Raw genomic sequence first — 72,089 nt, 5'->3', positions numbered from 1 at the left:
GCCGAAAGAAAATAAATCACTGGGTCGACTCGGGCACGCGCCTAAGCCCTTTGTCCTCTGATAGACCACTTAGCAAAAGCGCTCGTGTGTTTCAGCCAGGGCTTTGAATTACGTCATTGAGCTTTTTCCCGGGCTCTGAGAGCCCATGGAAGCCGTAGGAAGTGTCACGTAACAGCAGAGATCCTTTGTAATGGATAGAGATAATCAAGAAGGGGAAGAAATGGTCAGACAGGGTACTTCCTGAACAGAATCTTCTCATGTTTTGGCCTGCCAAATGAGTTATGTTATACTCACAGACACCATTCAAACAGTTTTAGAAACTTTGGAGTGTTTTCTATCCAAAGTTAATAATTATATGCATATTCTAGTTTCTGGGCAGGATTAATAATCAGATTAAATCGGGTACGTTTTTTTATCCAGCCGTGAAAATACTGCCCCCTATCCATAACAGGTTAACAAGAAATTTGTGGAGTGGTTGAAAAACGAGTTTTAATGACTCCAACCTAAGTATAAGTAAACTTCCGACTTGCCCCCCTCAGGTTCTCTGTTGTGGGTTCGATTTCCACGGGGGACCAGTACAACGGGGGGCCAGTACAAAAAAAAATGCATGAAATAAAATTTATGCATTCACTACTGTAAGTCGCTCTGGATAAGAGCGTCTGCTAAATGACAAAAATTTAACTAGGCAAGCCAGTTAAGAACACATTCTTATTTACAATGATGGCCTACCAATTTTATTTTTAAATATAAATATAGGACAAAACACATCACGACAAGAGAGACAACAGTACATAAAGAGAGACCTAAGACAACATAGCAAGGCAGCAACACCTGACAACACAACAATGAGAAGCACAAAACATGGTACAAACATTATTGGGCACAAACAACAGCACAAAGGGCAAGAAGGTAGAGACAACAATACATCACGCAAACAGCCACAACTGTCAGTAAAAGTGTCCATGATTGAGTAATTGAATGAAGAGATTGAGATAACTATCCAGTTTGAGTGTTTTTTGCAGCTCGTTCCAGTCGCTAGCTGCAGCGAACTGAAAAGAGGAGCGACCCAGGGATGTGTGTGCTTTGGGGACCTTGAACAGAATGTGACTGGCAGAACGGGTGTTGTATGTGGAGGATGAGGGCTGCAGTAGATATGTCAGATAGGGTGGAGTGAGGCCTAAGAGGGTTTTATAAATAGGCATCTACCAGTGGGTCTTGCGATGTGTACAGAGCCTTGCAAAAGTATTTATCCTCCTTGGCATTTTTCCAATTTTGTTGCATTACAACCTGTATTTTAAATGAATTTCTATTTGGATTTCATGTAATGGACAAACATAAAATAGTCCAAATTGGTGAAGTGAAATTAAAAAAAGAAATTCTGAAGAAACAAAAATTGAAAGTGGTGCGTGCAAATGTGTTCACCCTCCTTTGCTATGAAGCCCCTAAATAAGATCTGGTGCAACCATTTACCTTCAGAAGTCACATAATTTGTTAGATTGCGCACAGGTGGACTTTATTTAAGTCACATGATCTCAGTATATATACACCTGTTCTGAAAGGCCCCAGAGTCTGCAACACAACTAAGTAAGGGGCACCACCAAGCAAGTGGCACCATGAAGACCAAGGAGCTCTCCAAACAGGTCAGGGACAAAGTTGTGGAGAAGTACTGATAAGGGTTGGGTTACAAAAAAACATCAGAAACTTTGAACATCCCACGGAGCACCATTAAATCCATTATTAAAAAGTGGAAAGAATATGGCACCACAACAAACATGTTAAGAGAGGGCTGCCCACCAAAACTCACAGACCAGGCAAGGAGGGCATTAATTAAAGAGGCAACAAAGAGACCAAAGATAACCCTGAAGGAGCTGCAAAGCTCCACAGTAGAAATTGGAGTATCTGTCCATAGGACCACTTTAAGCCGTAAACTCCACAGAGGTGGGCTTTACGGAAGAGTGGCCAGAAAAAAGCCATTACTTAAAGAAAAAATAAGCAAAGACGTTTGGTGTTCGCCAAATGGCATGTGGGAGACTCCACTCTGGTGAGATGAGACAAATATTTCACTTTTTGGCCATCAAGGCAAATGCTATGTCTGGCGCAAACCAAACACCGCTCATCACCCTGAGAACACCATCCTCATAATGAAGCATGGTGGTGGCAGCATCATGATGTGGGGATGTTTTTCATTGGCAGGGACTGGGAAACTGGTCAGAATTGAAGGAATGATGGATGCCGCTAAATATAGGGAAATTCTTCATATACCGATACCGTCTGCCGGACGGTAAGGAAGTGAACAGTTCATGGCTGGCGTGTGCGGGGTCCTTGATGATGCTGCTGGCCTTCCACAGGCACCATTTCGAGTAGATGTCCTGTATGAGTGGGAGCACGGTCCAATAATGTACTGTGTCGTCTTTACCACCGGCTGTAGGGTTTTGCGGTTGTGGACGGAGCAATTCCCGTACTAGACCATGATGCAACCAGTCAGGATGATCTCGATGGTGCAATAGTAGTATTTGGAGAGGACCCGTGGTGGCATGCCTAATTTCTTCAGCCGCTTTAGGAATTAGAGACAATTTTGCGTCTCCTTGACAAGAGTGGTGGTGTTGCTGGTCAGTCTCAAGTCTTCGGTGATGTAGACGCCGAGCAACATAAAACTCCTGACTCTCTCTACTGCAATCCCGTTGATGTGGATCAGGGCATGTTCCCTTCTCTGCTTCCTGAAGTCAACAATCAACTCCTTTGTTTTGTGATGTTGAGAGACAGGTTGTTGTCCTGACACGACAATGCTGTAGGACACTTGAGTATTGGAGAAAATATTTTATGAAGTAAAAACTAAAATGGTGAAGTAATTTTTTTATTATAATGATTAATAGGGCATTCACCTGCTTGTCGGGAAACTTCCCTCTAAGGAGGTCGTAAGTCCGACATGATGGAGTTGAAGCACTTTTGAAGTCGGAAAACATTTCTTCAACCGACAATATTTTTGATTGCTACTGTAGATAAGCTAGCTAACGTTGTTAATAAGAAAGTTAGCTAACTTGCTTAACATTGACAATATGGTCAAACTAGCTACATTATCCACATTGACAAAACAGATTTGTTGTCATCTTTTGGTTGAAAAGGTGAAAGGCCAGTGGTGAAACGCCAGAACTTAGCAACTCGGGTAACACATTGTAAATACGACTTGGAGGGTTGTTCAAGTGAAATTCCCCAGTCGGAACTCCAAATTCCAAACTTACAATTGACCCGCAAATTGGTAATCCAACCCAATGCAGGACTCTAGGCCAACACACCTGTCTCACTCTCTCTTTTTCTCGTTATCTCATCTCTCTCTCCCTTTTTACTCTCTCTTCTCTTCTGTTAAGGCAAGGGCTGATTTCAAGGTTTTACTGCTAACCTACAAAGCATTACATGGGCTTGCTCCTACCTATCTTTCCGATTTGGTCCCGCCGTACATACCTACACGTACGCTACGGTCACAAACGCAGGCCTCCTAATTGTCCCTAGAATTTCTAAGCAAACGGCTGGAGGTAGGGCTTTCTCCTATAGAGCTCCATTTTTATGGAATGGTCTGCCTACCCATGTGAGAGACGCAGACTCAGTCTCAACCTTTAAGTCTTTACTGAAGACTTATCTCTTCAGTAGGTCCTATGATTAAGTATAGTCTGGCCCAGGAGTGTGAAGGTGAACCAAAAGGCTGGAGCAATGAACCGCCCTTGCTGTCTCTGCCTTGCCGGTTCCCCTCTCTCCACTGGGATTCTCTGCCTCTAACCCTATTACAGGGCTGAGTCACTGGCTTACTGGTGTTCTTCCATGTCGTCCATGGGAGGGGTGCGTCACTTGAGTGGGTTGAGTCACTGACGTGGTCTTCCTGTCTGGGTTGGCGCCCCCCCCCTCCTTGGGTTGTGCCGTGGCGGAGATCTTTGTGGGCTATACTCGGCCTTGTCTTAGGACGGTAAGTTGGTGGTTGGAGACATCCCTCTAGTGGTGTGGGGGCTGTGCTTTGGCAAAGTGGGTGGGGTTGTATCCTGCCTGTTTGGCCCTGTCCAGGGGTATCGGATGGGGCCACAGTGTCTTCTGATCCCTCCTGTCTCAGCCTCCAGTATTTATGCTGCAGTAGTTTGTGTCGGGGGGCTAGAGTCAGTCTGTTACATCTGGAGTATTTCTCTTGTCTTATCCGGTGTCCTGTGTGAATTTAAATATGCTCTCTCTAAATCTCTCTTTCTCTTTCTTTCTTTCTCTCTCTCGGAGGACCTGAGCCCTAGGACCATGCCTCAGGACTACCTGGCATGATGACTCCTTGCTGTCCCCAGTCCACCTGGCCGTGCTGCTGCTCCAGTTTCAACTGTTCTGCCTGCGGCTATGGAACCCTGACCTGTTCACCGGACGTGCTTGTTGCACCCTCGACAACTACTATGATTATTATTATTTGACCATGCTGGTCATTTATGAACATTTTAACATCTTGACCATGTTCTGTTATAATATCCACCCGGCACAGCCAGAAGAGGACTGGCCACCCCTCATAGCCTGGTTCCTCTCTAGGTTTCTTCCTAGGTTTTTGGCCTTTCTAGGGAGTTTTTCCTAGGGAGTTTTTCCTAGCCACCGTGCTTCTTTCACATGCATTGCTTGCTGTTTGGGGTTTTAGGCTGGGTTTCTGTACAGCACTTTGAAATATCAGCTGATGTACGAAGGGCTATATAAATAACTTTGATTTGATTCTGTTTCTTGTTCTCTTATTCTCTCTACTTCTGTCTTTCCTCTCCCCCTTATCTCTCTCTCTCTCTCTCTCTCTCTCTCTCTCTCTCTCTCTCCCATTCTCTCCTCCCCTCGCTTCAATTGGTGGTGGGTGGAGTGAATCGCTGGCGCAACTCAATTGCGGGGATGGCCTTGGAAGGTGCAGAACCGAGGGGCATATGACAGCTTATCGTCCACCTCTTTCAATGTCTAACTAATTGATGGCCCACTCTGCTCTGCTCTGCCAGCTCTGACCCGTGCACAGTGACATTGTGTGTATTGTCTTCTGTCTCCCTGGCTATTTGAACACAGAATGGTCCAATTTGGATACGCTGAGGAGAATGAAGCTTAACAGAGATGGAATCAGAGCTGACCTCTGGAACACACTATGCTGGAACCGGCCAGGTGTAGTTACAGGGATTAGCTGTAGAGGGCGCTGGTAACACTTTTCATTGTGGTAACATATGACACTGCTGTTTTGAAAAAGCACCTCAAAATTGAATATGTGAAGATGAATTGTTTTGATTGAGTAAGGTGAAGGTCAGAAATAGGTTTTTTATTCCTGTGTGAATTTAAGATTCAACCACCTTGTTTCCACCTATGCACGCACTCGCTCGCTCACTCGCTCACTCGCTCACTCACACTACAGTCTTTTGTGGACCACTGGCAATTTGTTTTCATGACGCAGGATATATGTTGACATTTTTCCTAAGGCTGTGAGCACTTGTACTCTGACAAGTATCCTCTCAGGTCTTTTGTTTGGAAAGGGCTCTCTTTTAAGTGCCCAGTGAATGGGGTGATGGCAAGGCCATGTCTGAAACAGGAACTATAGTTCCAGCTTACAGTAGTAGGAACTGTGTCCAAGTAAGTAGTTATGCTATGGTTAGCTTTTGGACATGTGAACTATTGACACTGAACTCCTAGGAGTAATAAAGTTGTTGTGAAGATGGGGAAAGGTATGTGTGGTGGAATTATTCTAATCAAAGGAGATAATTTTTTAGATTTCTTCAAAATAATTGAACTTTATTAATTACTGCAGTAATGGAGTTGGTCGGTAACCACCCTAGAGGTGATCACTGAGATCTCAGAAGAGCATAACTAAGTTGCAGCTCTTTATAGCAAAGACATCCTTCTGAAAAATGACAAACAGAAGATGTGTGGAATGGGTCAAAATGTTATGATTTGTATGAAAGAAGTGAATAATTCACAGCAGATACTATGTGCTGTGAAGACTGTCCTCATTGTAAGGAAACCAGGGTTTGGCCCCCAAAACGAGGTTCCTCTCAACCCGAGCTATCTCTCCTTGGTACCTTCCATTACACCAATTCAGTCTATGAACTGCAAGCTCAGTCACACCAGAGCCTTCTCTCTCACATGAATGGAATGTGGCTTGATAGGTTTATCACCTAAGGCATCGGAAATCGACTGTCAGCGTTAACACAGACAGATGAGAGTTCTAAGAACCCTATTCTGTTGCCTCTAAGAAAACAGACAGTGTGAATGTACTAATATAGGAATACATTCTAATAGAAAAGTAATGTGATTAACATAGTGTTGTAATTCTACGACATATGTCTGTTGTCTGTTTTGACACAAAGATTAACTGTACTAGTTGTTCAGGATCAGATTTTGTCCCATTTTGATTACTGTATGGTCAGCTGCAGCAAAGAAAGACTTTGCAAAGCTGCAGCTGACTCAAAACAAAGCAGCACGCCTTGCTCTTAACTGCACAAACAGAACTAGCATCAATAACACGCATGATAGTCTTTCATGGTTGATGTCTTTTTATGAAAAATGTGTGTGTTGAAAATGCCTAACCACTTGTATAATCTATTTGCATACACTTCAAACGGACATACATACCCCACCAGACAAGCTTCTACTGTATGGGTTTCTTCACAGTACCCAAACTAAAAACATATTTAATGCGTTGCTCAGTTGTGTATAGAGCCATGTCATTCTGGAATGCTCTGCCACCAGAGGTTACTCATTGTATCACAGCGCCTCTCCAAATAAACTAAACTAAACTGGATTAATGAAATCAAATTCATTCAAATTGGATCAGTGGTACAAGTTACATCCATTGTCATTTTCTCCTACAGAGTCAAACCTAAATCCTTTAGTTATGTGGATATGGTAGTCCTAATCTAACAGCAAACCTGCTTGAAGTGTAATTATTTTGCCATTACTATAATCTTTGCTGCCCTCTAAAGGGGATAGGGTACTATGCTGCCACTTTCCGCCAAAGTGTCTTTGTCTTTGAATGTGTGTTCCTTCTTTGCTGACATAAACATCTGTAAATGCAGTCATTCAAAGCCTATGGCTATTGAGCAGAGATCAAGTAAGGTCTGCTCTGCATGATTAAATGCTGATTGGATGACCTTACTTACGGCCCAATCGTGATTTCCCATTCTTCTCCAGGACCCCTTTACAAAATGCCTCAGCCAATGAATTTGCTTGGGTAAATATTGAACAGCCTCACCACACGTTTTATTTCAATATTTCCCAGAATCTAATTCCACATGAAATAATGAGGATATGACATTATTGGTCAGGTCTTAGATATCTTTATTTGTTTCCATGGGTCAGGTACCCAGGTTAATGGTTCCATATCAACATGTTTGGAATTTAAAATGATTAGCAGTTATTAGAAATGCTCATAGATTATATTACTTTATATGGTTTAACAGCATCTTAAAAGCAATAGCATGTCCTTTCCAGAAGATGGTGCCACATACTAGGTAATGCTTCCTTCCTTAAAGGGTCCATTCTTATAGCCACACTCTGTAAACTTTGTATATGTACTATAATAAATACATTACTGAGATTAGTACAGTATAACTGTCTTACCTGGTCATAAGGAAAAAACAGGCTGTAAGGTGTCGGCTGTCAGTATGCTGTACGGCCTAAAGTAACATTCAATTTAGGATGTTGATTTATCTGCAACAAAATGCCAATTATCAACATTGGTTCTTGGTTATTGGACCAGCTAGTGATATCTGCAGCTGTAGGACTGGATATGATGGCTGCATGGTAATTTCAGCACAGCAAGGTTTTGGCTATTTAAACAGCAATTACATAAATCATCCCTAAATGTCTCCCTTCTCAGTCATCTTCTCTTCCCTCTTCCCTTTCTTTCCTTGTTCCCTCTCTTTTTTAACTATACCATCAGCATGGCATCCTCCCTGTCAAAATAATGTGGTACCAGTATTTGTTGGGAATGGCATGATTGGCATGTAACTGCCTCCATAATCATCTGAAATGTGATGAATACATATTACTCCACCATGGAGAGCAGCACACACTACAAAGACAGCATTGAAACCATTCAAAACAGCAATTACAATCTTCCCCCTAAGAAAATAGCCCGGATGGAGTTGAAATATGCAACAATTTGTTTGGTCATTAAGATGCCTATTCAGAAGTTTCCTCTGCCTGTAATTATAACAAACCAGGCAGTGAGCCTCACCATTGATGCACTCGCTCTGGATTTGGGAGTCATTTCCAGTTCCTGAGGGAAACCTATGTCTTCTATTTTAACATTCTCGTCACGTCCCTCTTTCTACTCGCACATCCCAGAACAGAGCTTTACTTGTTTACATGAAAGGATCAGGTTATTTCACTGTTAGTGATGTTTGTGGATGACATAACATAGGGTGCATCACAAATGGCACCCTATTCCCTATATGGGCGCTGGTCAAAAGTAGTCCACTATATATGAAAAATTGTGCCATTTGGGACAAATACTATAGTGTACTCTATTGGCTATATGATTCTTACAGTTACTTCAGATGGATTTATCTCAGTGCCAAATGCAGGGGATTTATAATATAATATATCCATGTTCATAATTGGGTTAATGTGTGGTAAATTACCGCTTTCAATTAGACTCTGAACGAGGACTCGAAATTTGGAGGGTTATCACAACGTTAGCAGAATCTGTTAAATTGCTTGGTAATTGTTTTAATTTAACATGCAAGAATTATAATGAGGTATGAATAGTTCTCAGTTTGAGCAAATGTTTGGCTCCAGACATCAATGAGATGTTGAGATGGATATGATGAGTTCATTGATGCCAGCATATGCCAGTTTATGGGCCTACAGTTTGTGATTTACAGTAGGCAACAAAGCACTACTACAGTTAAACATACGTATGTGCAAGAATGTACCATTTTGATAACAAGGCCTTTAACTACAGTGCATTCGGAAAGTATTCAGACCCTTTGACTTTTCCCACATGTTATGTTACAGCCTTATTCTAAATTGATTAAATAAATAAAAAATCCTCTTCAATCTACGCACAATACCTCGTAATGACAAAGCAAAAATGGTTTTATATATTTTTTTAAACGTCATGAGTAAAAAACAGATACCTTATATACATAATTATTCAGACCCTTTACTCAGTACTTTGATGAAGTACCTTTGGCAGTGATTACAGCCTCGAGTCTTCTTGGGTATGATGCTACAATCTTGGCACACCTGTATTTGGGGAGTTTGTCCTATTCTTCTCTGCAGATCCTCTCAAGCTCTGTCAGGTTGGATGGGGAGCGTTGCTCCAAAGCTATTTTCAGGTCTCTCCTGAGATGTTCGATCGGGTTCAAAACTGGGCTCTAGCTGGGCCACTCAAGAACATTCAGAGACTTGTCCCGAAGCCACTCCTGCTTTGTCTTGGCTGTATGCTTAGGGTTGTTGCCTGTTATAAGGTTAACCTTCACCCCAGCTTGAGGTTCTGAGCGCTCTGGAGCAGGTTTTCATCAAGGATCTCTGTGTACTTTGCTCCATTCATCTTTCACTTGACCCTGACTAGTCTCCCAGTCCCTGCTGCTGAAAAACATCCCCACTGCATGATGCTGCCACCACCATGCTTCACTGTAGAGATGGAGACAGGTTTCCTCCAGACATGCCTCTTGGCATTCAGGCCAAAGAGTCCAATCTTGGTTTCATCAGACCAGAGAGTCTTGTTTCTCATTGTCTTAGAGTCCTTTAGGTGCCTTTTGGCAAACTCCAAGCGGGTTGTCATGTGCCTTTTTACTGAGGAGTGGCTTCCGTCTTGCCACTCTACCATAAAGGCCTGATTGGTGGAGTGCTGCAGAGATGGTTGTCCTTCTGGAAGGTTTTCCAATCTCCACAGAGGTACTCTGGAGCTATGTTAGATTGACCATTGGGTTCTTGGTCACCTCCCTGACCAAGGCTCTTCTCCCCCGATTGCTTAGTTTGGCCAGGCGGCCAGCTTTATGAAGAGTCTTGGTGGTTCCAAACTTATTCCATTTAAGAAAGATGGAGGCCATGGTGTTCTTGGGGACCTTCAGTGCTGCAGACATTTGTTGGTACCCTTCCCCAGATCTGTGCCTCAACACAATCTTGTCTTGGAGCTCTACAGACAATTCCTTCCACCTCATTGCTGGGTTGTTGCTCTGACGTGGGACCTTATATAGACAGGTGTGTGCCTTTCCAAATCATGTCTAATCAATTGTATTTACCACAGGTGGACTCCAATCAAGTTATAGAAACATCTCAGGGATGATCAATGGAAACAGGATGCATCTGAGCTCAATTTCGATTCTCATTGAAAAGGGTCTGAATACTTATGTAAATAAGGTATTTCTGTTTTTATTTTTCATACATTTGCAAAAAAAATCTAAAAAATATGTTTATTTTTGTCATTATGGGGTATTGTGTGAAAATTGATGAGGAAATAATTTAATCAATTTTAGAATAAGGCTGTAACTTAACAAAATGTCACTCACCACCTGGATTCGGTCTTATGTAGCAAAATGTGAAATGGTGTTTTTTACATTGGATAAATGTCGAGACTCAGAGCTACAAAATGGTATATCATACACTGCATTTGAGGAACAATGGGAAAGTAATTCTGCTTTGAAAGATGATCAACTTGTAAACTCACAAATCGCCTTTGAATGTTTTGGTATCTAGTGAAGTGCTCTTCTTTGTCTACACCCATTAACCATCGTTCACACCCTCTTAAGCTTTAGCCCCACCCATCTCGTTTCGCTCTCGGAGCGCACACTTGATGCTCTGAGCGATGATTTGTTTACCTCTGTATAAAATGAAAACAACCTAACCAGCTCTGCTGGCAACAACTTCATTATGCTTTTTTGCAGACGTTTACTGTCACCGGCCATATTCAACGGGTGTTGTACACAAGTCACGTAACGTTAGTAACGAGCCAGCCACCTAACGTTATCTAGTTAAACAACAATGAACAGAGTGACAACAATGTCTAACATTAGGAGCTAACTAGAAAAGCAAACAGCTCTGGGAAACAAACTTATACAACTTATACTTATACAAACTTAAACAACTTATACAGAAGATAGCCGTATTTGGTAAAAGACCAATTCCATATTATGGCAAGAACAGCTCAAATAAGCAAAGAAAAACAACAGTCCATCATTATTTAAAACATGAAGGTCAGCCAATATGGAACATTTCAAGAACTTTGAACGTTTCTTCAAGTGCAGTCACAAAAACCATCAGTCGCTAAGATGGAACTGGCTCTCATGAGGACTGCCACAGGAATGGGAGACACAGAGTTACCTCTGCTGCATAGGATACGTTCATTAGAGTTACCAGCCTCAGAAATTGCATCCCAAATAAAGGATTCACAGATTTCAAGTAACAGACACATCTCAACATCGACTGTTCAGAGGAGCTGTGTGAATCAGGCCTTCATGGTTGAATTGCTGCAAAGAAAAACTACAAAAGGACACCAATAAGAAGAAGAGACTTGCTTGGGTCAAGAAACACGAGCAATGGACATTAGACAGGTGGAAATCTGTCCTTTGGTGGTCTGGAGTACCATTAGAAGATTTTTGGTCACAACCGGCGTGTGTTTGTGAGACACGGTGTGGGTGAATGGATGATCTCTGCATGTGTATTTCCCACCATAAAGCATGGAGGAGGAGGTTTTATGGTGTGGGGGTGCTTTGCTAGTGACACCGTCTGGGATTTATTTAGAATTCAAGGCAAACTTAACCTCTATGTGCTAGGTGGGACGCTTGCCTTGTCTTGTAGCCATTTAACCTCTCTAGGGTATGTGGGACGAAATCGTCCCACCTACGTAACAGCCAGTGGAATCCCGTGGCGCGATATTCAAATACCTTATAAATGCTATTACTTCAATTTCTCAAACATATGACTATTTTACACCATTTTAAAGACAAGACTCTCGTTGGGGATAGGGGACAGTATTTACACGGCCGGATAGAAAACGTACCCGATTTAATCTGGTTACTACTCCTGCCCAGTAACTAGAATATGCGTATAATTATTGGCTTTGGATAGAAAACACCCTAAAGCTTCTAAAACTGTTTGAATGGTGTCTGTGAGTATAACAGAACTCATATGGCAGGCAAAAACCTGAGAAGATTCTGACCAGGAAGTGGCCTGTCTGACAAGTTGCTGTTCATCTTGGCTCTTTTTATTGAAGACTGAGGATCTTTGCTGTAACGTGACACTTCCTACGGCTCCCATAGGCTCTCAGAACCCGGGAAAAAGCTGAATGACGTAATTCAAGGCCCAGGCTGAAACACACTAGCGCGTTTGGCAAGTGCTCTATCAGAGGGCCATTAGACGAGGCTCGTGCATGAGGGGATAGCATGCTTTTACTTTTTCTCTCGTTGAATGTAAACAGGCTTTGCCAGTCGGAATATTATCGCTTTTTTACGAGAAAAGTGGAATAAAAATTGATTTCAAACAGCGGTTGACATGCTTCGAAGTACGGTAATGGAATATTTAGAATTTTTTTGTCACGAAATGCACAATGCTTGTATCCCTTATTTACCCTTCGGATAGTGTCTTGAACGCACGAACAAAACGCCGCTGTTTGAACATAACTATGTATTATTTGGGACCAAACCAACATTTGTTATTGAAGTAGAAGTCCTGGGAGTGCATTCTGACGAAGACAGCAAAGGTAATAAAATTTTTCTTATAGTAAATCTGACTTTGGTGAGTGCTAAACTTGCTGGTTGTCTAAATAGGCTAGCCCGTGATGGCTGGGCTATCTAGTCAGAATATTGCAAAATGTGCTTTCACCGAAAAGCTATTTTAAAATCGGACATGGCGATTGCATAAAGAAGTTCTGTATCTATAATTCTTAAAATAATTGTTATGTTTTTTGTGAACGTTTATTGTGAGTAATTTAGTAAATTCACCGGAAGTTTTCGGTGGGTATGCTAGTTCTGAACGTCACATGCTAATGTAAAAAAGCTGGGTTTTGATATAAATATGAACTTGATTGAACAAAACATGCATGCATTGTATAACATAATGTCCTAGGGTTGTCATCTGATGAAGATCATCAAAGGTTAGTGCTGCATTTAGCTGTGGTTTTGTTTTTTGTGACATTATATGCTAGCTTGAAAAATGGGTGTCTGATTATTTCTGGCTGGGTACTCTGCTGACATAATCTAATGTTTTGCTTTCGCTGTAAAGCCTTTTTGAAATCGGACAGTGTGGTTAGATTAACGAGTCTTGTCTTTAAAATGGTGATAAATAGTCATATGTTTGAGAATTTGAAGTAATAGCATTTCTAAGGTATTTGAATAATGCGCCACGGGATTCAACTGGCTGTTGAGTAGGTTAAGAGTCCTCTGTCTCCAAGAAATCTGAGGGTTGTGAGTGGCTAGCCAGGGGAGTCCCAGTACCACCGGAAACGCCGGGGAGTCGATGAGGTATAGGCTGATACGTTCCACATGACCCCCCCACGTCGTCATAACCAGTGGCACAGTAACCTCCCCCACTTGGCCGGACCCTAGCGGTCGACTATCTAGGGCGTGCACAGGGAAGGGGTGGTCCAGCTGAACCAGGGGAATCCCTAACCTAGTAGCGACCCCACGGTCCATAAAACTCCCAGCTGCACCTGAATCGACTAGTGCCTTATACTGGGAGTGAGGGGAAAAATCGGGAAAACAAACGGAAGTGTACATGTGGTCGACAGGGGCTCTGGGTGTGTCTGGTGCTGACTCACCTGGGGGGGTCGATGTAGTGCTCTGCCTGCCCTCCGGAGTCCTGGGTGGACCCTTCCAGCACCGGTCTGCAGTGTGTCTTCTGCATCCACAGTGGGTGCAGAAGAGGCCCCCCCTCCGTTCTTCCTCAGAGCAGCTCCTCCTATCTCCATGGGCAGTGGAGCAGGAGGGCTGGGAGGTGGAATGAACAGACCCCGACTAGAATGTCCCCGGGTAGCCAGCAGGTGGTCCAGCCTAATGGATAAATCCACCAGCTGGTCGAGGGTGATGGCGTGGTCCCTACAAGCCAGCTCCCGACGGACATCCTCATTTAGACTGCAGTGATAGTGATCCATCAGGGCCCACTCATTCCACCCCGATCCCGCGGCGAGAGTCCAGAACTCCAAGGCGAAGTCCTGAGCGCTCCTCGCCCCCTGTCTCAAATGAAACAGTCGCTCACCCGCCGCCTTTCCCTCCAGGGGATGATTGAATACCGCCCGGGAAGCAACGGGTGAACTCCGGGTAGTCGCCCCGAGCCGAATCTGGGCCCTCCCAAACCGCGTTGGCCCATTCCAGGGCTCTACCCGTAAGACAGGAGACGAGGACCCTCACTTTCTCCTCGTCGGAGGGAGAGGGGCGGACGGTCGCCAGGTACAGTTCGATCTGGAGTAAGAACCCCTTACACCCAGCGGCCGTCCCATCAAGTTCCCTCGGTGGCGTAATCCGAATCCCACTCGAGCCCACTTCAGGGGGTGTCGGTAGGGGCGCCAGCTGAGCTACTGGAGCTGGTCTGGTGGAGGAAGTACCTCTCGCCCAGCTCTCCAGTCGGGTCAGTACTTGGTCCATCGCCGAGCCCAGGCGGTGGAGGAGGCTGGCGTGCTGCGACACCTGCTCAGCTACTGAAGGTGCTTCGGGTCCAGCTGACTCCTTAATAATTTGTGGTGCAGGATTCTGTCACAGGTACTTAGGGCAGGAGGAAGGAGCAGAGTCAAATGCAGGAAATATTGTCCAGTAGTTCGAAGTTTATTCACACCCAAACACTAGGTGATCAAAAAGGCACTGGGAGTGCACAATACCCAAAAGGGAAACAGGTAATCCACAAAGGGAAAATCACGCACGGGGCTCAGCCCGGCGAGAAAATAAATCCTCCAATAAAAAAACGATAGAGAAGACACGGCCACAGCGTAAACACGCTGACAAACCAACAATCCCGCACAACACACAACCCCAAAGAACAGACTAAATACCCCCCCACTAATGACAGAAACGAAAACAAGTGCGGACCTAGACAGACAAAACACAATGAACACAGAAACACAGATCGGCGGCAGCTAGTAGACCGGCGACGATGACCGCCGAGCACCGCCCGGCAGAGGAGGGGCACCATTTTCTGTGGATACTGTGACAGAAACAAATAATAATGTCAGCTAGGGAGCCAGCCAGCTAACGTTAAATAGCTAGCTTTCTGTCAAAATAATAAATGTGTAATATCTGAAAATGTAGCTAGCTATCTTACCTGTGTACATCTTATGCATGATGGACGCGTCTCCCTGTCAGGAATGCCATACCACGGTTGCCCTTAGTTTGAAGATGTAATGCAGAGACAGGTATTTTATTAATCTCTTTAGCTATCATACTCTAATTCCACTGATTTCAAAACTTGATCCTCCAGAAAGTGGAGAGCAACAATTACGCAGCTCCACTATACAATACATTAAAAACAGCAGCGTTTAACAGGATTACCAACACAGACTGACGAGCTCAAATAGACAGAAGCCTTGAATATGGCAGACCAATCCGAACTCCTCTCTCGGCATGTCCAGCCCACTCAATATCTCATCCAATCATGGCTAGTGAGAAGTTTGCCAACTTTTTCTGTGGCTTAACCAACAAGGCTCGTAATTTAACAATTGTATTCGTATTTACAGATGGCATACACGTTTGTTAATAAGGCACATGAAAGATAACATGTTTGAGAAGGCTGTTCTGACAAAAAACGCATTATGATAAAAAAATATATATACGTTCAAACGGCTCTCCTGTGAAGTTGTGATTTGCGACATACGCCTAGTTTCCTGAATGTGGTCACAAATGTGGAAAAAGTGAAGGCGTCTGAATACATTCCAAATGCGCTGTACATTTACATTTTGGTCATTTAGCAGACACTTTTATCCAGAGTGACGTACAACCGGTGCATTCAAGACAACATATCACAGTCATAGCAAGTGAAACATTTCTGAAACCTTTATTGAGAGTGTTGTTGCTGTTTATGCCGGCTACTTGCAAATTAATTTCTATATTTTAAAATACATGTATTTTAATACATTTCAAAATCATGTATTCTGTAGTTTATTTTTATACATTGATCTTCATGGTATTTTGAAATTGTATTTTGTCAATTTTTGCCTATCCCTGGGTACAGTAGTGGTTGATGTGTGATAAATTCTCCCCTGTATGTATGTATGTATGTATGTATGTATGTATGTATGTATGTATGTATGTATGTATGTATGTATGTATGTATGTATGTATACTGTTTATGATTTAGACATTTTTGTTTTTACCTGTTACAAAGCACCATACAGTTGAACATACTGTAAATACATGCAATTATTTACCCTTGAGAGCTAGGCCTTCAGTCTCGATAATAATATTACTATTAATAATAATAATAACTGTATTTGTATAGTACTTTTCAGTAAACAAAGTGCTTCAAATCCTAAAATAATGTATGTATTCTTAATCCAGTTGTACAGTATATGGTTGTGATCCTATCTCTGTTTTTTGGGGGGGGATTAAGGAAACAAAGCGCTATTAGAGTTTAACCTACTTACATTTGCAAGAACCTTCTTACAGTTATAACTAGGCCTATGGTGCTCCATAGAGAGTTAGATTAGAGTTCAAGTTGATGATGCTCAGTATGTTCTCCATGGTGTATCCTGTCTTGGCACAGATTCAGTCTTCAACTTTTTCACACCATAAAATCCAGAAGGTGGATTGCCGGGGCTGTTTTTCATCAAGACACTTTGAGTATCTTCATCCTGACTGTGCAAACCTGGGTCTTAGAAAATTGGCTTAGCTGTGTCATGGGCTTGCTTTTATGAAGTGAAAAAGACTGAAGGCACTGTTAAGTTTAGAGGGGGAGCTGTAGGCCTAACCAATATATATCTGCTTTAGTAGTCTGCTATATCCTAGTCTTAGCAGAGTTGCCAACAACCGGATGTATATGGTTTTCAGGGATGTAGCTAATTCAACCTACAGTAGATTCCTTTTCCGCTGAAAAAACAGATGTGGGAACTCCACTCAGGTGTTTTCTTTTACTCCTGCTATGTTAGGTTAGCCATATCCCTAAAATGTGACAGTTTACAAATGGAAAGAATTGAGGACCAACCTCCGAGCTGCAAATAGACAAGTCAAGTTGTTTATTCACAGAAAATTGAAAACCATAGGCAATGTAAAATGCTATGAGGCGAGAATGGACTATCCACCAATCTGATAGCTGATGCCTGTGCCCCATGCTTGCAACAATGTCCCCTTCCTTGTAAACCAAACACTTACTCTTGCAGTGATGGCTCCTTCTAAAAATCAACCATCATCAGAAAAACCCATTACTTAACATTTCCAATGACTAAAACCCCGGCCCCTTTAGGAAATGTATTTTCTTTATTAAAAGATGAGTATTGCGTCTTCTGGGGCCACTGGCTTCCATGATGACTCACTTGATTAATCGTTACCGTCCTCCGCCCAGACGCTTCGCCGGACGCACAGCTTAGTTCCACTCAAGTGTGAGTTCAACCTTTAAACAGGGGACACAGAACTGCGTCCCAAATGACACCATATTCGCTATACAGTGCACTACTTTCTACCAGGGCCCTGGTCAAATGTAGTGCACTAAATACGGAATAGGTGTCATTTGGGATGCATCCACTGTGACAGGAGAGCCATTCCCACTCCTCCAGGACCCCACCATGTCTCAGGTGGTCTGGATTCCCTGCCCCAGCCTGTCACATCCCATCCACATGCCAATACTTCACCTGAATTATTGATCACTATGGCCTAGCAGTCCATGCCTGAGTCAGAAAAATGATTCCCTTCTGCCATTTTCAAACCTGATGCATCATAAAAAATATAATGTATTATACAACTTGACATGCAACCCGCTTCTCGCTTCTTCTCGTCTGCTTCACAGGGGGTACAATAACATCCCAAATAAAGAAAGTTTTGGATGTAGTTGCTTCAACGTGCTTGCGGGCAATTATTTACGCTGCATAGAGTAGTGTATGTTCAAACTATGAGAATAAAACAGGGGAGGATCCCATGTGAGGAAGACAGTACTAAGTTATCTTCTATCATATCTGAGAGACCTTTCTCAGAGTTGCTGATGTGACTATTTCAAGACATGAGAGATTTTAAAGTCATAGAGAGTCAATCGATGGGGTGTTACAAAACCGATGTTGTGAAACTATACTCCCAAAACACACACACACACACACACACACACACACTAGTGGATCTAGTGGCACAAAATAATGCTAACATTAGAGACACAATTCTGAACCATTCTGAAGATGGTGACTTGACAAGACATCAGAAGCCACAATGGCCTCGGGCTAGAAAGCAATTTGTTACATCCAAATGCTTGTCACATCTGAGGAAGTTAAAGTGTGGGGAAAAAAAGATCAGCGATTGTCATCTGCCGCTTTGCACTTAAAGTGCACTGTGAGCAGTAGAGCATTTGCTTACCCTGGGAATCCTCTCACCATAATAAGATATCTGCCATGTATTATTCCATATGACATGCAAACAGGATATACATAACATAAGTACTCACAAGCTGCCACATGTGAGGGAGGGAGGTGGAATATGTGAGTTCTTTCCCTCTGTGGTGTTTTAATGTGCGTCTGAAACAGCACCCTATCCCCTATGCAGTGGTCAAATCCCCTATGGGCCCTGTTAAAAAGTAGTGCATTATATGAAGAGTTTATATCAATACGCTATATCCACAGATTTTTCACATTTGTGTTTTTCATCTGAAATTGTTGCTTATGGGTACCTTCATGTGTGGTGTAAAATATTACTGTTCTCAGATTTTTAATTCAGGTTTTAGCTGTATGATCTTTTTTGTTTAGCAAAACGCTATTATATCCATTGTTTAGCTGGAATAAAATGTTTGTATCCTGTATATTTGACTGATATGTGGTTATTTCACCTAGCTACTGTATAGTAAGATGAATGTATCGCTCTGAGTCGCTCTGGATAAGAGCATCTGCTAAATGACTAAAATGTCAAATGTAAATGTTTTACATGCAGATCTCATACTACTGTATTGAATAATATTGATGTCACAAATGTATCATTTGTACAGATCTAAATAAAACATGTAGTTGTTTTTTTACATTTGAAGTTGTAAAACCTAGCAGTATTACTTTTTTTTCTAAAAGTGGGGCGGATGTATCGCATTTAGACAAAAACATGATTATTTGTCTCTCTGAAATGAAACCATCAAGTTGTACATTTTAATCTAATACATGTCTGTCATTGAACAACCCCCATACCATGATTGGGGGGTGGCAGATAGCCTAGTGGTTAGAGTGTTGGGCCAGTAACCCAAAGGTTGCTGGATCAAATCCCTGAGCTGACAAGGTAAAACTCTGTCTTTCTGCCCATGAACAAGTCAGTTAACCCACTGTTCCACAGTAGGCCATTGTAAATAAGAATTTGTTATTAACTAGTAAAATAAAGGTTACACTTAAAAAATTTGATAGTGAAAAATACACCAATGTCTTTAATAATTTCTTTAAACAATAAAGGCTAATTTACCAATAATTCTGAAAATGGATATATAGCGTTTTGGAATTAAACTCTTCATATAGGGAATAGGGATCCGTTTGGGACACAGACTTAGCAACTCTGTTTCCCACAGTTCAGTGCACCACATGGGTTATTGCTCTCGGATGAGCAAGCCATGTGAACCCAATGCTTGATGCACCATTTATACTCTGATTAAGACTGCATCACAAATGGCATCCAATTCCCTATTTGGTGTACTGTTTTGACCAGCACCCATTTGGGATGCAGATTCAATTATTACCACCTCTCATTGAGGACATGCTTCTCTTTTTTACTGTGAAAGGTACATTTTAATAATATCAAATCAAATTCAAATCAAATTTATTTATATAGCCCTTCGTACATCAGCTGAAATCTCAAAGTGCTGTACAGAAACCCAGCCTAAAACCCCAAACAGCAAGCAATGCATGTGAAAGAAGCACGGTGGCTGGGAAAAACTCCCTAGGAAAAACTCCTGAGAAAGGCCAAAAACCTAGGAAGAAACCTAGAGAGGAACCAGGCTATGAGGGGTGGCCAGTCCTCTTCTGGCTGTGCCGGGTGGATATTATAACAGAACATAGTCAAGATGTTAAAATGTTCGTAAATGACCAGCATGGTCAAATAATAATAATCATAGTAATTGTCGAGGGTGCAACAAGCACGTCCGGTGAACAGGTCAGGGTTCCGTAGCCGCAGGCAGAACAGTTGAAACTGGAGCAGCAGCATGGCCAGGTGGACTGGGGACAGCAAGGAGTCATCATGCCAGGTAGTCCTAGGGCTCAGGTCCTCCGAGAGAAAGAAAGAAAGAGAATTAGAGAGAGCATATTTACATTCACACAGGACACCGGATAAGACAAGAGAATACTCCAGATGTAACAGACTGACCCTAGCCCCCCGACACATAAACTACTGCAGCATAAATACTGGAGGCTGAGACAGGAGGGATCAGAAGACACTGTGGCCCCATCCGATGATACCCCCGGACAGGGCCAAACAGGCCGGATATAACCCCACCCACTTTGCCAAAGCACAGCCCCCACACCACTAGAGGGATATCTACAACCACCAACTTACCGTCCGAAGACAAGGCCGAGTATAGCCCACAAAGATGTCCGCCACGGCACAACCCAAGGGGGGGGCGCCAACCCAGACAGGAAGACCACGTCAGTGGCTCAACCTACTCAAGTGACGCACCCCTCCCATGGACGGCATGGAAGAACACCAGTAAGTCAGTGACTCAGCCCCTGTAAAAGGGTTAGAGGCAGAGAATCCCAGTGGGAAGAGGGGAACCGACAAGGCAGAGACAGCAAGGGCGGTTCGTTGCTCCAGCCTTTCCGTTCACCTTCACACTCCTGGGCCAGACTATACTTAATCATAGGACCTACTGAAGAGATAAGTCTTCAGTAAAGACTTAAAGGTTGAGACTGAGTCTGCGTCTCTCACATGGGTAGGCAGACCATTCCATAAAAATGGAGCTCTATAGGAGAAAGCCCTACCTCCAGCCGTTTGCTTAGAAATTCTAGGGACAATTAGGAGGCCTGCGTCTTGTGACCGTAGCGTACGTGTAGGTATGTACGGCAGGACCAAATCGGAAAGATAGGTAGGAGCAAGCCCATGTAATGCTTTGTAGGTTAGCAGTAAAACCTTGAAATCAGCCCTTGCCTTAACAGGAAGCCAGTGTAGGGAAGCTAGCACTGGAGTAATATGATCAAATTTTTTGGTTCTAGTCAGGATTCTAGCAGCCGTATTTAGCACTAACTGAAGTTTGTTTAGTGCTTTATCCGGGTAGCCGGAAAGTAGAGCATTGCAGTAGTCGAGCCTAGAAGTAACAAAAGCATGGATTAATTTTTCTGCGTCATTTTTGGACAGAAAGTTTCTGATTTTTGCAATGTTACGTAGATGGAAAAAAGCTGTCCTTGAAGCAGTCTTGATATGTTCTTCAAAAGAGAGATCAGGGTCCAGAGTAACGCCGAGGTCCTTCACAGTTTTATTTGAGACGACTGTACAACCATCCAGATTAATTGTCAGATTCAACAGAAGATCTCTTTGTTTCTTGGGACCTAGGACAAGCATCTCTGTTTTGTCCGAGTTTAAAAGTAGAAAATTTGCAGCCATCCACTTCCTTATGTCTGAAACACAGGCTTCTAGCGAGAGCAATTTTGGGGCTTCACCATGTTTCATTGAAATGTACAGCTGTGTGTCGTCCGCATAGCAGTGAAATTTAACATTATGTTTTCGAATGACATCCCCAAGAGGTAAAATATATAGTGAAAACAATAGTGGTCCTAGAACGGAACCTTGAGGAACACCGAAATTTACAATTGATTTGTCAGAGCTATGGTAATTCAAGGTGACAGCCTGTTGTGTCTTTAGTCACTTATCATCCCTATTATCTAGCATTGACATGTCATCAAATAGTGTTGTATCCTTCGCTGTACCACAGTAGCAAAAATGAACATGGACAAATGCAAGCATTACCAACTCTAAGGCTGGAAATCCATCAAAGACACTTTATAGACAAGGACATTGCACTTTACTTTTGAAGGTAGCTTAATATACGTGCATTTGATTGAATCCCTATTATATATAAAAAAATGTATGTTCATGCTGTTTAGGAAACATATTTATGAAACCTTATGGCTTATTACAGTACATACAGTACCTTTAGAAAGTTATTGAATTGTGGTGGCATTTGGGTATGGCAACAAATAAAGAAAAAATGTTTAGCACATTTTTCCTAGATTTTGTCAAATTTAAATGCATCTTCCCATTCTAACTGAACTAATATGGTAGCTTAATGACCTTTTTACCATTATGATAACATTGTGCCACCAGTAGGAGTAGTAACACCAATGATGGTCACATCAATGATACATTTCAGGTAAATTTAGGTTTTTGGAAATAGAGGCCACATATTCTCAAAGCTAAGGTCATTAACCCATTAAACATATATAATTAATCATTTTTCTCACAATGTAATTTCCCTTTATTAACATTGAGTAACACCAAGTGACACTTGGATTTAGAAACCCCAAATGATAAATGGAATCCTAAAATGTATGACAAACTAAAAGGGTGCAATTAGGCAATAATTGTATTTAATATAGACCCCTCCCCCAGTAACAGTTTGCCACTGGAGGGAATGCTCAAGCTCCTTGTGTATCTTTGTAATGGATGATTTTCAAGGTGGTAACACCAATGACATAAAACTGAGAGACACATTTTATATTTGTAAAGAAAAAGTAGGTATTTTAAAAGCCTTCTTTGTTTTTTATTGATCTATACTATATATGAAATACTCTTGTTTACTTTCTAGTGTTCAAAATAATAGATAGATATCTCTAAATCCCCAAAACATGTCACTGCAACTCTACTCAGTCACTACTGGGACAAGACAATTTTAAACAATGCATAACGTTTTGCACTTTAAATTATTGGATTATGTTGTATCAATGATAAACAGTTGAATGTATGATGTGTAACTATTTTTCATTTTAAAGTGTTTTTCATGGTTCCTAAGGTGAAGGACTGAAAATGCCTCCGCAATTCAAGAACAACCCATAGGCCTCTATTACGTCAGCATCCAAACGTCATAGACTGGTAAAGTGTGACTTCACTGTGCTGACTAGGCTAGCTGCTACACATAAAACTTATAATCAGACTACCTCACTAAATATAATGGAAAATACATTGACCTTAGATATAGGTCTTTCCCACTTCGCAGCATTGATATCACACCATAACTAATGTTGCATATTACTGACGTGGTGCTTGGAATATTAATGCAGAATTTTGGGCTACAAACGACATGGACGATTCATAGTGCGCCATATTACCGCCCTTGTGTCCAAAATGGCACCTTATTCCTTTTATAGTACACTACTTTTGACCAGATATAGTACATTATATAGGGAATAGGGTGCCATTTGGGATGCAATCCAAGTCTAAAGGTAATGGCCAGTGACAGTGGCATGTCTTTGCAGTCACCTTGGCTTGTCTCTCTGCACAAATGCATTATTCAGAAAGGCATACTGTAGTATTGGTCGGGTCTCTCAGTAGAGTCAGGAAGTCCCCCTCTTTGTTCTGAAACTACAGCTCCGCTTGTGCTTTTAACCAAATGTCTTGGGTGGCTCTAATAATGACATAATGTTTTTCTACATATGTAGTATATTCCTGGATAAGGCATCAATTCAATTAAAAAGGAAAGGTAGAATGTTACTTGATTTTTACTCACTGTGGAAAGGGGTGTGATATTTACAGTCAGTCAGTTTGGATAAAATCATCTGGTAAATGACTGTGTACTATTACTGCCATAGATTCCGACATTGTCCATAGTAGTCAGTGTGTCTATCATAAATCAAGACACCAATCTATTAGTATTAGCATGAGAATGATGAGATGTTAGCTAACCATGGAGACTTCATGAGTAACCATGTTGTATTTCCATAAGGAACGGCACTTCAAAGAGATAAAACATTATTATATTGTAAAACTAATCATGACCAACCCCACAGCTATACTTCAAAGTTTGGACTGCGGCTTGGACGGCGGCTTGGACGGCGGCTTGGACGGCGGCTTGGACTGTGGCTTGTGCGGTAAGTAGATTATATATTTAGTTAAACTCCTGATTTATGGTTGTAAATCTGAGTACTCTGCATTGTCTGTGTCCTCTTAGAAAAAAGGTGCTATCTAGAACCTAAAAGGGTTATTTGGCTGTCCCCATAGGAGAACAGTTTGAAGAACCCTTTTTGGTTCCATGTAAAACCCTTTCCACAGAGGGTTCTACATGGAACCCGAAAGGGTTCTACCTGGAATCAAAAAGGGTTCTACCATGAACCAAAAAGGGTTCTCCTATGGGGACAGTCAAATAACCCCTTTGGAACCCTTTGAGAGTTTACCCACCATGAGGGAATAGGGTGCCATTTTGGGACACAGCCATTTGCTATATTGGATTTGATTCCACTCGTTTCAAAATATGCATACAGCAACATTATCCATAATTGTGCTTGGACTAAACAAGTAGGAAGTTAATGTTGTGTGTAACCTCAGAGGGAAGAGAGAGAAAGATAACTGGAATGTAATAAATTGGATGGGGGAAAAGAGAACTAATTCAACAAGAGAAAATATGTCCACAAATGGAGAGTCAAGAGCTGTTGATCATCTTATAAAATGCCTCCCTAGCAGAGCCCCACCTGGTTTGAGCCCCACATTGTTAGCAACACAAAAAATAGCTCTTATAAATTATATATAAAAAAAATGTGGGGGGGATCCTGCCTATTTTGTATGTTATTTTGTCATTAATGCGTGTCACAATATTAAAATATATATATAATTGAGTTAATAAAGCAGCATGCAAACATGGTCTCTTTTTTTTGTTTTCTTGAGTAAGGCAGCTCCAAAATGCAGGTGTTTCAGCCTAGCTCAGTGCTTTCTGTGGTGGTGGGGCAAGCCAGCAGAAAATAGGAGCATTGCCCTGTGATTGGCTCAGTGTTCGGTCACTCATGGGGATACTACGTCACAAGTCTAAGTCCTTAGTAAGAGTAGACATCAAACATTTAAGCCCTTTGGGTCCTGCCATAGAGTTACATTAGAAGAGTCATTCCAAGAAGGCTCAAGATCATTGGCAACAGATAAAATGGCATCAAATCCGTTGTATGTACAGTAGCTTTGATTGGAGATGTAAACATCTTACTTTCAAAATCTTAGCTAGCAGTCATCATCATGAATCAAATCGACAATCTACTGGCATATCCTTTTTAATCCTTCTCATAGGAAGATAAATAATAAAGAGAAATTATAGATAAAACGTATCGGTGCTCATCGGCCATTGGACATAAACATTACCCAACAAGTTGGAAATTGCAAATTCAACAATGACTGGTTTGGAAGGAATCAGTTGTCACTGATCCCCCCGGTACTGCTGCTCATTTTGTTCACCATTTCCGGAGGTCGACGTCACCGGCCTTCTAGGCTGCACTGAACTGTCATTACGTACACCTGGTTCCAATTCCTCACTGGTTGTGTTTGTATAAATGTGCCCTTTGTTTCCCCAATTGGGTTGTCAATTATTGTTCCCATGTCCGTTGGTCGTGTGAGTACCTATGCGTTGTCTCAGCCTGTGCTACGTGTTTTGTGCAAACTTTGTGGAAATTAATATTTGTCATTCTCAAAACTTTTGGCCACGACTGTACAGGGAGTACAGGGAGTACACTGTAAGAATGGCCCATGTTCTGAATGCTGTCGCTGTACATTCAAAAGTGCTGAACAAATAGTTATATTGACCTTGTCCGTCGTCGCACGCTCATTAAAGTCTTAATCGAAATTACAGATTGCCTCTTATCCGCTTGTCGTCCCCTTATGCCATAGTTTGTACATCTCAATTGTCAGTAGAAACCACATTTGTTTAAGCAAGTCAGCCATATCAGCTATGTTTTTTTAAAAGGCAGTAAATGAGGATGAATGAACTGTTTCGCTGCCAGACAAGTCTCCGCTTATAGCCAGGTGTAGCAGTTGTAAGGTGTTGGGAGTGCTGTTGGGACAGCTTTATGTAGGCCCTAACAGTTTGTGGGCACCATTTGTCACCGTTATAGTGCAATTAATGTATTGTTTAGTGCTGTGTTGTGTAGTGGTTTTGCTGGCATGCATCCAACATTATATATATTTTTTTTGCCACACCAAGATTTACATGCTAAAATCACCACTGGTTGTAGCTCACGTACAGTTTCCTGTAGTTCAGATGTGGCCGTGTAAGATTTACAATATGCATCATCTGCTGAACAGCGATGCTACCAAATTCCACTGATATGATGTATCATTGTATATTTTATAGAGGCCAAGGCATGAACTTTGCACTTATCTATGGAAAAATAGGGAAAAAGTGAAGTGTTTTTTTATTTATTTTTATTAATAAAATAAGTATAAAAATATAAATATAAAACAATATGACTTGGCATTCAAACAACATGAATTCAGTGTGTAACAGTTACCCTACAACGTACACGTCCTTATTACATTGTACACCTATGATGAAATGGATCCACAGTTTGATGAATAAACCTTATCAACCATTCACATGAACATTGTTTGTCAAACAAAGATAGTGAATAGGATATAGTATGTCCATCATGGAAAAACAGTTCATACATGTATCTATTTCAAATGTAATTTGCAGGAAAAGCTATTTTTTGTTTTACTTTTTTTCATGAATATGTTTTCCCATTAAACATTGATAGTATACAAGACTACTATCTCCTTCCTCATTTACAAAACACATTGTCCACACCATTGTTCACAAAATTTCCTAAAATTCAAAGGCATCTTTACTGATTATACCAAAAACAGTAAAACTGTGAGAAATGTCACCACCAGTATTGAGTGTAATGTTCAAGTCTTGAAATCTACTTGACCATTCATATGAATCAATGGATCAGTGGCAGGAAAGTGTGAGAGAGAGATTATTGAGACATGACGTTGATGATGAGCTGCTTTCGTATAGGCCTAATTGTGATCTAGGTTTCTCTCACCATGTCCTTCCCTATATACATATCTGCTAGTTTTTTGAACGGGGGTCCCCAGTTGCTGAGGTAATCGTACTCCTGGTCCCCCTCCACACATCCAGACTCCAGGGAGCTGAGGGACTCGGCTAGCGAGCCGCTCCCCTCATAGGCGTAGGTGGCCAGGGAGTCGTAGGGCGGCGCGGTGGGGTCCGAGTCGTTCTCATGGAGCCTCCCATGAATGAATTCTCTGACGTCGGCGTTATCCTTTATAGGTGATGTCCTCTGGAAGGGAAATAGCATCTCTGGGATGATATCCCTGCGCAGCTTGTTAGCGTCCATCACCTCTGGGTTGCGCAGCGTGCCAATATCAAAGGCCTGGGTGTCCTCCTCTCCGCCCCCTTCATCGTTGTAGCTGACGACGTTGTCTCTCACATCCTCTTTGGAGATGATCAGAGGCTCCTTCTTCCTCTGTTGCCTCCTCAGGGCAGCGAACAGCACCACGATCACTATAGACAACAAAGAGTGAGAAGAACTTGAGTATGAGATGGGAGAGGAGTGGGCTTCGATACATGTGTCATGCATTAAGGAGACTCAGAAATGCACAGAAGAGAGAAAGACGTATTTGCTATCAGTGATAAATCCGCTGCACTGCCCGCGGGCACTCACCTCCTTTTATTAAAGATTCAGCAGAAAAGATTTTCTTTCTCTTTTCCACTTAACTTCACATTCACTGTAGAAAAGCTGTAGCACTTGAAAGAGTGCCTCCTTTTTTTCTCTCTCAAGTCAGACTACACTTACACACATGATTAAATGCATCTTACCATATTTTCATTTCTGAGCAGGACTTTTAATCAAAACTTGCCAGCATGAGCAGAAATTTGCATCCAGAGAGTGGCGCTATGAGAGTGTGGGATTTTTGTGGGGTACAGCTCATTATTTTCATGAAAAAGGAGCAAAAATAGCTAAAATAATTCCAGCCAGCCAGTGTTACTCCCTCCTCCTCCTCTTCCTCTTTCCACCTCTCAGCAGGTGCTGTAGTGCTCTACCTGCCTCCCACCTAGGTGTTAATTATAAAGCTCTCTCTGCAGGAGGGGCTCTTTAGAGGCCCTGTGACCAGACCTTTCTGACTGACCCATGCTGTGGTTTTGGGCGGTTTGGGGTGGCGAAGAGGAGGAGAAGCAGGAGGGCAAACCGTTCCAGCTCAGTGCCTACTGCCTGCCTGCCTGTCTGTCGGAGGCATAGTAGAGGTGAATTAGACAGCCTGTCATAGGGGTTCAAGCGAGAACCATTGGATAATGAGCAGATGTCATGATATTTCGCTCAAAAGGCAAGCATGGGGTTCAACCTTCAGCGCTTCCAATCTGAGTGAGCCAGAAGCCAGAGCTACAGTTGAGCTCTCTTCAGTGTGAGACAGACAAGTGAAGGGAGACTGTGAGGAGGAACAGGCATGCAGTGGAAGAAATGTCAATACTTAATTTGCTAGCGAGGAATCAGTTGCTAGGCGAGGATGCAAACATGATTCTAGTTAAGTGGAGATCATGAAACAGGTGTTTGTGAAAGAAAGATAGCATACACATGAAGAGGTGAACACATCAATAGATGAGCTGGGTCTCTGCAGTATCGCGAGGAGGAAGATTAGCAAACACACTCAGGCACATTAGAACCTGTGTAATATTGTGTATAACACAGGGCTAAGGGCTGTTCTTAGGCACGATGTGAAGTGAAGTACACAAAGAAAACTCAGTGGATATGTATGTTGCCGTTAGGTCACTGTCATGACTTTTAATGGGATAATTGAATTGATTAACATCTTAAATAGGCTCCTCCTATATGATGCTGTTTTGGTGGCACTGGGGTTATGCATGGCCAAGTGCAGTACCAGGTTCAAAGTCAGTTTTTTGGCCATTACTTATTGATATACCCTTGAACATAAGCACTACATATTTTAGCTTTTTGCCGTGGAAAATGACATGCATACTTGCAGTTTTGCACTGTGTGCTTTTACAATACTGCATTAGCTCACAAAGGGGGCTGAAGTGGTGCTTCAGGAAGTCAGGAAATAGCATGTGACCTACTTTAGCACGGAAAAACACAAACCTTTTTGTCAAGTGGATATATCCACTAATGAAAGCTTTCATCCCCCTGCACCATTTTCATGAGGAAACACACTGTATTTACACAAGCAGCCAGCAAAGTATGCCTCAGCGAGTGGTCCTACATTCAACTATCTTTAGTTGAAGAATGATGATGAAAGGAATACACACAAAGAAGAAGGTGTTGAGTCACAGAAGTAGCACAGTGGATTTAAGTGCTGTCAAAGGACTTTGTGGCTACAGACCTGTTCAGCACAGTGCAGTATAGTTATTTGTGGTAGAGTCCAACACAGCCCATAATAATTGCTTCCACTTTGTAATACGTGAATTGGATAGGTGGGTTATACTTTACCGTGTGTTTAGACTTAAGAAGACTAGTTGAGTGCTCTGACTCTGATTTGGGCATCTCCCAAATGGCACCATATTCCCTATAGTTCACTACATTTGAACAGAGCCTTATGGGCTCTACACAAAGCCGTTGACTGTCTGTACCAGTGTAATTGATAGTAATACTTACTCAAGAGGATAATGACACAGAGCAGGATAGCCACCAGAGCTCCAGTGCTCAGCCCGGCAGACAGCAGAGCCTCAGTGTTGCAGGACTGCATGTTCCCCCGGCTGTCGCAGGCACACACATTCACAGTCAAAGTGCTGGTGCTGCTCTGGATAGGGTAGTCATTGTCCGAGATCACCACGGGCAGTAGGTAGGTATTCATCTCACGCCGGCTGAATCCTGCCCTCCGAGTCAGGATCCTGGCTGTGTTATCTAAGGGGTGGATTGCAGAGGAAAGAAATAGAGGATATGAGAAATGAAAGGTAGTTTGTAATGTTTTGAACAAATGATCCCCCTAAATCTTGTATCGTTGCAGGTTACAAAAAAGTATATAATACATCTCACACATCACTGTAACAAATTGCTGTAAATTTACAGCAACAAATGTACAGTTAGCTACTGTAATTATATATTACGATACAGTACTGTAAAGAGCAATGCATTTTGGGGGCTCAATGGCACTCCGCTACACTGCTGTAAAATGACATGCTGCCAAAACAGGCCTTTCGCAATATTTCAAATACAGATTGGAAAGCAAATGGTTCATGCGGAAAAGAGAAGACTAATCAGCCTGTAGGCTCACCAAATAAACTCAACAAAAAAAGAAATGTCCCTTTTTCAGGACCCTGTCTTTCAAAGATAATTCGTAAAAATCCAAATAACTTCACAAATCTTCATTGTAAAGGGTTTAAACACTGTTTCCCATGCTTGTTCAATGAACCACAAACAATGAATGAACATGCACCTGTGGAACGGTCATTAAGACATTAACAGCTACAGACGGTAGGCAATTAAGGTCACAGTTATGAAAACAGGACACTAAAGAGGCCTTTCTACTGACTCTGAAAAACACCAAAGGAAAGATGCCCAGGGTCCCTGCTCATCTGTATGAACTTGCCTTAGGCATGCTGCAAGGAGGCATGAGCAATGCAGATGTGGCCAGGGAAATAAATGTCAATGTCTGTACTGTGAGATGCCTAAGACAGCGCTACAGGGAGACAGGACGGACAGCTGATTGTCCTCGCAGTGGCAACCACATGTAACAACACCTGCACAGGATCGGTACATCCGTACATCACACCTGCGGGACAGGTACAGGATGGCAACAACTGCTTGAGTTACACCAGGAACGCACAATCCCTCCATCAGTGCTCAGACTGTCCGCAGTAGGCTGAAAGAGGCTGAACTGAGGGCTTGTTGTAAGGCATGTCCTCACCAGACATCACCGGCAACAACATCGCCTATGGCCACAAACCCCCCGTCGCTGGACCAGACAGGACTGGCAAAAAGTGATCTTCACTGACGAGTCGCGGTTTTGTCTCACCTTGGGTGATGGTCGGATTTCCGGTTATCATCGAAGGAATGAGCGTTACACCGAGGCCTGTACTCTGGAGCGGGATCGATTTGGAGGTGGAGGGTCCGTCATGGTCTGGGGCAGTGTGTCACAGCATCATCGGACTGAGCTTGTTGTCATTGCAGGCAATCTCAACGCTGTGCATTACAGGGAAGACATCCTCCTCCCTCATGTGGTACTCTTCATTCAGGCTCATGCTGATATGACCCTGCAGCATGACAATGCCACCAGCCATACTGCTCGTTCTGTGTGTGATTTCCTGCAAGACAGGAATGTCAGTGTTCTGCCATGGCCAGCGAAGAGCCCGGATTTCAATCCCATTGAGCACATCTGGGACCTGTTGGATCGGAGGGTGAGGGCTAGGGCCATTCTCCCCAGAAATGTCCGGGAACTTGCAGGTGTCTTGGTGGAAGAGTGGGGTAACATCTCACAGCAAGAACTGGCAAATCTGGTGCAGTCCACGAGGAGATGCACTGCAGTACTTAATGCAGCTGGTGGCCACACCAGATACTGACTGTTACTTTTGATTTTGATCCCCCTTTGTTCAGGGACACATTATTCCATTGATGTTAGTCACATGTCTGTGGAACTTGTTCAGTTTATGTCTCAGTTGTTGAATCTTATTATGTTCATACACATTTTTACACATGTTAAGTTTGCTGAAAATAAGCGCAGTTGACAGTACACAAAAGCGATAATAATCCTATTATAAAGGTGATTTTTTTTCATGCGTTCTGGTACCTCAAAGCCCCCGAGGTCACCCCTGATATGTGTAGAGGACAGATCGGAGAGGCAGTAAATCTCAAACCTGTAATGGTTGCGTGTTTAACTATGTCCTCTTGATCTGTTTTGCTCTGTAGTCACTGCCAGTTTAGAAGCCTTTGTTAAGGTCTCTACAAGTGCAAGTAATATAAAACACCAAATATGAATTGGTGTGCTGTAATATATACAGTAATTACATATTCAATGTTAGCGATTGTTGTGAATGTATTACAATACAATTTAACAATAAAGGACTGTATTGCTGTTTGTTCTATATTTACTGAAGCATTATGTAAATGATGGTGCATTGTGGAAAGAAATGTGTGGGAGGGGAAAGAATCGCTGGCTTATTATCATATTTTGAGGCGTGCCTTGTAAGTGGCTATATTCACCCGTTAGTGAGAATGCTGTACCAACTAAACTGACATGTGGTAGTTGTGTCTGAGCATTTTAATGGGCATAGAAAACAGATCACAATGGTAACTAGTATTAAAATGTTACTGATTTGCCAAGATATAGTGGCTTGCAAAAGTTTTCACCAACCTGACATTTTTCCTATTTTGTTGCTGCACAACCTGGAATTAAAATAGATTTTTTGGGGGGGGTTGTATAATTTGACTTACACCACATGTCTACGACTTTGAAAATGCAAAATATATTTTTCTTGTGAAACAAACAAGAAATAAGACAGAAAACTGAAAACTTGAGAGTGCATAACTATTCACCCCCCAAAGTCATTACTTTGTAGAGCCAACTTTTGCAGCAGTTACAGCTGCAGGTCTCTTGGGGTATGTCTCTATAAGCTTGGCACATGTAGCATCTGGGATTTTGCCCATTCTTCAAGGTAAAACTGCTCCTGCTCCTTCAAGTTGGATGGGTTCTGCTGGTGTACAGCAATCTTTAAGTCATACCCCAGATTCTCAATTGGAATGAGGTCTGGGCTTTGACTCGGCTATTCCAAGACATTTAAATGTTTCCCCTTAAACCACTCGAGTGTTGTTTTAGCAGTATGCTTAGGGTCATTGTCCTGCTGGAAGGTGAACCTCCGTCCCAGTCTCAAATCTCAGGAAGACTGGAACAGGTTTCCCTCAAGAATTTCCCTATATTTACCGTCAACCATCATTCCTTCAATTCTGACCAGTTTCCCAGTCCCTGCCGATGAAAAACATCCCCACATGATGCTGCAACCACCATGCTTCACTGTGGGGATGGTATTTCTCAGGGTGATGAGAGGTGTTGGGTTTGCTCCAGACATAGTGTTTTCCTTGAAGGCCAAAAGCTCAATTTTAGTCTCATCTGACCAGAGTACCTTCTTCCATATGTTTGGGAGTCTCCCACATACCTTTTGGTGAACACCAAATGTGTTTGCTTATTTTTTCTTTAAGCTTTTTTCTGGCCACTCTTCTGTAAAGCCCAGCTCTGTGGAGTGTACGGCTTAAAGTGGTTCTATGGACAGATACTCCAATCTCCGTTGTGGAGCTTTGTTGCTCCTTCAGGGTTATCTTTGGTATCTTTGTTGCCTCTCTGATTAATGCCCTCCTTGCCTGGTCTGTAAGATTTGGTGGGCAGCCCTCTCTTGGCAGGTTTGTTGTGGTGCCATTGTCACGCTCTGACCTAGGAGAGCTGTGTTTTTCTGTTTATTTAGGTCAGGGTGTGATATGGCTGTCGTTTTGTTGTTTTGGATAAGTGTTTCATTAAAGAAAAGTATGAGCACTCTACACGCCGCGCCATGGTCCCCTTTATACGACCCTTGTTACAGAACTACCCACCATGATTGGATCAAGCGCCGTGCCCAGGCAAAAATGGACACCTGGTCACACAAGGAGTGGACAGAAAGGAGAAACTGGACTTGGGGCCAAGTAATAGAGAGGTATTGGAGCCTACCGGGGAAGAACGAGAGGCAGCCCCCCAAATTGTCTTTTGGGGGGGCACACGGGTAGTTTGGCTGGGCTAGGACTGAGACCTGAGCCAACTCCCCGTGCTTATTGTGGTGAGCATGTGCCTGCCTCTCACGCTCTCCCTCCAGTGCGCCTCTGAAGCCCAGTACGTCCTGTGCCTGCTCCTCGCGCTCTCCCTCCAGTGCGCCTCCATAATCCAGTACGTCCTGTGCCTACTCCTCGCATTCTCCCTCCAGTTCGCCTCCATAGCCCAGAACGGCCGGTGCCTGCTTTGAGCACTCGGTCCTCAGTGCGTCTTCCTAGTCCGGTGAGACCTGTTTCAGTTCCACGATCTAAGCCTCCAGTGATAAGCGATGGTCCGAAGCCTATAAAGATGATCCATGGCACGAAGCCTCTAGTGATGATCCATGGCCCGGAGACTGTAGGGATGTCCCATGGCACGAAGCCTCGAGAGGTAATCCATGGCCCGGAGCCTGTAGAAATAATCCTTGGCAAAAAGCCTGAAGGGGTTATAAATGGTCCGGAGCCTGTAGGGATAAACCCTGGCACGAAGCCTGTAGGAATAATCCATGCCCAGGACCTGTAGAGATCATCCATGGTAAGAAGCCTCCTGTGATGATTCACTGTGCGGAACCTGTAGAGATGATCCATGGCATGGAGCCAGCAGCAGCGGTTACTAGTCCGGAACCGATAATGACGCTCCCCAGTCCGGAACCTCCAGCGACGCTCCCGAGTCCGGAGCGGAGCCTCCAGCGACGCTCCCCAGTCCGGAGCGGAGCCTCCAGCGACGCTCCCCAGTCCGGAGCGGAGCCTCCAGCGACGCTCCCCAGTCCGGAGCGGAGCCTCCAGCGACGCTCCCCAGTCCGGAGCGGAGCCTCCAGCGACGCTCCCCAGTCCGGAGCCTCCAGCGACGCTCCCCAGTCCGGAGCCTCCAGCGACGCTCCTCAGTCCGGAGCCTCCAGCGACGCTCCTCAGTCCAGAGCCTCCAGCGACGCTCGCCAGTCCAGAGCCTCCAGCGAAGCTCTCCAGTCCGGACCCTCCAGCGACGCTCGCCAGTCCAGAGCCTCCAGCGGTGCTCCCCAGTCCGGAGCCTCCAGCGGCGCTCCCCAGTCCGGAGCCTCCAGCGGCGCTCCCCAGTCCGGAGCCTCCAGCGGCACTCCCCAGTCCGGAGCCTCCAGCGGCACTCCCCAGTCCGGAGTCTTCAACGGCAGTCTGCAGCCCAGTCTTCAGTGGCGGCCTTTAGCCCAGAGTCTTCAGCGGCGGTTGGCGGTCCAAAGCCTCCGGTGATGATCCACGGTCTGGTTCCTCCAGACACACAGAACCGGGGAGATCAGTGGGCGGTGGGGGCTCTACGCCCGGAACCAGAGCCGCCGCCAAGTATGGATGCCCACCCGGATCCTCCCCAATAGGTTCAGGTTTGCGGCCGGGAGTCCGCACCTTTGGGGGGGATACTGTCACGCTCTGACCTAGGAGAGCTGTGTTTTTCTGTTTATTTAGGTCAGGGTGTGATATGGGTGGGCAGTCTGTTTTTTGTTTCTATGTTTTGTTCTTGTTTTTGTAGTTCTAGGTTGAGTTTTGATGATCTCCAATTAGAGGCAGCTGGTTCGTGTTGTCTCTAATTGGAGATCATATTTAAGTTGGGGTTTGTCTATGGGGTTTTGTGTGTAGTTGTTTTCCATTTTGTCAAGTGTACCTGACGGAACTGTTGGCTGTCGTTTTGTTCGTATGAGCACTCTACACGCCGCACCTTGGTCCCCTTTATACGACCCTTGTTACAGCCATATTCTTTCAATTTTTTTTATAATGGATTTAATGGTGCTCTGTGGGATGTTCAAAGTTTCTGATATTTTTTTGTAACCCAACCCTGATCTGTACTTCTCCACAACTTTGTCCCTGACCTGTTTGGAGAGCTCCTTGGTCTTCATGGGGCCCCTTGCTTAGTTGTGTTGCAGACTCTGGGGCCTTTCAGAACAGGTGTATACATATTCAGATCATGTGATACTTAGATTGCACACAATTGGATTTTATTTAACAAATTATGTGACTTCTGAAGGTAATTGGTTGCACCATATCATATTTATTGGCAAAGGTGCAAAGGTGGTGAATACATGCACACACCACTTTCCCGTTTTTTATTTTGTATAAATTTTTGAAACATGTCATTTTTTCATTTCACTTCACCAATTTGGACTATTTTGTGTATGTCCATTACCTGAAATGCAAATAAAAATCCATTTAAATTACAGCTTGTAATGCAAAAATTTGGAAAAACGCCCAGGGCAATGAATACTTTTGCAAGGCACTGTATTTTTTTCTGTTTTGCATTGTACTCATGGCACGTTTGGAAGCATTTGTTTAGGCCTCTAGAAGTACACGTGATATAAAACAACGAATAATCATACATATGCTGTAATATGCAAATATCTAGCAGACTTGCTTACACCAATCCCATGTAATTACTGTAAAACACCAATATTATGATTACAGTAGCATTTACTTTCATATAGTAGGCACATTTTACAGTATGTTACTGTTGCATGGCTCTGATATAACATTAACCTCTACAGGATCGGTGTCCCCCCGCGGGACGGTTGAGCTAATGTAGGATAATGTGATTAGCATGAGGTTGTAAGTAACAAAAACAATTCCCAGGACACAGACTTATCTGATATAGGCAGAAAGCTTAAATTCATGTTAATCTAACTGCACTATCCAATTTACAGTAGCTATTATAGTGAAAGAATACTATGCTATTGTTTGAGGAGAGTGCACAAAATGTATTAATAAATGTATTAATAAAACAATTAGGCACATTTTTGCTGTCTTGATACAACATTTTGAACAGATATGCAATGGTTCATTGGATCAGTCTAAAATGTTCCACATACACTGCTACCATCTAGTGGCCAAAATCTAAATACACCTGGGCTGGAATAATACATTATGGCCTTTTTCTTGCATTTCAAAGATAACGGTACAACAAAAAAAGGTATTTTTTTGTCTTTCTATTATCTTTTACCAGATCTAATGTGTGATATTCTCCTACATTCCTTTCACATTTCCACAAACTTCAAAGTGTTTCCTTTCAATTGAATCAAGGATATGCATATCCTTGCTTCAGGTCCTGAACTACAGGCAGTTAAATTTGGGTATGTAATTTTAGGCGGAAATTGAGAAAAAGTGTCAGATCCGTATTAACTTAAAGAACACTGGTGGCAAATTACTGTGAATATTAGAATAACGTACTTGTCACTACCTAGAGGTGGGCAAAGATACATCAAAAAGTATCTTGCAAGAAATGCATAGAATCTTGAAGACCAATCTATTATTAACTACTACAGCATTCTCAGTAATGGCTACAGAAATGTTTTACTTGCTATGACTGTGATATGTGTTTATTTATCAACCTTAGTTTAATGCACTGACTGTAAGTCGGTCTGGACAAGAGTGTCTACTAAATGACCAAAATGTAAATGTGAAAATGAAAATTTGCAAAGCACACTGCTGGGTATTATTCTAATGAGTTCCACTCTCAAACTATCTGTATTTTGATAAAATTTGGACTTATTTGGGGTCAGAGCTCATTAGAATAATACCCAGCAGTGTGCTTTGCAAGTGTTTATATTTACATGTACATTTTGGTCATTTAGCAGACACTCTTATCCAGAGCAACTTACAATCAGTGCATTAAACTAAGGTAGCTAAAAAGAGCATATGAATGTAATACTGTAGCAAGTAAAAAAATTGTGTTAATGTGTATGTTGTTGTAATTCAACACACTACCTGCAAGTCTATGTTTAAAGAGATAGATGGAATAGGCTGAGGAAAACTGAGGGTTGAATGTGTAATTGGAATTAGAGACAAGTGGGAGTGGAGTTGCTGTGTGGGAGATTGACCCTCATTCTAAGATAAAAGTAATAAAAAAAGTCAAAATTAAACATAATAAAAAGTACATTTCAATGACACTGAGGGGCAGTGTTTTTACAACTAATGCCGGTTTGCCTGAGGCTGATGCCGTGCAGGTGTGTGTACACATCCATATACACACACACACTCTCATTCAAATTAACACATACAAGAACACACACATACATATAATAGTGCCAGACATTCACACAAACATATACAGTTGGCATTGCTGTTATGATTTTAGTAGTCCTTGATGTTCTTTATTTTAAATGTATTATTATTGTTTTATAATTATTATTTTTTTCATTGTTGTTTGCTGTTTTCTTCTGTCTTTTCCTTTTTCTCTTTAGTTCATTCTCTTGGTTGTTGGTGCATTGGGGGGTTCTTGGGGGTGGGGAATGGAATTAATTGTATTTTTTATTTTTCTTCCTGGGGGGGACTGTGGGAGGAGTCTTGAATGGTTGAGGGACAGCTAATGGGGAACTGTGGGGGGGATCTTGGAGGGTTCAGGTTCACGTTTTTTAGCCTGGTGGTAGATCTGTCAACGTGCCCTTGAGCAGGGCATTGACCCTGGATGCTTCTGTGTGTCGCTCTGAATGGGAATCTGTTGGATGACTGGTATGATGTAGTTGTTGAGCGGCTTCACTGCAAGTATATTGTATGTTTCGGATATTCAATAAAACATTTTTTTAAGGTCTATGTTTAAATGTGAAAATACAAGATACATGAGTGAATTCAACTATTTCAAAATAAATAGGTACTTTAGGCCATTGATATGCAAATGACAAATAAGTCTTGACATATCTATATCAAATAACAGAAATGTGCTGCCAATATTGCACTATAAAAATGACAACACATTTTTTTGCAGTGAACAGTATGAACAGATAATGGCCAGATAAAGCATCATTCACTACTTGTAAATGCTACTAGTCAATAAAGAATTACAGAATGCTAACGTTTACCTTCATTGTCAACGATAGTGAAGTTTGGATTGGAGGAGCTTATGCTGAAGACAAACTTATGTCCAACAAGGGGCTCATCTGTGTCAACCGCACTTATCGTCTGAATCAGCTGTGGATAGTGAAACAAAGGCATTCGAAAACATATGTACTTTTATTCAGGCTTTTCCTCAACATTCTTAGTATTCTTAGTCTACTTTACCTGTCCTGATTGAACATTTTCACAGACAAATGTCTCGTAATACATGGCAAATTCAGGTGCATTGTCGTTAACGTCCAGGACCCTGATGAACACTGGGACTCGAGTGGTTTGGCGAGGGTTACCTAAACAAGATGTTTGAAGTGTGTTAGCAGGCCCATACAGTAGACCCCTCAAATTTAAATCTGGACCTTGAAGTCAGTTCCGCTGCTTTTAAAAATGTCTTCCCCTCTAATAAGGGACTGATTTTAGACCTGGGACACCAGGTGGGTAGAACATAAGCACATTTGTTCATTTTTTATTTAACTAGGTATATGTGAACATGTGCAGCTTTTGCATCCCATTTATGTGTCTTTGTCTATTTTCAAAAGTGCATAAATGCCTCTAGCATTAACAATGTGTAATAACAAAGGCCACAAAATTTAGCGAACATGCACAAGAGTTTTTGCCAAAAAGTAATAAAAAGAGGATGTTTATCTTACTTATTTCAGTTGCAACAACAGAGATGTTATGCCATTTTGACATCTCCCTGTCGAGGCCTTTCAGTGTTGTAATGGTGCCGTTAACAGAATCAATGTTGAACAGTCTCTCCAGATCGGTATGGCGGTCAATGGAGTATCTGCATAGAGTAATACAAATACATCATGTTTGATTGTGTACAAATGTCCCTAATTTTAATTTACCCATACTAATCGACACATGATTCAAATTAATCATATGGACATGATGTTTTGCCCCAGACATAAAGCTGCAGTTCTTGTCTCCTGTGATAAATTCCATCAATATCATTCATTATGTTAGAGCATAATAACACAGGAGTCTTAAAAAAATACACTACAAATCACCTAATGTTTGCCCGCACAGTATGCATCATTCTTCTCCTATTTCCTTTGTCAGGAAATAATGAATACTTCTATACTGCTGTCTCATTTATCATTGTCAACTTATATATTCTACTGATATTCCTCATTGTGCTGCACTAGCAGAGACCGGCTTGTCTCCATGTTGGAGAGAGAGACAGATGGACGGGCAGACAGACAGATGGGCAGGTAGATACACAGAGACAACAGACAGACAAATACACAGACAGACAGGTGCCATATGTGTGGAACAGCGAAGTGTGAATCGATAGAGCAAATTAGGCTCTTTCACTTTGACTTTGTGCCGCTACCACACTGGGTTAGCTTACATAATTCTGTGGAAATAAACAGTGTCTGTATTCTCTTCACAGTGCCGTCAACAAGGAGGGACCCATCAATAATTTGCTTTTCTTCCAACCACCCTCTCTCCACACTGGCACTCGGATACACTGATGGATTCGATTTAGCAAAGCGAACCACATTTCCACCCCCAAAAATGTAATGGTTGTTATAGACTTATTACCACACCAGGAATTGTTTATTTCTATTGCTGCCTTTTATTCTTGGTTTCTTACACCATAATAGTCCATTAGGTTATGAAACAATCAAATTACCTAAATTAAAACAGCTTTATTCAGCGAGGGGAATATCTATAAACAATCAGTAAATCAAATAATTAACCAACTACATGTAGTCAACCAATCAATGAAATCCTGTGGATTATCAGAATTTATAACAAAGATGCTGAGCCAGGTCAGTTCAATGTATGGTCTGAGTCTCAACTGGCACCATATTACCTATATGGTGCACTCTTTTGACCAGTGCCCTGATGGGCCTGGCCAAAAGAAGTGCACTGCATAGGGAATAGGGTGCAATTTGACATGCAGACACAATTACTTACTTGACTGGGTTGTTGTCAGCATCGGGGTCCCTGGCAGACACCACACCAACAAAGCTGCCAGCGGCTGTGTCCTCGTGCACCTCAATGATATAAGGGTTCCTGCTAAACACTGGCGGCTCATCCACATCCTCTATCGTCACCCGCACCATGGCGTCATCTTTGAAAGGAGGGTTTGGACTGTACATGAACCTGGGGTCCAGATAGGTGTTAGTCACCTCCACTTTGAATGAGTACGTCCTTTGCTTTTCATAATCCAGTTGCTATGAAGAAAATGAAAAAGATAAATTATCAATAATTATTCAATAGAATTCATTTACTATCATAACTGAAAGTAAACTGAAAGTTGATGCTTAAGTTGATAAACTTGGTCGATTATTGGTTGAAATAAAAACTAGTGAATGAGTAAAGTAAAGCGGAGCTCCCCTACTTATCTCCTTACAGCTTTATACCTACTGTATTTATGATTTTTTTTGTGCACCTTTAGATATAAAGGACTGCTATCAGGGTGTCATTTCTAATCTGAGCCTATGTATACAGTATGTACGCACCGTCCTCTTTTCACTTAGGCTCTCCAATTTGCATAATTGGCCGAGGCTCTGAAAAGTATGGCCCTGGCTAAGAAAAGAAAAGCTAAACCTGGATTTCAAAAGTCTCAAAGACTCTTTATACAAATTCCCAGGAGGAATAAGGGTCTCTTGACAGTGAACAGAATTAAGTACTTTCATGAAGATGATAATAATAGAAGATGGGTTTAGTTTAGAGAGAGGATAACTCTCTATATACACAAAGTGGTTTCTTGTGATTTGAAGCAGTTGGGTCATAAGCGATTAAAACATGAGAGCATTGTACTGTAAGTTTAGGGCCTACCTTTTTTACCCTGATAACGCCCTCCTGTGTGTTTTGGTCGGAGATGATAGTGAACATATCCTGTCCGTTTCGGTCGACGATGCTATACTGCATCTCAGCATTCCGCCCCACGTCCGCATCGTTAGCCTTGATCCGACCTATGGCTGCTCCTACTTCAGCCGACTCCAGAGTGCTCAGACGAAACGTATCTGGGGAGAAGAAGAAAATACGATTAAAAAGAATAGAATAGAAACAGAATAAGCACTGGAGTTTTATCCCCCAGATTCTTTGCACTCTGGGAAGATGTGATTTGATGTGTATTTTTAAATGTTTGTTTATCTACATCTCCTGGGGGAGAAGTATATATAAAAAGGTACTCCACGTTCAGCTTCAATTAAGTAGCGCAGATTTTTTATAGAGTTTGTCTTGTGTGGAAATGTTCCGGTTTGTTATGTCATTAGTTGTGGGACTCCATCAGAAAGGATTATTATGTACAGATTGTTCCCTTTTCGACTCTGATGCCAGTCCTACCCGTAGGCTACGTACATAGCACAATATCTGCATTTTAACTGACAAATGTTCAGTATAATTGTAGTAAATGGGTTATTAGTTATGTCATAACACATTACTCAAAACCAACTTTTGACAGAGGTCAAACCAACACTGACTTAAGAAAGAACTCACAAGATATCGTCTATGCAAGCCAGATTAACCATTGTCGTCTCAGTTCAAAAAAATTGCACAGTAATATCAAAAAGAAAGCACATGTACACCACTTTTTGTCTCCATGAAAAACAGAATATCAACAAAGATGAGAAGAGAGGTCTCTTACGGTTAGCAAAGCGGGGTGGGCTGTCATTCTCATCAGAGAGGGTAATGCTGACTGTGGTGGTGCCTGATAACCCACCCATCTGGCCAGCCATATCTTTAGCCTGGATCACAACCTGGTAGTTCTCCTTGGTCTCCCTGTCCATGTTAGGCAGGGCTGTTCTAATCGTGCCTGAATGAGAAAATAGACTATTATCAGTATGACTGGTCAGGTTTAACTTGAGATTAAAATAATTTACAAGGACAATATCTACTTAATTTAGAGTAAATACATTTGAATTGCCAGTCCTCAATAGTATATGTGCAATATATCACAAGAATGTTGTAGTTATCAAAAAAAAGGTATCAAAAGCCGAACACTACTGAAAAGTGCTATCTATAACCTAAAAGGATTCTTCGGCTGTCCGCATAGGGGAACCTTTTTTGGTTCCAAGTAGAACACACTTGGGTTCCATGCATAATCCTTTCCACAGAGGGTTGTACATGGAACCCAAAAGGGTTCTACCTGACACTGAAAAGGGTTATCCTATGGGGACAGCCGATGAACCCTAAGAGTGTATATTAACACACCAAGCCATTGAGTTCACAGCAGCCATTGTATTCACCCACTATTAAAATATCCTTTCTTGATGCCATCTGACTAACATAGAGATAGAGAGGAAAACTATGAATAAGCTCAACTCACGTCTCATTCCCTAAACAAACACCCCATACTGAGTGCTGTTGGGTCTCTGTTTGCAGAGTAGAGGAGGAGAGATAATATGCACACATGATCGCTTCTTTCAAGTGTTTGCATGCCCATTGTGGGTGTTGTGATTAGATTACCATTGTCTGAATCCACTGAGAAATATGGTTGACCCTGTAGAATACTGTACACAAGCTTGGCACTGTTCCCGTATGTTTGATCATCAGCATCTGTTGCGGTGACTTGAATAACTGATGTGCCTGTGGAGGAGAAGATAGAGACCTTACAATACATAGCAAAGTATAGATAATGCACAAATTATATAATTTGGTGGGTGCTTCTATTTGTACTATTTCACACATGTACAAGTGTGTATTAGTATGCAATTGGAAATGTGTTTCTTGCATATCCCAACTCTCCCTGAGATACCCTCGGAGAGTGGTGCACGGCCATGGTCTGCCATTATTAACGGCGACCCTGGAGCAATTAGGGTTAAGTGCCTTGCTCAAGGGTACATCAACAGTTTTCCCAGCTCGGGGATTCGAAACAGCTACCTTTCAGTTATTCACCCAAAACTCTACCCGCTAGGCTGCCTATAATGCACATCCACGAAAATGTACATAGCTATACATCCAAGATAATGCACATAACTTACATTCGATGTATGGCTCCCACAGAGCAATTACTAGGAATGATCTAGCATGCATATAATAAAGTAATTATAAGCACAATAATATTTTACAAAATAATTTGAAATGCGATCCAGCTCAAAGGGAGGTAGAAGTTGTGTGAGGCCTTGCAATTTATGTTGCACAGTACCTAGTTAACCTTGCCTAGCGAAATATGAACAACACACTGTTCTTGTCATTATAAATATAGCCAAAAATAATAAATCCCCAAAAAACATTTCCACAGAATGCATAATAGTAATCTATGAAAGGGAAGTAAACTGAGCTGAAATGATTCAAGCTCTTCTAAGGGTGAACAATATAGTACCGTTTTTAATGTTTGTGGCAAAAATGTCATTCTTGTTCTAATACTAAGCCTCTAGGAGCTGGTTTCCCAGATACAGTCCTAAACAAAAACTCATGTTCAACTGATATTCTCCATTGAAAGTGCCACTTAGTCCAAGACTAGTCTTAATCTATGTCTGGGAAACTGTCCTCTAGTGTGTGGGTTCATAGCCCTTTGATGTACTTACATTGTCTAGCCACTGCTCAGATTATGGGAGCATCCCAAGTGGCATCCTACTCCCTATGTAGTGTACTATAGGGAATAGGGTGCCATTTGGAACGCATTTGTCCTTGGCATTCTGGAGACCTCTGTAACGTCCTGGCTAAGTCTGACTGTCTTCAAGCATACTAATGACTGCAGGAACAGCTGTCTGCAATGAGAACATGAAAGGGAGCTAGCTGCTGACTCTTCACAGATGCCTGCTCTGACAAACCAGTTTGCACCCTCTGGGATGCGTCCCTATGGGCCCTGGTCAAAAGAAGAGCACTAGGGAAAGAGTGCCATTTGGGATATAACCATGGGCAGTTTGTTCATCTGTTTGGTGAAGCATTGGTGACCGTGACCAGTCATTTGATAATGGCTATGCACTTAACACACAAGAAATCCCACGATAAATGCATCACTAACATTACCGAGGGTATGTATGTATGAATGAATGTAAATTTATGAAATAATGAATGAAAGAAATGGATGGATTAAGGAATGAATTAACAAACAAATATAAACTGGAAGCATCGACCTTTGAGGGAAGTCTGCCTGTTAGTACAAGTGGTTTACAGTGCTTTTACTGTACAACTTTTACTTATACAGTACACCTTTTCACAGTGCACAAACCAGAGCTTGTTGAGACTGATCTTCAATAAATAGTGGTTGGTTACCTCATAGAAAGACATGTGTTCAATGCATATTACCAATCCTGCATTTTTTAACCGCAACATCCTCTCTCTGGAGTCAGTCAGCAATTCAATCATTATGTGAACACAATAGGACCATTATTTTTCATATTGGCAAGTAAGTTTTAATTCAATGGTGATTACACTTTCTATTAATTTGTAGGCTCATGATTGGAAATTGATGCCAGTTCTCCTGTTTGCATTTTTAAAGCTTTGTTGGTATTCATGCCTACTGGTTAATCTATGTTTTCTGAATTAATTTGAGTGCGATGAAGCAAAACCTTCACTTTAATGATAGCTTCAATTTCAACCTTCCATTATTATTATTATATTATGGTATGAATGACATGATTTGATTGATATGCAGGTCATTGATTATCTCTGCCTCTATGAACTATATAGGTTTAAGAAAGAATTGTCATTCACATTTCTCCACAGAAATAAAGCATCACAAGAGGACCAACTTACTCACCTACATCAGACATCTCTGGGACACTGGCGAAATAAAGGTCTTTAGAGAACTTTGGCTCATTGTCGTTGATGTCGTGGATCTTGATGTTAAATTCAGTATCAGCCTCCAGTGTCTCATTGGTTCTCTTGTCCACCACCTTAGCATGGAGTGTGTATATGGCCCTCTCCTCCCTGTCCAACCTCTTAGTGGCGTGAATGTCACCTGAGTTCTCGTCTATTAAAAACAAGCTTCCCACCCCGTCTCCAGTGAGAATGTACTTCACGTTACCATCGCCTCTGTCCATATTGGAGTGCAGCTGTGGATAGAGAGAAAAGCTGTGTAAGAGTTGTTATTTGAGATGGAGAGAGCATTCAGTGTTAGTCAGGAAATGTGAAATGTACATAAAACTAAAATAACAAATACAGTTGGCAGGTTTACGTAAAGAACAGATTCAACTTCAAATGTACCATTAAAACTTTACATCTGCCTTGGATTTGTCTCTCTGGACAGATAGCCATACTGAATATAACCAAGCTAGCAATCTTGCAATCATGAGTTTGAGATCTTGAGCTCACAATATTGTCCTTGGATACATTCAATCCACAGATATTTGATTTCAGCTATTTATTTACTGTTGGCTGCCAATCACCATCCCTCAGAATTTCTTTAATTCATCTGTAAATTTGAGAAATGGAAAAACAAGAATACTAGCTCAGACTGCGAAAATGGTTATTGCTAACGAAAATGGTTATTGCTTGTCTCTTGTATGGTTCTTGTATGGACCTTATATTCCACCTGTTAAATGACACAAAAATAAAAACAAACGGTTTCTCAGAGACTGCTCTAAACAAAAATGGTTCATGTTTGGCACAGAACTCTCATCTAGAATCTTGTATTCCAGCTGTTTCTTAGGAACATGAGTGTCTGCTTAAAATGTGTCCTTCAAATTGATTGCAATACTTCTTATCCTGATTGTGACTGTCCCCTGAAGTGGCCATTTCTAAAGCAGGATGTCCCTGTCTGATCAAAATAGTTATATTCTGTGGGCAATTTCAAACGGACAACCCTTGGTGTCATGTATTTCATGTTACAACACAGACACCAATTCTGTAACAAATACTACCCCTTACTGTAACGGTTGTCGTCTGGAATGGAGGACCAAAATGCAGCAGGAATGTGGATGCTCATCTTGTATTTATTTTCAACCAAGCGAACACCAAAATAACAAATGAAGAACGAACAACAAAACAGTCTTGTCACGCTCACACATGCAAAACAAGACACAATCTCCCACAAACACTAAACCAAACACATACCCATATATAGGACTGCCAATCAGAGGCAACGAGAAAACACCTGCCTCCAATTGAGAGTCCAACCCCAATAAACCAGACATAGAAATACAAAAGACCAGAGACCACATAGAAATACAAACATAGAACATTACCCAAAAACCCAGAAATAATAAATCAAACGCCCTACTAAATAAACCAACACCCCGAACCACATAAAACAAATACCCTCTGCCACGTCCTGACCAAACTACAATAACAAATAACCCTTATACTGGTCAGGACGTGACACTTACAAACAAGTCCTACAGGAACCATGCAGGAAAAAAACTACAGGAATCATGCAGGAAGATTTCTTCCTTTCCTGTGGCCAGGTAAAAAACAAAACAAACATAGGGAATAAATATCCTACAGTATTCTTACAGCAAAATATTGATTGGAATGATTTTTGCATCAAGTTTTCCTTGAAGCATCAACAGTCACAAAGCACAGACCATTCTTATTTTCATAATTCCATAATTCAAGACTTTGGTTGAAGACCAAAAATAGACAGAAGCTCAATCTGATACCATATGCCAAGTAGCATAAAATCATGTCACTTTGACTCTAAATCCATTTAGCTCCCTAATGTCTTCCGTCTGCGACGTTGCCTTCAGGGCAGATCCTAAAAATAAAGATTTCTAAGGAGATTGGATGACAGAATGAGAAGATTTATTTCATATTTGATGGGCTATTTGTTTAGCTGAATGGTTACTTCATTCTTAAAGATACTGGCCTTTGCACTTGCATGTTACCATACTGTGTAGGCCTACAGCATGGATGACCCCCTCCTCCCCCTCTGAGTGAGTTTTCATGAGGTTTCCTCCTTCTAGGAAGTGTTTCCTTGCCACTGTGCTTTCTGCTTGCTTTTTGTGGGTATAGGATGGGCACTGTTAAGCACTTTCTGACAAATGTTGAAGTGAAATGTCAGTGATTGATTGATAGATCTCAAGTGAGAGGAATGGGTTAAATAAATTGAACATTGTAAGCCGGCCCTGTGAGCACCACACCACTACATATATACAATGAAACTTCATAGATAGCCATCAATACTGAACAGTTGATGGTGTGAACTCTACACAACCTCAGCCCATTGTTCTTCAATGGATGCTTGATACCTCCCCAATAACCCTCCACATGATCCAAAACATAATTGGAGCACCTTTCCACAGTGCCAGACATGTTTTAAAAAATGATGATTCTCTCCCACAAAATCCTCCCACGTCTTACACTGTCACCAACACAGCCGCAAAATCTTCATATCGATGGCAATTACAACATGGCATCGTAGGAGGAACATAAGCCTTAACCATGAAGCTAAGTTACCCTCGGACGGATCCTCTGTGGCAGGCAGGGTATCTTTGCCAAATGTCAGCAACACACTCATGCTACCTGCTATGATGATAATGGTGCCGGAGTGGATGGCTGCAGTTTTACTGGCTCCTAACCAACTGTGCTACTTTGTCTGTTTTTTCGCATTGTTTGTAATTCATGTTGTTCATAATGTTGCTACTACCGTCTCTTATGACCGAAAACAGCTTCTGGACATCAGAACAGTGATTACTCACCTTGAACTGGACAAAGATGTTTTATTTAATGAGTCCAACGCAAAGGATATACTGCTTTGTTGAGACAAGGCCCAAATCCCCGTCATCCGTTTGAAGAAAATATAGAGAAAAGAGGGGAAGAGGGTGGGGAGCCTTGTAAGAATTTGCCGACGAGTAGGTAAACCACCACTACCCTCCGTATTATTGGAAAGCGTGCAATCATTGGAAAACAAACTGGATGATATATGATTAAGACTATCCTACCCACGGGACATTAAAAACTGCAATATCTTATGAATCACCGAGACATGGCTAAACGACGACATGGATAATATAGAACTGGTCGGCTTATCCGTGCATTGGTAGGACAGAGCATCTAAGTCTGGTAAGACGAGGGGCGGGGATGTGTGTCTATTTGTCAATAACTGCTGGTGCACAATGTCAAATAATAAAGAAGTCTCGAGGTATTGCTCGTCTAAGGTAGAAAGCCTCATGATAAGCTGTAGACCCCACTATCTACCAAGAGAGTTCACATCTATATTATTCGTAGCCGTCTATTTACCACCACCAACCAATGCTGGCACTAAGACCACAGTCAACAAGCTGTATAAGGCCATAAGCAAACAAGAAAATGCTCATACAGAAGTGGTGCTCCTAGTGGCCAGGGACTTTAATGCAGGCAAACATAAATCCGCTTTACCTAGTTTCTACCAGCATGTCACATGTGCAACCAGAAGAAAATAAACTCTAAACCACTTTTACTCCACACACAGAGCATAGAAAGCATACAGCATACAAAGCTCTCCCTCGCCTTCCATTTGGCAAATTTGACCATAATTCTATCCTCCTGATTCCTGTTACAAGCAAAACTAAAGCAGGAAGTACCAGTGACTCGCTCAATATGGAAGAGGTCAGATGAAGCAGATTCTACGCTACAGGATTGTTTTTTGCTAGCACAGACTCGCATATGTTCCGGGATTCATCCTCCGTTACCGGCTTCATCAATTAGTGCATTGATGACGTCATCCCCACAGTGACTGTAAGTACATATCCCAACCAGAAGCCATGGATTACAGGCAACATCCGCACTGAGCTGAAGGCTAGAGCTGCCGCTTTCAAGGAAAGGGACACTAAACTGTACGCTTATAAGAAATCCCACTATGCCCTCAGACGAACCATCAAACAGGCAAAGCGTAAATACAGGACTAAGATTGAATCCTACAACACCGGCTCTGACGCTCTTCGGATGTGGCAGGGTGTGAAAACTAATACGGACTACAAGGAGAAACCCTGCAGTGAGCTGCACGGTGACGCAAGCCTACCAGACGAGCTAAATGCCTTTTATGCTCGCTTCGAGGCAAGCAACACTGAAGCATGCTTGAGAGCACCAGCTGTTCTGGACGACTGTGTGCTCACACTCTCCATAGCCGACGTGAACAAGACCTTTAAATAGGTCAACATTCACAAAGCCGCGAGGCCAGACGGATTACCAGGATGCATGCGTGGACCAACAGGCAAGTGTCTTCACTGACATTTTCAACCTCTCCCTGACTGAGGCTGTAATACCTACATGTTTCAAACAGACCACCATAGTCCCTGTGCCCAAGATAGCAAAGGTAACCTGCCTAAATAATTACAGCCCCGTAGCACCCACGTCGGTAGCCATGAAGTGCTTTGAAAGGCTGCTCATGGCTCACATCAACACCATCGTGCCAGAAACTAAAATTCGCATACCTCAACAGATGACACAATCTCTATCGCACTCCACACTGTCTTTTCCCACCTGGACAAAAGGAACACCTATGTGAGAATGCTGTTCATTGACTACAGGTCAGCATTCAACACAATAGTACCCACAAAGCTCATCACAAACATTTTACATTTTAGTCATTTAGCAGACACTCTTATCCAGAGCAACTTACAGTAGTGAATACATACATTTCATTTCATGCATTTTTTTTTTGTACTGGCCACCTGTGGGAATTGAACCCACAACCCTGGTGTTGCACACACCATGCTGGCGTTACAAACAACATGCTCTACCAACTGAGCCACAGAGGGACTAAACACCTCCCTCTGCAACTGGATCCTGGACTTCCTGACAGGCCGCCCCCAAGTGGTAATGGTGGGCAACAAAACATCTGCCACTCTGATCCTCAACACTAGGGCCACTCAGGGGTGCCTGCTTTGTCCCCTCCTGTACTCCATGTTCACCCACGACTGTGTGGCCAAACACGACTCCAACACCATCATTAAGTTTGCTGACGACACAACAGTGGTAGGCCTGATCACCGACAACGATGAGACAGCCTATAGGGAGGTCAGAGACCTGGCAGTGTGGTGCCAGGACGACAACCTCTCCCTCAATGTCAGTAAGACAAAGTAGCTGACAGTGGACTATGGGAAAAGGAGGGCCAAACAGGCCCCCATTAGCATAGACAGGGCTGAAGTGGAGCGGGTCGAGAGTTTCATGTTCCTTGGTGTCTACATCACCAACAAACTATCATGGTCCAAACACACCAAGACAGTTGTGAAAAGGGCACAACATAATCTTTTCCCCCCCAGATCCTCAAAAGGTTCTACAGCTGCACCATCGAGAACATCCTGACCGTTTGGATCACTGCCTGGTATGGCAACTGCTCGGCATCTGACAATAAGGCGCTACAGAGTACATCACTGGGGCCAAGCTTCCTGACATCCAGGACCTATATACTAGGCAGTGTCAGAGGAAGGCCCAACAAATTGTCAGACTCCTGGCACCCAGTCATAGACTGTTCTCTCTGCTATCGCACGGCAAGCAGTAGAGTGCCAAGTCTAGGACCAAAAGGCTCCTTAACAGCTTCTACCCCCAAGCCATAAGACTGCTGAACAATGAATCAAATGGTCACCTGGACTATTTACATTGACCCCCCATTTGTTTTTACACAGCTGCTGCTCGCTGTTTATTATCTATGCATAGTCACTTTACAAATTACCTAGACTAACCTGTATCCCCGCAACTTGACTCGGTACCGGTATCCCATGTATATAGCCTAGTTATTGTTATGTAATTTTATTGTGTTACTTTAGTTTATTTAGTAAATATTTTCTTAACTCTATTTCTTGAACTGCATTGTTGGTTAAGGGCTTGTAATTAAGAATTCACGGTAAGGTTGTATTCGGCGCACGTGACAAATAAAATGTGATTTGATTTGATCACTTTTTTCCTCCATGAGGAAAACTCTGAAATATATAGGCATAAATGACCTGAAGCTCCTTTGATAATATCCAACACCTCCGTAACTGATAATGTCAAGGGACAGAATACACAGCACCTATAGGCAGTGGTGTAAAGTACTTAAGTGAAAACACTTTATAGTACTACTTAAGTAGTTTTTTGGGGTATGTGTACTTTACATTACTATTACTATTTTTGAGAAATTTTACTTTCACTTCACTACATTCTGATAGAAAATATTGTACCTTTTACTCCATACATTCCCTGACAACCAAAAGTACTCGTTACATTTTGAATGCTTAGCAGGACAGGAAAATGGTTAAATGCACGCACTTATCAAGAGAACACATGGTCATCCCTAGTGCCTCTAGCCTGGCGGACTCACTAAACACAATTGCATAGTTTGTAAATAATGTCTGATTGTTGGAGTGTGGCCCTAGCAATCCATACATTTTAAAAACAAGAAAATTGTTCCGTCTGCTCAATATAAGGAATTTTAAATGATTTATTATTTTACTTTTACTTTTGATACTTAAGTATATTTTAAACCAAATACTTTTAGACTTTTACTCAAGTAGTATTTTACTGGCTGACTTTCACTTTTACTTGAGTAACTTTCTATTAAGGTATCTATCTATGCATTTACACAAGTATGACAATTGGGTACTTTTTCCACCACTGCCAATACGGAGGATAAAGCCTCTCTGGGAAAGACACCAAGGTTGCATCCCAATAATCTCTCCTTCCTTCTGAATTGTGCACACTTTCACTACGACTCCCCACACATTTAAAAACATTGGATTGGTGTAGGCATGGGCTAGAATGTGTTTCCATGTACCAGTCAATACCTTTCAAATCTATGAAGGGAAATTATCAAGTACACACTTCAGGGGGAAAGGAGAGATAATTGGAATGCAACCAAAGCTGTAAAGAGCCATACTACTAGCATGCACCTCTTCCACGTGCCACAGAGGAAGACCTGTATGGTGTCCATATTAAGAACGAGGCACATGTACATGGATGTGTGACTCTGTCCTATTTTTGACAACGTGCACCTGCATGTGTCCCTATACCCTACTACCTCAGCAGGGCGTCCACTTATATCTCATCTGACAATAGACACAAAAATAGCCACCGGATATTGATTTTGATGTTCAATGTAAACCACAATCAATCATGTTTGTATAATGCAAGTAGCCTACAAGACCCGGAGACATGAAAATGCAATCATTTCATGGAAAGAAATAGGGGCAACTAAGTGCCTCTTTCTGTACTATTCATCGTCTTGAAAGAAAGTAGCATTACCTCAAGCAAGTATGATGAGTGACTGGCTTGAAGCTCATTACTGCACTGTTGATAATAGTGTATGAGGCTTATATTTAGCTCTATATCTCTTGGGCCCTCGTATCCTAAATGACAAGCAGTGATGGACACAGCATCAACATCATACTATTCATGAATATTAATATCAACATACTCAGGGAGAAACTAATTACAGTGCCTTGCAAAAGTATTCATCCCCTTGGTGTTTTTACTATTTTGTTGCATTACAACCTGTAATTGAAATATATTTTTATTTGGATTTCATGTAATGGACGTACACAAAATAGTCCAAATTGGTGAAGTGAAATGAAAATAAGAACATGTTTAAAAATATTATACAAAAAAGAAAACCGGAAAAATGGTGTGTGCATATGTATTCACCCTTTGTATTCACCCCCTAAATAAGAGCTGGTGCAACCAATTACCTTCAGAAGTCACATAATTAGTTAAATAAAGTCCACCTGTGTGCAATCTAAGTGTCACATGATCTCAAAATATATACACCTGCTCTGAAAGTCCCCAGAGTCTGCAACACCACTATGCAAGGCGCACGACCAAGCAAGCGGCACCATGAAGACCAAGGACCTCTCCAAACAGGTCAGGGACAAAGTTGTGGAGAAGTACAGATCAGATTTGAGTTATAAAAAAATATCAGAAACATTGAACATCCCACGGAGCACCATTAGATCCATTATAAAAAATGGAAAGAATATGGCACAACAACAAACCTGCCAAGAGAGGGCCGCCCACCAACACTCATGGCACAGGCAAGGAGGGCATTAATCAGAGAGGCAACAAAGAGACCAAAGATAACCCTGAAGGAGCTGCAAAGCTCCACAGCGGAGATGGGCGTATCTGTCCATAGGACCACTTAAAGCTGTCCACTCCACAGAGCTGGGCTTTATGGAAGAGTGGCAGAAAAAAATCCACACATTTGGTGTTCGCCAAAAGGCATTTGGGAGACTCCCCAAAAATATGGAAGAAGGTACTCTGGTCAAATGAGACTAAAATTGAGCTTTTTGGCCATTAAAGAAAATGCTATGTCTGACACAAACCCAACACCTCATATGACCCCAAGAACACCATCCCCACAGTGAAGCATGGTGGTGGCAGCATCATGCTGTGGGGATGTTTTTCATCGGCAGGGACTGGGAAACTGGTCAGATTTGAAGAAATGATGGATGGCACTAAATACTGGGAAATTCTTGAGGGAAACCTGTTTCAGTATCCAGAGATTTGAGACTGGGACGGAGGTTCACCTTCCAGCAGGACAATGACCCTAAGCATACAGCTAAAGCAACACTCAAGTGGTTTAAGAGGAAACATTTAAATGTCTTGGAATGGCCTAGTCATAGCCCAGACCTCAATCCAATTGAGAATCTGTGGTATGACTTAAAGTTTGCTGTACCCCAGCGGAACCCATCCAAGTTGAAGGAGCTGGAGCAGTTTTGCCTTGAAGAATGGGCAAAAATCCCAGTGGCTACATGTTCCAAGCTTATAGAGACATACCCCAAGAGACTTGCAGCTGTAATTGCTGCAAAAGGTGGCTCTACAAAGTATTGACTTTGAGGGGGGGGGGGGTAAATAGTTATGCACGCTCAAATTCTTCAGTTTTTTTGTATTATTTCTATTTCTATTTCTTGTATTACAGTAAAAAAAAACATTTTGCATCTTCAAAGTAGTAGGCATGTTGTGTAAATCAAATTCAAACCCCCAAAAAACATTTTAATTCCAGGTTGTATTGCAACAAAATAGGAAAAAAGCCAAAGGGGGTGAATACTTTCGCAAGCCACTGTATCTTCTGTAATCTGAAAACTGGGATCAACAACAATGCAACTTGGGGAAGAAATGGATGCACACTGTGACCCAACTCTGGTTATGTCTCGAATGGCACCCTATTCCATATTTGGTGCTTGGCCCTGGTCAATAGTAATGCACTATATAGGGAATAAGGTGCCATTTGGGATGCTGACTATGAATACAGCTGGGTCATTCCCTAAAGATATTGTAAGTAGAAATTGTGCACCAATATTGCATTTTAATAGCCTGAAATATTAAATTAAGTGCCCTTTAATAGAGACCACGTGAAGAATTCAACACCTCTTATTTTTAATATGAATAAAGACTTGCTTCAGTGCCAAAATTCATCATTTTTCCTCAGTGCACATCTGTAACTTCTAGGAAGATTTTAACCCACTTAAAACATTTTACTGCAGTGGGATAAATCAGAGTCACACAGAGTGTTTCTTGGTAGTCTTAAACAAATCTACTTTAAAACAAAGGTATACACCTCACACACATGGTTATGGATTTACATAAAGAGGACACCTGTACCATGTCAGATATAGAGTTGAAATGTATTCCATTCTGAGTTTTCATCCCAATATGACACTTGATGTACATCACAGAAGACTGATATATAACAAAACAATTTCACATAGAGACATGGGATAAAGAAAATACAAAATAAAAATAATAATAATTATGAAATAAAGAACAATGTTAATAACATTCCACCCATGAGGCCTCTAGAGGGTGATTTGGTCATTAGATGGCGGAATGGGCTACCCCAAAAATGTTCTACGTTTTCACCATCATGTAAGTATTTTGTTGTTTTGACAAAGTCATTTCTGAAGATTCTTTTTTTCATGCAGTCATTCATTTACATCTGTCCCTCATTTTAAGGTCAACCCTGTTACTTGAATAAACTCTCGTTTTATGTTGAAACTATTCCAAAATTAGAATTTTTTTAAATACATATATTGAACATCTAATAATCAAATCATAGTGTAAAAGCAGGTGAGTTGGTTCTTCTCTTTTTGGCAATTATCTGGTGTTTTGTGGTGTAAAACTGAGCGGGTAGAGCATAACGTCAACCCTGTTACCAATAGATAGACAATTAAATTAAATTGTAAAGCTTGCATTCAACTGCCACTCCCTATTACACACAGCAACCTTCCATTCATCCTGTCATAAAGGGATTTATGGCTATTTTAAGATGAAAATGTCAACCCTGTTACTTTAATTGGCACTTCATAGGCACTTACTATAGTCCTTTTCTTTAACCTCTAAATATGGAAAAAAAACTGTTGAACATTAGCTCTTTATGACAGAATGTGAGTTGAAATCAATGTTTTTCTTGACAAAGTTACATTTTTCAAAAGGTACAGAATTGTTGGAATGACCCAGCTACAGTCTGTAAATAGTATTACTCATGATGTTCATTGCTGAACATTTAAGAATATGATGAAGTCAATATAATAATTTCAACATAAAATGTACAGCACAGATGTAGGATCTTAATTTGATCACGTTTTGTTGCTGGGAATTGTTTCGTTATTTAGACTTTAAAATGTGAGACTTGATTTGCCTTAACGAAAAATGTATCAACCCCAACAGCAAAAACAATCATAAATTATAATATACATAATACAGTATATTTCCTGTTACTGCAGGATTGTTTTCTTAATGTATCATACTGGCTCAAATTAACATCCTACATCTGTAGCTGCTCCTAAAATGCATTCATATTACTAATTTATACCCTGTGTCTTTTCCGTTCACACTGCACATTCCTCTGATGATTCCTGCAGTATGGCTGTGTCCCAAATGGCACCCTGTTTCCTATAGGCCCTGGTCAAAAGTACTGCACTATAGAGGGAATAGGGTACCATTTGGGACATAGTCTATGCTTCTCAGACTCAGTCGTTAATCCCATAAAGAGAGAACTGACATGAAGAAAACAAAGAGGAGACCATCAAAGGGAGGTGAAGAGGGAACTCCATACTGTGGAGCCATACTGTCAGGTCTGCCAGCTAATTGGAGTTTGACAATCCTCAGACAACACAGGCCTAAGGGATGTACTGTACACAGTCTTGCAATTATTGAATTAAAAAAGTCAGAAAGTACACAACACGCTCCAATGGTAAACACTAAAAGGTAATTATTGGAGGTCCGCTTATGGACAACTTCACAAACCATATGGATATTTGGCATGCTGGCACACTAGTATGGGGTAAACAATATAATCAAATCAAATTTTATTTGTCACATGCGCCGAATACAACAGGTGTAGACCTTACCGTGAAATGCTTACTTACAAGGCCTTCACCAACAATGCAGTTTTAAGAAAATAAAGTAACACAATAAAATAACAATAATGAAGCAATATACAGGGGGTACCGGTACCAAGTCAATGGGTACAGGTTAGGGTACAGGTTAGTTGAGGGTACAGGTTAGTTGAGACCCCTTTGGGTACAGGTTAGTTGAGACCCCTGTTCTTCATGGATTCATGCAGTATTATTGAGTCAATTCATGCATCAGTATGGAGTCGATTCATGCAGTATTTTTTGAGTTGATTCATTAGGTATTATAGAGGTGATTCATGCAGTATTACACAATCCATTCATGAAACAGTATGGTGTCGATTCATGCAGTGATTCATGCAGTATTATGAATTCATGTAGTGGGATAGATTCGATCCATGGATCCATGAGTAAAATAAGTAACAAACGTATATAACTTGCTATGATATGCACTACTTATGACCTAATGCCCCGCATAGGCTACTGTATATAGAAAGACTGTAGTTTCTATGATCTTGTCCTTCAGAAATGCAGTATTGTTTAATGAATTTGGTACCAACATAGAATAGTTATAATTCAATAGCGATGCATTCTTGAGGATTCAAGGTGAGCACAAGTAACTAGGAAACATACGGTATTATAAGTAAGGCTTGGTGGTTCTCTTTTCTAAAGTTCTTGTTGCACAAAATGAGCCTTTGACAGAGGAGCATTTGATGACTTAAATCCCCTTGCACAAGCACAGAGGAATAGCCAGTAAAGTAGAAAAATCATTGGCAATTCTTGTCAGGTCTGTAGTGAGCATTGCTTAGTGCTGCAGAGGGGAGATAGGAAAACAGAGCCCTGAACGGATACAGAATAATTATGCTCCCTCTCTCTTTCTCTCTCTCTCTCTCTTTCTCTCCATGTCTCTTTCTCTCTCCACTGATGTTGGTTTGAACATCTGTGATAATAAATACTGTAAGTAATGATAACAATCAGGTTCATAATATGCAACAGTCACTTGCTTATATTAGAAAGGATGACATTCCAATACACATACATCTATTTTTCCATGGATTGTTTACTCATCCAAACATCATCCACCTCAACATACAGTTCAAGACAAAAGTTTGGGTTTTTCTTTATTTTTACTATGTTCTACATTGTAGAATAATAGTGAAGACATGAAAACTATGAAATAACACATGGAATCATGTAGTAACCAAAGTATTAAACAAATCAAAATACATTTTATATTTGAGATTCTTAATTCAAAAGGCACTCGCACATCTGAGCAATCTTATTGCAGGTGCATGGCAACAGTTTGAGATTCTTCAAAGTAGCCACCCTTTGCCTTGATGACAGCTTCGCACACGCTTGGCATTCTCTCAACCAGCTTCATGAGGTAGTCACCTGGAATGCATTTCAATTAATAGGTGGCCCTTCTTCAAGTTAAGGAGGCATGTATAAGTAAAAAAGGCACATTTTATCATGTTTTTCATTACAAATTTTTTTTGTGATACAAATATATAACATATTAAACATCCTTCCTCCCAATGAAGTTACTATGTGAGAATTGCCAGAACAATCTGAGATACCCAAAATATTTTCCTCTCACACTGGAGTGCTGGAAAGCCCTTAGTCCTTAATCTATACTGAACAAAAATATAAATGCAACATGTAAAGTGTTAGTCACATTTTTTTATGAGCTGAAATATAAGATCCCAGAAATGTCCCATTCACACAAAATTAATTTCTTTCAAATGTTATGCTCAAATTTGCTTATATACTGTACCTGTTAGTGAGCATTTCTCATTTGCCAAGATAATCCATCCACATGACAGGTGTGGCATATCAAGAAGCTGATTAAACCTCATGATCTTTACACAGGTACACCTTGTGCTGGGGACAATAAAATGTCACTCTAAAATGAGCAGTTTTGTCACACAACACAATGCCACAGATGTCTCACGTTTTAAAGGAGTGTACAATTGGCATGCTGACTGCAGGAATGTCCACAAGAGAATTGAATCTTGATTTTTCTACAGTAAGCCACCTCTAACATTGTTTTAGAGAATTTAGCAGTATGTCCAACCGGCCTCACAACCGCAGACCACGTGTAACCACGCCAGCCCAGGACCTCCACATCCAGCTTCTTCCCTTGCGGGATGATCTGAGACAAGCCACCCAGACAGCTGATGAAACTGTGGGTTTGCACAACCGTAGAATTCCTACACAAACTGTCAGAAATCGTCTCAGGGAAGCTCATCTGTGTGCTCGTTGTACTCACCAGGGTCTTCACCTGATTGCAGTTCGGCATTGTAACCGACTTCAGTGAGTAAATTATAATCTTCGATGGCCACTGACACACTGGAGAAGTGTGCTCTTCAGGAATGAATCCCGGTTTCAACTGTACCGTTGTGTGAGCGGTTTGTTGATGTCAGCGTTATAAACAAGTGCCCATGGTGGCAGTGGGGTTATGGTATGGGCAGGCATAAGCTACAGGCAACAAACACAAATGCATTTTATCAAAGGCAATTTGAATGCACAGAGATACCGTGACGAGATCCTGAGGCCCATTGTCGAGTCATTCATCCGCCGCTTTCACCTCATGTTTTAGCATGCACAGCCCCATGTCGTAAGGATATGTACACAATTCCTGGACACTGAAAATGTCTCAGTTCTTCAATAGGCTGCATACTCACTAGACATGTCACCCATTGAGCATGTTTGGAATGCTCTTGATCGACCTGTACGACAGCTTGTTCCAGTTCCCGGCAAAATCCAGCAACTTCGCACATTCATTGAAGAGGAGTTGGACAACATTCCACAGTCCACAATCAACAGCCAGATCAACTCTATGCGAAGGAGATGTCACGTTGCATGAGGCAAATGGTGGTCACACCAGATACTGACTGGTTTTCTGATCCACACCCCTATTGTTTATTTTAAGGTATGTGACCAACAGATGCATATCTGTATTGCCAGTCATGTGAAATCCATAGATCATGGCCTAATGAATGTATTTCAGTTGACTGATTTACTTATATGAACTGTAACTGAGTAAAATCTTTGAAATTGTTGCATGTTGCGTTTATACTTTTCTTTAGTGTATTATCTTGGACATAAATTCACGTTGATGTACTCGGGGATTATACACATTCAGTAGTGTTATTTCAGATTGTTCCTTTTTTTAATGAACAGCAGAAACTGAGTTCGGGAAGAAACTGTAGTGGGAACTGAAGACTGGGCAGCATTTGATTACATACACAAAGCATCACACACTACCACGAGGTTAAAGGGGTTTTGTTCACATGCATAGCTTGGATGGAACTGAATGTGATGTGGGTCACTGCACCCCTACAGAAAGAAACTCCAGACACAAAAGACGTCTGATTACATTGCAAGTGTTCACACTTCAGAGCCATACTGAAGAAGTAGGCCTCCCACCACGAGGGCTTGGCTTGTTAAATACTCTCACTCATGCTAGTGGCAGTCTGAAATGGCTCGCTGAAGATCAGGTGATAGTGAATAAACAACTCCAAGAGGCACATGCAGTGGAGTTTTCTGACAAATACACACCTGGGCCAATGTTCATAAAGTTTTGCAGAGTAGGAGTGCTGATTTAGGATCAGGGCATCCCTTTTCATGTAATCATTAATAACTGATCTTAGATTAGCACTACCCTGAGACACTTTGTGAATTTGGGCCATTCGCACTGTAAAGTTCACCGAGAAGAGAAGCCATTTCAGCATCATGAACAGTTCCACTCACTCCAGCACCATGCACCAGCATAATCTTTTATATGATGTACATCTATGATGAGTCCTAAACGTCTGAGTTGTGTATTGAGACTGCCTACACCATGATAAGATAACAGATTGATCCAGTGTTTAGGTAAACCTGCTCCTAAAATGTACCAATATTGTTCTGGTAAATCACAATAGTACCATGAAAGCTGAAGAAACGAGTTCTCAACAAACCGAAACAATAACATAATTATTTATCTTCCCACATTTAAAGATTTTACACCGGCTGATAGACAAAACTCAACTGAGAGGAACACTGGTGTCTCTTCATTTTGCAGACAATGCAGTCTAACCTACTAGCCTATCTATAGCTATATACAGTATTTAGCTGGTAGCCTATTTATATTACACATTGGAACTCAGACTCCACGCTGTAAGGTTTTTCCATCTAATTACTCATAGGCTTACCAGTGTTCACAGAAGTGGGGTCGCTCTCATGAGTGCCGCTGGGTCTTGGTTTTCTGGGAGAGAAGGAGCAGGAGAAAGAGGGCCGGCACTCTCACTAGAGGAACTGTCACTATTCTCGAGGGGAGTAAGAAGAGGAGGAGCAAGGCCACTGTCATTGCCAGTCCCAGGCAGTGAGGTCTGTCAGGAATGGGAGGTTTCTAGTGGTAGCTGCTACATAAGTAGGCCTACTAGCTTCTACCTGCGATGGTGTTTCGTCAGTCGAGGACGAGGTGGTAGATTTGCTGATGTGGATATCTTCTGTAATTGGCACAAGCTTGATCAGATAAAGCATTTTTGCTGCATTTTCATGCACCACTTGGTCTTGCCTTTTGTTTGTCCATCTTTAACAATGAACTCACTCTCCGACCTTATTCACCTAACTTTTTTAAAACTTGATAGCCAAATTATATGAGGAGGCTGAGGCGGTCTGCCGTTGGCGCAGCTGAGAAATAGGCTAATTGGATGCATTAAACTATATTGTACCCATCTATATTGGACAAAACAAACAGTTTGCTTGCTACATATGGCAATTTAAAAGGAGGGTTACTGTCAAAGTTATTTATACAAAATGATATTACAATTTAGACAGAGTCGGTGGGTCCCCCCACCTTGTGGGGGCTGAGGGTGTTTCCGCTATGCCAGTGGAGAGGAGGAAGATACTGTAGCTGTATGTGGCTTTAGGGAGAGGGGTGGTGGATTGGGGACTTGACTGGATGTGAAATAAATAAACCCTCCCACAGTGCACTGTAAATGTAATGAAATTATCTTCATGAGAAAGACCTGATGGCTTGGTCCTGGACCTTTAAGTGCCTGTCCATCGGCCCAGGCTTTTCACCACATTTTCATCACAGACACCAACTCCAGAGTGAAGCTGATGGAATTAGAGGTAGCGATCACTATTAGCTTCCCCAGTAAAGCCAGCATGTGGGCTTTGTTTTTTCACCAACTTTATTTATTGAGACCTCATGTCATTCTGACAGTTTAATTGTGAATGATATTGGACACCGGGTGAGTTAAGAGCCAGCACATGTGATTGCTGTCATGCAAATAAACTTGCCAGTGTACCAGCCAGAGATCATCAGAGTCAGGAAGAAAGCCAAAATTCTGTGAAGTGAAATTTCATTGGCCTGACTTGATTGATTCATTATTTTCTCTCCATTACCCATGTTCCCTTCTTCCTTCTTCTCTCCATCTTTGTCTTCTTGTTGTTCCCCTGTCTCCAACGCGTCAGGACGATGCTATCTGCCAAACTGGTAGTCATATCCTCCTACTCCACCCTGTACCATGACACTTGTTTACTCCTGAGGATGAGGCAGGTGATGAAAGCCAGCTTCCTCTGAGAAAATTGGCTGTCGACAGTCACCTCGTTCCCCTCCCTTAGGATGATAACTGTAACGTCGTCTCTAACACTGCGACTAGCTGTCTCTGTGTTAACACTAACACTGGTGGCTTGACACGTCACTCCTTTGATCTAAAGTGGGGGGTTATAGCTCTGAGAAATATTTCCACTTTTATGCGTTCTTATCTGGTCCCTGACTGACTAACACAAGCCTCTGTCAGTTGAAGAGCTGTGTCATCATGACAGAGGAGGCTCTCAAGCCCTTGGCGATGTGAGGGACTGGGTCAGTTATTTTGTCTAGCCGTTATGTCTGCCTCATGACTTGATTTGGTTAAGTTGTCTGTCGTATATGGAACATCTATTCCCCCTCTATGTGTCATGTTAAATGGCTAATTTGAGTGACGATTCTTAATTTTTTCCCTCATTTATAACCAACTTTGTTGTTTTTGAATTGTTATGTGAATGAGGGAAGGATGGCTGGAATTAGTTGCCTGTTGCTAGGATATAGAAGCCCATTCCCTTCACCTATGATCATTGGCCTAACAAGCTAGTACTTACATTAAGGGAGTTCTCATTTGGTGCACTCCTCTCTATTTATGGATACATTTTCTGAAACTAGTGAAAGTTATGTCACGTACAACAGGAACAGTCCTTTTGACTAAGTGTACTTTGACATAATCGATCACCTCAAGGCAGCATACAAAGAATGCCCCATAAAAATGGTGCACAAAACCCTTACCTTGCCAACATACTGGTTGTCATTCCCTGTGTACTCCTCCAGAAGAAAGAATTGATTCCACATCCATCCTCGTTTGGAGCGCTGGAGTATCCTTCCATCATCCTTCTCCTGCAATGTTCCCAAGAGATTCACAGTATTTCCAGGTGCCACAGGTAGGGCATTGATTGGCTGCAGGATGAAGAGCATCAGTAGACCCAGGAAGTGATTGGTTATCATGGTATCCAATCACACGGGGAAATAATTCTGTATGACTAATGAGTTATGGTAATAGCCTTCTGGTAGGATGCACGCTGGAATGAAATGTAACCAAATCAGGCATTGTAGTCTTCTTCCCTTTGATCCCTTATTGATCCCTGTGAAGAAGAAGAACATGGATACATTAGAGAGATAACACAAGCAGGATATTGACTTCAGGCAGTCATATTGGTTTTCAATATCCCCCCAATGGTCATATTGTCTGATTGTGTCTAATACAGATGTAGGATCTTAATTTGATCACCCGTTGCAGGAGAACTTTCCTGCAATGCATTAAATAAAACATGTGTAGTGCATTTGAGGTTTAAAAAGGCTTCTGAAGTTTGTAATTTCCAATTTGAAATGACAGACTTCCAAACATGTACATTAATTATAATCCACATAATAATTCACATTCGTTGTTGCAGGATAATTTTCCTGCTCTAGCAAACTGGCTCATATTAAGACATTTTATCTGTATCAAGAGATAATTGGTTTCAAAGCTCTTTAGTGTTGCCAGTGTTGTACATTGCTACTGTTTAATCTTCCAAGAGAAAAAAACAGGCAACATAAACATGTCGCCTCCCCACCCCTTGGGTCAATTGAGATTGCGTGTGACTAACACATTTTTGTTAATTACTATAGCTCCCGCCTTGGCCCAATCAGTGTAATTTTGTAAATGCCAGCTCTCTATAGCAAGCCTCATCATTCACCCAAACTTCGTCAAAATCGGGCCAGTGCCATCTGAAATATCGCGTGTGACTAATGTACGAACGGACGGACAGATGGACAATTATGAATTATATGGAATTAGAAACTTCCTTAAATGCGTTCATTAATTATCTTGGGCTATATTCAATCCATTTTGCATATGTCCAGCGTTACGACATTTAAGTTCAGCTAAAGGCAATGCTCACGCATTGGCGGGGACAGCTTTCAAGGTAAACGGTGCATATGTTGGCCCAATCAGAATTTACCTTTAAAGTGTCTATAGTGCAGTCTGTAATGCTTCAGCGATACAGATTGAATAGAGCTTTTAGTAAAGGAATTATAGTTCCAATCGGCATCTCAAAGAGTCATACATTTTACCTAGGATTAGCTCTCTTAAACTAGCTTAAACTCGCTGGTAGCCAAACTTGTAGCAGATTTGATCAATTTGATTTGTAGATTTGATTGGTAATAGAGTAATACAGTCCGGTAAATAATGCAGTCCAGAATAATATTTACCCTCAAGGCGTGCAAGTCAAATGATTTGCCATAAACTGTCACACCCTGATCTGTTCCACCTGTCCTTGTGCTTGTCTCCACCCCCTACAGGTGTCGCCCATCTTCCCCACTTATCCTCTGGGTATTTATACATGTGTTTTCTGTCTGTCTGGGCCAGTTTGTCTTGTTTGTTCAACCAGCATTTGTCTCTGTTCCTGTTTTTTTTGTCTCTCTTTTTCAGAAAGTCTGCACTTGTGTCTTACCTTGATTCCTGATATAAACATAAGTATCAATGCTTGATAAATAGTGCATAAGGATGAATTTCATAAATACATATTTGTGAAAATATATCTATGAAAGATATAAAAACAAGAGTAATTTGTTTTTGGTTACAGTCAAGGATATGTTTTGTATTATTCTACAAAGGCCTACTGCAACACGTTGCCTAGCCTATTTTAATTTCCCTTACAATAAAACATTAAAATGTAATACATTGATCAATTGTTTTTGTAGATTTGATTAGTAATAGAGTAGTAGTAAGTAATACAGTTTAGTAACAGCTATTTTCTGTTTTCATCATTAGTTTTATTTTGCTAGCCAGTTGTGAAATGAAACAATAGGTATTGACAAAGTGAATTATAATACCGCCAGGCTAGAATCAAATTGAAGGAAGTTAGCTAGCTTGCTAGCTACTTAGCTAGATAGCTAACTCAACCACAGTTTTCCTAGCCTGGTTCAAGTTCAACTTAAGCTAGCCATCTTCCTGTGTATTGATACATGGTGACTGACCACTGACAAAGCTATATCTACTGGGCTTGCTGGCAGTCAAACCTTGGCTTCTAAAGGTAGCCATTGTATTATTGACTCCATGACACGTGCTATGTAGACAGTGGGTTGTTTAGCAACAAAACCGATGAGTGCGCAACCGTGTAGCAAAGAGGCTGGGTTGGCTTAGAATCAAAGGATTATTGACAACATGTACACTTTTTTTGCTCTCCAAATCTTTATTGAAATAATAAATACATTCGCACAATGAGCACTTGTTGTCTTTCAAACATATTGTTAATTTTAGCCATACTGTATAAGCATAGAGGTGACAAGAGTTGAAACACATCAAAACTAGAAAGACATGGTATCATAACAAGAAACAACGAGCCACCTACGAATCCCCACATGGCAGCTTCTTGTCATTGTTGTTAGGTGTCTGGCCACCCATAATCATAAATAACACAGACCTCTGCTCCCTCGAAGCGCACACATCGTCTTTGTGACGTTGTCAGCTAACTAGTCTATAGTACCTAGATGAAGCAGAATCCCCACCAGGGCCAGCCTTGATAGGTAATTTGCGGATGCATGCATAATTTATGGACTTTGGAAAGTTAATCCTAATAAATCTTGTCCTCCTTTTATAAAAGAGGCCATTTAGTGTGAAGCTGGTGGAAAGGCCATAGTACCAGCGCCATCACAAGCATTCATTGTGTAACTCACGAGGGGCCTTGAACAAGCAAAGACCATATTTGATCATTTCTCTGCTTTTGTTCAACAATCAATAAAAAAAATTGAACGAACAAAGGACCTTGTTTGTAGCCAATTTAGTAAGGTTCCATTGATGAAACTGAAGCAACGCCACATGTAAATTAATATTATCCCATGAATGCAAATCAAATAATTCAGCTAATGAGATCTCAAAATAAACATTATTCATTCCATCAGTCTTAAAGAGCACTGTGGAATGTAATTCATGCCATTAAGGCTAATGCCTATACTGAATCAAACCGTGACTCTCAAACAGGCAGGTTATGGCTTATATCCAAATGTTAAAAGGTTAGGACAGTAACAGAGAGAGACAGTTGTGATTGGGAAAACTGGTATGGTCTCAGCTGTCATCCAAGGTCAAGCCTTCAAAATATAAAGTGGAACTAAACCATTAAAGTTAATTTTCAGTCAGCAAGACCCCGGTCTAGCAGTTTCCCAGATGTTTAACCTTGTTAAAGTACAAGAACATAAAACGATCACTAATTTAATACAAATTTGCACTACATGAGGACAAAGTAATCATTTTCACAAAACATACAGTACGCTTAACAACATGTACTGTATGAGCCAAGAAAATGTGATATCAACTGTAGGTGTCATTCTCCCTACCACCAGATAGAAGATACAGAATGAAGCCACGATGATTGGGGGAAGTCGTGGGGTGCCAGTAAGCCATAAGCTGATGATGATGTGCTGTTATCACTTCACTACGTGCCCAGGCTTTGCCATGAGTATGACAGGCGGCATGGCAGGCGCAGAACCCCGGAAATCGGGAAACATTGGCTGGCAATTAATTTGGTCTGATTCCTGTGATTGCATTTTCTAATTATCATTCAAGGCTGTCCTTGAGTTTTAATAGCATTCTGGATATTAATCTTTGATGCACCATGTCTATTAAGCATTAGGCCAGTGTGTCTTTTTAAAATTCCTCCACACCCTGAGCAGAGCGTACTGACTGGATTTCTTGACCAGATGCTATAACTCCTCTCACTGAATCATCTTGATTTGATTAGTCAATTAAATGCCTACAGTATATTAAAAATGTTGTTTATGATTATATTAGGTGATAGGAAGCTTGGGAGGCTTGGCATGCAAACAGACAGAGATGCATGAAACAACAAATCATTAAATATGCTCTTAAAAGTTAAGTCTTTGAGTAGAGCGTTTGGCAATTTATGGTTGTCCATTCTGGCAAAAGCTAGTGGAATAAACACTATTTCTATGAAGGCTTATATGGTTATCAACCATTTGTCTGTCCTTTGAATATGACTTTTATGAACACACACAGTGTTGAATAGGTTGGGAGTGTTTAGACTCCTAACAGACACGGTCAGTGGAATTGCTCTCGCCCTTTATACTGTATGAGTATTCTGGGTGCATTTCTCCTGAGATTCAAAACCTATCTGCAACAGTAGCCTTAATATGGAATAAATAACCACCCTGAGACCAGCTAAGACCATTCCATTTAGCAATACACTTCCGATTGCTCCCTAAGCATCTCTTATAATGGAGTGTTATATATATATAGGCCACTGATGCCCACATACTCTTCTACAATAATCAAACTTCAGTCGCACACACAAATCTTGCTCTGCAATCAGCAAACTCTTACAGACCACCAGTGGTCTACGTCCCACAGTTTGAGAATGTCTTATTTATGTTACATTCTACCAAAATATGACCAAATACATCATGGACTATATTTCGTTCATGTGATGTCCCTGTGGATAGACCTATCTTAGCAAGACAGAGCGATGGCTTGAATACGTATTTGCCCAAAACAATTTGTGGTTCTTCTTTTAACAAAACTGTGCACTTGAGATTAAGGCAGTTACGGTGCAATGAGGTCAAGGACTATAAATGCCTGTTTTGTGATTGACGGATTGAGTGGCTACTGATTGCACACTGACAGACTACACAATTGACAGACCACCACAGAGCCTAAGTGCTACTACAGTAGGGGCGGTGATGCAGCTGTGAAAAAGCAGCAGACCTGAAAAAAAGTGTCCACTTGGTGGAGCCCTAGACCTTTCCAACATCGCTAGCATCCTGACTGCAGTCTCTGGCAAGGCTTGACAACTCTTTACAGAACCTGCTGCAATTTTGAAATGCAATTTTGAAATGCTGTCTTCACTTTGTACCTTGAAAACTGGTCCAAAAGGAGGTCGACCTATACAATGTGTGAGGCCATGAACCGACAAAATCCTTCCTATTGCATAAATTGTCACTTAGAGTTAGTGGTGTAATTTTGATGCACTAAAACTGAACAGAAAGCAATTACAATTACAATTTCATTCACAATTTATTTTGCAGTCCATGTCAGTTCATTGATTATATATATTATTTTGTATTATGTGTTTTAGATGAGCCCCACTACACAAAATTAACTTTGTTGCCTGATCCAAGCCTTTTATAACAATGACAACCCTTCTGATCCGCATGTGATTTTTTTCCAGATTTTCCTATATATATCCAACATGTTCATTTAGAGTTCGGTCTGTCATGTTTCAATTTGAGCCTGTTGAAAGCTTTGGTTGAGTGTTTGGGAGAGAGATAGAGAACCATGCAGTGTCTGTGTGGGAGGGATACAGGGTTTTGCTATTCATTCGGACGCTGAAAGGCCATTACATATCTGACAATAATAATTCATGAAAATGTTAGTGGTTAATTTGTGTTAAACAATAATGGCATTACCCAAATGACCCAGTACAAACTGTACCCTTATAAATCACATGTGTGTCTGTAAGGCTGTCTCTATCAAGCCCCATAGCACACAACAGCGGATAGGGAGAGGAAGAAAGACAAGGAGAGAGAGAAAGAGACAGAGGGATGCAGAGATGTAGAGAACGATAGAGACAGAGACATGGGGATGGAGTGAGAGAGAGAGGGACATAGAGATTAGTTCTGTGCTGTAGGGTACATAGAACATAAACATCCTAACATACTCATTGCCCCTCTTATTGCAGTGCTCAAAACCCCACAATGAACTCTTTCACCCTTCCATGCATCTGAGCTGAGATAGGAGCAATAGTGCAGTGCCTCACCATCAAGCCTGCTCACACTTAATTACATGTAAGGTTTTGCCATTGCTAGCACACACACACAAATCACTCTTGTAGCTGACATAAAAGTCTGAATATGAGTTAGCTTATTGGAAGTGTGTGAGGCCGGTCATGAAACATTTAATCCGAGTGATACACTGGAGGAATCTGTAAATCTGTCATATGAGCTAGCACAATGCTAGTCCTATTTTGTTTAGGAAGTCTCTAAATTTACACGTTACTGCCGAAAATAATAAAACTTGAGTAAATGAGGGATACATATATAAGTATATTGAAGTAGGTGCTTTCACACATGTGTGGTTCCAGAGTCAATTAAGTAATTAACATCCCATCATGCTTAGGGTCATGTATTAAAATTCCCAGTTGACCATTGTTTTGGCTACCATGGTTAGAAGAAGAGATCTGTTCTGGTGGCTTGTGGTGGCCCAATGCCCTATTAAGACACGTTGTGTTGGTGTTTCTTTTATTTTGGCAGTTACCTGTATGTAGCTACTGCCCTTCAACATCTGTAATTCCACTGTACGAGCACTGTGCCAGTCCTAGTTTGTTTTTATGAAAAGTCTCTGCATTCATGTAGTTACTGCCCTTCACATCTGTAAATCTGTAGCATAAGCACTGTGTCCATCCTATTTTGTTTAAGAAAGTATCTGAATGCATTTACAGATGTAGAATCTTAATTTGGTAGGAAATGTAAAACCTGTAGTGTATTTAAGGTTTAAAAAGGCTTCTAAAGTAATGTCCACTTTGTAATTTACACTTTGAAATTTCAGGCTTGATTTTCTGTTACAAAAAATGTATCAACCCATGTATGAACCCCTACAAAAATGTTAATTAATTATAATCCAAATAATAATTCACATTTCCTGTTGCTGCAGGATTATTTGTCTGCTGTAGCAAACTGGCTCAAATTAATATCCTACGTGTAGCTACTGCCCTTCATCTAGCACTTTTTATTTTGAAGTTTACTAAGACTGCAGAGATGGAGATGAGAGATTTGATATAACACCAGAGATTAGATATAAAAAATCCTGCAAAACAGAGAATAGAAAACAAAAAAACAGAACCTTACCTTTGTTATTCACAGTTTAGTAGTATTGTCCATCTGTGTTTCTGAGTGTCATGGTACTGTCTCCCCACTCCTCACGTAGCAGTGCTTAGCGGTGGCACTTATTCTATCTCCTCTCAGCTGCACTTACATCCAAGACTGAACAGTGCTGCGAGCGCTAGTGTGTGTGTTAGTGTTTGTGTGAGCCTACTGCCTGCTTCCTCTTTCTCTCTCTATGCTCTTCTCCCTCTACCTCCCTCTCTTGCTCCACCTCCTGCCTCACATTTGATCTTCTTCCCCCACCCTCTTTCTTTCTAACCTCTCTCTTCCTGCCTCTCTCTCTTTTTTCTCTTTCCCTCTCTCCTTCTCTCTGTCCATCTATCGCTCTCTCTCACTCTGACTCTCTCCCTCCCTCACTCTCTTTCTCTCTCGCTGCACCACTTCTCGCTGTGGATGTCAGGGAGGCTGAAGCAAAGGGGACTCTGCTTCTGATTGGCTGCCATTCTCAAGTTTGCGATAAAGAAAGAGAGGGCAAGGGAGAGAAAAAAAGAGAAAGTAATGAAAAGGAAGCAGAGGGGAAAAGGATAAGGAAGAAAAGAGAGTGCCCTTACTCACAGTGAGAAGCAGCAGTTGACTAAAGCAGCAGTGGAATTGAGGACGAGGGAGGTAAAGTTTATGCCTTTCGAGGGGGTCCACTATTGAATCACATATTCATACATGGCAACACAGACAAAACATTTATCAAAAGGAAGTTTTTTTTTAACGGTCTGTCCTATATCTTAGTGATATAAGAAAGAAACTAGACTAGCTTCAGATGAGGCTTGTGGGCATCCTAGAGCAAAACAACCGACACATACTTGGTCAAGTCTCACTTTCAATGGTAGGGTCATATTAGTGTATAGCCCAAACGGTTCAGACGCTACAGAGGTTTTCGTGAGAAGACAGATTTTTTGCAACATTCCACCGCAGATGCGGAAGGCCGTCATTGGTGGATGCGGTAGATTGAGATGCAGCCCATGCAAAAAAAACATATCTCTAGCTTTAACAAACAGCTTTTGATGTGGATCTTTCATTATACTAATTAGATATCTGCTCACGTGCGGACATCGAGCTTCACTCCGTTGATCTACATGCGTGAGTGGGATTTTTTGAGTAGCGGACACTTTTTGGTAACATGACATCCTAGCTGGTCACATTCACATTCACAAGGGGACAATAGCAAAGATTTAAAAAAAAATATTTTAAAAATTTGGTGAAAACAAGGAAGAGTCGCCTTCCCTTGCTACTAGTAACGAGCAGCTTGGCTAGAAACATAGCAAGTTAGCTAGCCTTTTTAGCTTCCCACATCTCCATGTGAAATAATCAGATTTATAATGAAAGAAATATGCTGTGGCAAATATTCTTATACTTTATCGGTGTAACCTAAAATATTATCAGTTCCCTGTGGCTCAGTTGGTAGAGCCTGGTGTTTGCAATGCCAGCATGGTGTGTGCAACGCCAGGGTTGTGGGTTTGATTCCCACGGGGGGCCAGTACAAAAAGAAAAAAAGAAAAAAAATGCATGAAATGTATGTATTCACTACTGTAAGTTGCTCTGGATAAGAGTGTCTGCTAAATGACTAAAATGTAAAATTATCCCAGTTTGATATGCTGCTTGTATATTTATTCCCATATCAAAATGAAAATAGAACATCATCATGTTTTGGTCATGGAGTAAAAAAGCACATGGCTAGCTATCTGGCTATAATAGGTTCTACCATTTCACAATAGCCTGTAATCATTAGTTATTACTTCTAAATAAAATACATTGATAATTATTTTAAATGGTCTACATTTTAAGGTAGTAAAAAACTATGTTGAATGTCGGAGCGTATTACAAGGAGCCGCCCCTTTTGTGACGAAAAAGCCGCCCCTTTTGTGACGAAAAACGACTTTGCAACACTCCAAAT

The 72,089-nt window shown here is 41.5% G+C and overlaps 1 protein-coding gene across 2 annotated transcripts; it reads right to left on the bottom strand.

The window, feature by feature from the left end:
- Nucleotides 1-26,423: 26,423 nt before the first annotated feature.
- LOC115195868 (cadherin-10) lies at nucleotides 26,424-70,356 on the bottom strand. Of its 2 annotated transcripts, XM_029756186.1 has the most exons (12): nucleotides 70,166-70,356; nucleotides 63,059-63,411; nucleotides 45,264-45,558; nucleotides 43,025-43,144; nucleotides 42,204-42,371; nucleotides 41,393-41,580; nucleotides 40,526-40,785; nucleotides 39,247-39,383; nucleotides 38,768-38,889; nucleotides 38,569-38,677; nucleotides 29,645-29,893; nucleotides 26,424-27,540 (listed from the first exon to the last, which is right to left on the bottom strand). In XM_029756186.1, exons 2-12 carry the CDS (start codon nucleotides 63,272-63,274, stop codon nucleotides 27,047-27,049), a joined length of 2,358 nt encoding a protein of 785 aa, XP_029612046.1. In that variant the 5' UTR covers nucleotides 63,275-63,411; nucleotides 70,166-70,356; the 3' UTR covers nucleotides 26,424-27,046. The 2 variants fall into 2 exon arrangements, with proteins under 2 accessions (XP_029612046.1, XP_029612047.1); XM_029756187.1 differs by lacking the exons at nucleotides 63,059-63,411; nucleotides 70,166-70,356 and adding an exon at nucleotides 60,942-61,124.
- Between the last annotated feature and the right edge of the window lie 1,733 nt (nucleotides 70,357-72,089).

Source organism: Salmo trutta, chromosome 6 (assembly GCF_901001165.1).
Source record: "Salmo trutta chromosome 6, fSalTru1.1, whole genome shotgun sequence".
Taxonomy (NCBI): domain Eukaryota; kingdom Metazoa; phylum Chordata; class Actinopteri; order Salmoniformes; family Salmonidae; genus Salmo; species Salmo trutta.
This window is presented reverse-complemented; position numbering and strand designations above follow the sequence as displayed.

Coding starts and splice junctions, on each gene's coding strand:
- LOC115195868 (XM_029756186.1), bottom strand. CDS start 63,274: ATGATAACCAATCACTTCCTGGGTCTACTGATGCTCTTCATCCTGCAG. Junction 42,372..43,024: donor CTCAGTGGATTCAGACAATG/GTAATCTAATCA, acceptor TTTCTCATTCAG/GCACGATTAGAACAGCCCTG. Junction 29,894..38,568: donor CACTATCGTTGACAATGAAG/GTAAACGTTAGC, acceptor TCCACCCCTTAG/ATAACACAGCCAGGATCCTG.